The 72,089-nt window shown below is 35.8% G+C and overlaps 3 protein-coding genes and 1 non-coding gene across 5 annotated transcripts; 1 reads left to right on the top strand and 3 right to left on the bottom strand.

The window, feature by feature from the left end:
- The first annotated feature begins 14,786 nt into the window (after positions 1-14,786).
- Positions 14,787-61,183, top strand: LOC116159748. The gene is made up of 3 exons (XM_031472823.1): positions 14,787-14,993; positions 15,044-16,130; positions 60,480-61,183. Exons 1-3 carry the CDS (start codon positions 14,872-14,874, stop codon positions 60,681-60,683), a joined length of 1,413 nt encoding a protein of 470 aa, XP_031328683.1. The 5' UTR covers positions 14,787-14,871; the 3' UTR covers positions 60,684-61,183.
- LOC116159749 (homeobox protein TGIF2-like) lies at positions 34,591-35,929 on the bottom strand. Its single transcript, XM_031472825.1, has 3 exons — positions 35,837-35,929; positions 35,202-35,793; positions 34,591-34,904 (listed from the first exon to the last, which is right to left on the bottom strand). The coding sequence occupies exons 1-3, from the start codon at positions 35,856-35,858 to the stop codon at positions 34,625-34,627; spliced, it is 894 nt and encodes a 297-aa protein (XP_031328685.1). The 5' UTR covers positions 35,859-35,929; the 3' UTR covers positions 34,591-34,624.
- Positions 56,994-57,075, bottom strand: Trnas-gcu. Its single transcript has one exon. It is a non-coding gene; the product is annotated as a tRNA-Ser (tRNA).
- A 2,393-nt stretch (positions 61,184-63,576) lies between the features above and the next one.
- On the bottom strand, positions 63,577-71,249 carry LOC116160027 (UDP-glucuronosyltransferase 2B19-like). Of its 2 annotated transcripts, none has more exons than XM_031473140.1 (4): positions 70,431-71,249; positions 69,585-69,807; positions 64,569-64,788; positions 63,577-64,521 (listed from the first exon to the last, which is right to left on the bottom strand). In XM_031473140.1, the coding sequence occupies exons 1-4, from the start codon at positions 71,247-71,249 to the stop codon at positions 64,239-64,241; spliced, it is 1,545 nt and encodes a 514-aa protein (XP_031329000.1). In that variant the 3' UTR covers positions 63,577-64,238. The 2 variants fall into 2 exon arrangements, with proteins under 2 accessions (XP_031329000.1, XP_031329001.1); XM_031473141.1 differs by lacking the exons at positions 69,585-69,807; positions 70,431-71,249 and adding exons at positions 64,838-65,060; positions 66,013-66,847.
- Between the last annotated feature and the right edge of the window lie 840 nt (positions 71,250-72,089).

Genomic DNA, 72,089 nt, shown 5'->3' with positions numbered 1-72,089 from the left:
GAATACCCTCAAGGAAGAGGAGCTTCGATTGCTGTCCCCCGAACATAATCACCACAAATATTGATGGTTCTAAACGTTTCGAAATGACAAGGTACCTCTGGGGGGTATGGATGGAATACCCCCAGGTAAAAGAAGCTTCGATGGCTGTTCTTCGAGAATGATGATGACAAAACTGATTGTAAATGTTTTGGGAGCAGGATGTGTCACCAGATAACGTGTTCGGGGAAATTCCACCGAAGCTTCCTTAACTGGAGTATTCCATACCCCCAGAGCAGCCGGTGATGTACAACCCTCTCAAGATATTCACAGTCCTCAGTGCGTGTAATCATGTTTTAGGAAAACCATCGAAGCTCGTTTTCCTGAGTTTTCCTGATATGGAGTATTCTCCAGGAAATGGAGCTTTCATGGCTCTCCTCCCAATACGAGCACCACAAACATTGATTATTTTAAACATTTGGGAACGCCGAACGAGAACGTAACATCAGGGGGTATGGAATACCCCCAGGCAAAAGAAGCTTCGATGGCTCTTCCTCGAGAATGATGATGACAGAAATTGATTATTGTATGTTATGGGGGGGGGGGGGGGCGGTTCATCACCGGGTAACCGGAGGAGTTTGGTATGGAATACCCCAAGGAAAAGCAACTTCGATGGTTATCCCTCAAAGATATCTCGAAAGATATTTACATCAGCTTTTGTTTGCCTTTGGGGGGGGGGGGGGTCGTGATTTCATGGAACTTCCTTATTCACAAAGACCAGATTTAGTAGTATGTAACTTTTTTTTTCAAACATCAAAGCCTACCAAAGATATTTTTTTGGAAAAATTGACCATAAAACGCCTTTTGGCGGATATACCACTATAGCAGGGCTAATGGATTTCCCTTCCCGTTAGCATCTGAACTTTGCCCTTTTAAATTGCGCACTTGTACATAATATTATTAAGATATTCTTGTTACCTTATATGATTAGCGTGATTTAATAAACGACATGATTATTATTATTATTATATTAATATTTCAGCAATGTGATTTATGTCTAAGAATATGATTACCAAATTTGGTCTCAATCGGTTCAGCCGTTTAGCCCGAAATGAGAGTACAGACGGACGGAGATTTTGTTTGTTTCGCATTCCTGGTGCTTCAAAACGTGTATTTCTGTCAAAAAAGTGGGGGGGGGGTTACGCCACTAGTAAGTAGTAAGTGTGCTAATCGCACAGGTACCACCTCGGGTACCACCCACACGATGCAATAGTTCAGCTATAAAATGGAAAAACGTCAAAAATTGACAGTTTTTTGGTACTTTGACACATTTGCGCATGCGCGACTCTTTCCAAAAGCTCTGCTGGAAATGGGAGTACAGACAGACAGACCAACATTATTGAGATTTGGTTTGATTCGGATTCCTGGAGCTTCAAAACGTGTATTTCCGTCAAAAAAGTGAGGGATCATTTTTTACGCCAATGCAATACTTCCCTTACTATCTTCTTTTGACAACTTAATGGATGTAGGTAGATTTCCACGACTAAAGTATACCTCTATGACGTACTGCCGGCTGGGTGGTAGACCATACGGTTAATATTTTGGGCCAATCTAAATCTTAACCCCTTGGGGGAAACTGGAAGCGCTTTACAGTAATGCTCATGTACCTTATATAATTCTTCTTATCCTTTTCTTAAACATTGTACAGCAAATCCTCTTTCTTTGTTTTAGAATGCACCCTCCTCCTCTAGAGGTCATTGAGTAGAAATCCACAAATATTTTCTGGCACTTTATCTGAGCTACTTTTATTCAAAAAATGCTATCCCAAATCTGTATCTTGATCCTTTGTGAGATACAGTCACGCGCCGTTCTTATTTTGTGACGTAGTACAGGGTGTGATAAATTCGAGTGTCTAAAAAATTGGCCTGTAGAGGGGACCAAAACAAATACCTTTGACGGTCCAAAATGGATCGTTTAGAAGAGGTTCCTATGCGTATCTTGTTTAATTTTTTTCTCGAGGAAAATAACAGATCGAAAGATGGAATTTGCCCTGATTTTCAGTATTTTGTTGTCCATGTTGTCCATTTATTACATTGGAGTGTGAGAAAAGCAAGGGGGAAACTTACAGTACATTCTTCTAGTATTTTCAAATTCCAAGAACAAAAAAGATTGTACTGATAAAAATTAGACGTCTTTCGGAAGAAAGTAACCGGAAATAATGTTTCCAATTAGTATATACCTACTATAATTGGGTACCGATTATAATGTAGAAAGTGTTATTCTCCACTATTTTAGATCTTTACACGGCTACCCGTATTTTTACATGTTAACAGGGACATAAAATGGTTAGTCCATGTCGTATAACTATTGCAAATTATAGGTAGTATAATTGATGACATCAATTAACATAAAGCAGCAAGACTGTTCGGTAGGCGAGCTTCGCGAGTCAATTTTAACTAGCCGATTTGAGTGCAAAAAATATTAAGAATAAAATCGATGATACATTAGGGTGACTCTAAATCTATGTTAATTATATGGTTGCGTAAATTAGAAATTTCGCACAGACTTCATATAAAATTGCAATAATATTGCAAAATCTTGGTACTGTTTAACAACAATTACTGAACCCAAATACATTTTTATACGTTATTAATTAACGATTGATGCAACTGCACCAAGTAAAGCCTTCTCGACATTTAGCACCAATAAGATACAGAAAACCGCGTTAGAAAAATGTGAAACGAGTTAGGTAATATCTTTATTTTTTACGGAATAATAATGAAGGAATCTCTTTAATGTAATTTTAAACGCTGTCATTTGGCTTAATTAAATTATATCACTTCAGCGCGCTTCCCGTACAAAGCGGAGAAAGTTTCTGCACTTGTTTATGAATATACGTGCTGCAGGATTAAGTAATTCTTTTTCTTTACTTTTTTTAGCTGTTTCACTTTCAATCCCAAAACAGTTTGAGGATTGATCATGTGTATAGCTTCGTTTATGCCAGAATGGTGCCGAAGTAAGGTAAAATATAACAATCTAAGTATATAATTTGGTACATTTCTCTAAATAATAATGCTCATTCTATTTGATGATGATCGATTGAATTGCAGATTTCGGTGGTTGGTCCTTATAATCAATACAGATTTTGGGTTGGCAAAAGAAAAGAACGTTAGCATAAACCCGCTATTAAGGGTTTGTTCTTGTATTTTAGGTTTAGTGCGTGGGGATCCCTTTAGTAAACTTTTTCCCTTGATTAATTTTAACTGAACAAACAGTTTTCTTTATCGCAATTTCAGTTTACACAATATTACTGTGTAAAGCGCGACAAAATCTTTATGGAATTTGCTGAATAGCACCAACTCTAAGGTTGTTTACAGAAAAAGCTGACTCAACAGAATTTTACCAAGGAAAACTTAATTCGCAGTGTAAATAATGAAACATTATAGTACCTCTTTTTGTCGTGTAAAACGAAATCCGATGTATCTCCTAGTTTAGTAAGACAGTTGATTTTATCGAAAAAGTACTTATAACAATATTTATAGCACATATAAAGAGCTTTCATTACAAAAAAAGAATAATCAAATTGGATCAATAATTCCAGAGATATCGTTGATTTTTAAATAATATAAATATAAATTGTTAGTCACAAACAATCCAAATCTACTTACACAATTATTTGTGGAAATCGACGATCTTGAAAATGAAAACTGTTTCAGCTTCCGATTGCACAATACTTTAATTAGATTACTACGGTTTAAGTCTTGATCTATGGCTTCCACCAATGAATTAATCAAGTTCCGAGATGGAATTGGATCAGCAGCCCCCCCGATTTGTTTCAAACGTGTCGAAATTGCGCATTTCGGTGCAGGTTTTGCATCTGTTTGTCTAACATCCATCATTCCGTTCGGCCTTAATTGCCATTCGATCACGGAATGTTGCTTATTGACTTGATGTAATCAGCGTAAGCAAGTTGCCTTCCAATTAGAACAACAATGCGAGGATTTCGTCCTTGCAGTTTCATCGAAAATGATTGAGTGCCACCGATGGCCTATATATTCGGACACATCTGTTGGGGAATGAAATTGTCTCTTGCATATTTTTAAATTCCTTTCCGTACCTACGCCCATTAGATTCCTTATGAAACGTGCCCGTTTAGGATGTATAGCGAGGCCGAACAAGAGAGAGCTTTGTTGCAAGAGATAGTATCGCAAAATTCTTTTGGCACGATGTGGTGGATACAAAATTTGTATTTAAGAACGCGAGTTCATTATTGAACTTCAAATGTATCGTTTGGTTATTAAGTATCGCAAATTTGTGTAAACATAAGCGTGTAAAATGTACCGTTAAAAAGTTCTAAGTTCAATTTTGGAAGCGGTAAGATTAAGATTAATTTATTCTCCCAAACCAAAGAACCCGATACTCATTTGTGTGAATTTAAGAACGCTTTATATGGAATTGCTAATACGAAAAATCCTTTTTTTTACCACAAAACTCATTTTTTTTGCAAATTTATTTGAAAAAAGGTAGCTTTTATTTTTTGATTTGCTTGCTCGCAAAATCAAACACAAAATTTCCATAAAGTTTTGGATCTTTTGACTAAATAATCAAACAGGAAAAGAATTACAGGTTCCCTTTACAGATTTTACCATTTATGATTTTCTCTATACATTTTATAACGCGCAAGCAGCAAAATGCAAGGCACTACAAAAATACCATGTGCTTCATAAATAAAACACACGCCGCTGACCGGCCAGCTAGCTCTGTTGACCAAACAGCAAACAGCGGAGAGAGAAAGACTAATGTACAGGGTTGTGGGTAACAGAATTAACTCAATTGGTAATTGGCACTTATAACTCCTCGGTCCAGCCTAGGTCGTCAGTACTTACTTTTGGTCGCTTCAATTAAAATCTCTTGGGCGCCACCTAATTCCAAGTTAAGTTTCGCTTGCCACTACCGGAACTAGGAAAGGTAGCTTTAGCTTTAAAGTAGGCAACTGATAACCCACAAAAATAAGTGTTTATTGGGTGCAATTGCACCTGCATACGTAACACCAACACAAAAGTTATGTTCCCCAAATGGGAATCAAAAATCAATAAAGTATAATAAACACGTTATGTAAAAACTAAACAACCCCAAGTATAAGTGTTGAAATAATTATCCCAAATTCCAAGGTTTACATAAAATTCCCCCAATGAAATATTACATAAATTTAGTAGCTGAAACTAGTTCACACCAAAAATCCTGAAAGTAGGTATAGAACACCCACTACCGTTGCACAGTGATTGAGTTTAATGGGTTAAATTGACAGTGGATTGAATACCTTGATTGGTAGCTTGTAGGGTATCGAAGTTTAAATCATAGTATAGAGCTCTGTACTTCACAGGTGATTTACTTCACATGAGTAAATGCAGTTAATTAAAGCAAATTATTCCCTTTCAATTTCAAGCGTACTAATTAAGAGTAATATGGGTGGCTCTAGTGTTCGGCCAGTTAACATTTACCACATAAGTATGGGTTAAATGAAATGCAAATACACAAAGGCAATAGTTTAAACAATAATAAGATATCACCACTACGATAGGTAGGTCTCTGGTTCCTAAGATTCCTGGTGTACGTGTAAACGGCTAACGGTTTTCTATGTACCGCAACAGGTGTCAAAAGGGTTGGTGTCCGCAGTATCTGTTTGGCTGCGCCTTAGAGATAGTAACGTTTCAATGGCAGATTTTACAGTACACGGAACTCCTGCATGTTGTCGTTTAACGTAGATGTGTTTCGCTTAGAGAGTAAGTAGAAGCTACGGAATCGTTGGACTTTGACTCCTTACAAGGACTCTCTTAAAGCAGAGAGTACACAAAAAAAAGAACTTCGTTAAAGTAAGGTAGCCTTCTTATACCATAAATACGATGGATTCCCCGATTAAGGTGGCTTGAAATTCCTCCAGTACAAAAAAAATTCCTTACGGAAGTTTGTCCCCAAGCATTAAAACGAAACTGCTTGGTGCAAACATTAATTTGGGTTGACTTGGTTAAAAGATGCTTTCGCAAGGGTGTTCGATCCAAAATCAACCACTGGAAGATATAACAAGCACCCCCAACTCGGGATCACAAATCGACCGTCTTTCTAAAAGCAGGTGGCGAGAAAAAAAGACGCTAACTTTCTTGTTTCCGGTCACGATGCAACCGACGACGAATAATTCCAACCAACCACGAGAGCCGATGGATATGTCAATACCATAAATGGTAATATCTAATGCTTATCGATAAAGGAAACGAATTTAAAACCAATGACAGCAAGGTATCGAATTACCGTAAACTGACGTCATTGATCGGTAGATCGACTAAAACGGGCAGGCAACACAAAAATATAAAAGTAACTAGAGAATTGACATATTGGTTGCACTCAACGATGCGCGAACATGTAATACAGGGTAATGGAAATAGAAATATGACTACAAAGGTTAATACTATTTTAAACTGTTACAATTTCTAATTAACAAGGTTAATTTTCGTGGCCACGGTTTTTTTTAACTAACTTACACTTAAAATCTAACCAAATAACAAATACACGGCACAATTTTTTACTCAGAGTTCATCTGGACCCACTAAATTGGAAGTTATTGAAATTTGAACAAAGTAAAATATGAAGCTGACTTTTTGATCTATCAAATCAATTCTAGTGGGTTTTTAAATACATGCAATACAAAAGGGTTTCAATTGCCCATAGGTTGATATTTTTCAAAACGTACAAATCAAAAGTTTTTTCTTAATTTAATTAATTGTTTTTCTTAAACATTCATGCAATGATCTTTGTTGAAATAAAGGGTTGAAACATCCCTTCGTTTAAATTCTGAACTAAAACTGTACCAAAATAAAATGAATTATTGCGTGCCGTCGGCTGGTTTATTTTTTACTAAATTTTGAGCTTTTTTTGTGGTTTTACTTACTGTGAAGTTTTCCTTTTCCTTCTCTGAAACGTACTACAAAATTTTCCAACTCTTTTTCACCTCGCCAACAAAAAGAACAACACTAAATGGTGATATAAATGTATATTACAAGTAATTTAATTTCGAAATAGTTCCACATGTTTTCTTTCAAAGGAAAAACTCGCCGATTCAGAATCCTTCGAGTAATGGTTATTAATTCAAAGTGACATTTTTATCTTTATTACAGTGGCGCGATTTCGGTGTATTTTACTTGGCTCGAAAAACAATTATGCTAGTTTTTAACAAAGGCATAAAATCTACCCCTAAAGACGGCCCTATATCCTAAATGAACACATACCATCATTGCGCAATTTTAAACAAAGGCCCTGCCAATTCAAATTTGTGATAATAAGTATCTATTACATCAACAGTAATAAACAAAAGCAATTTCCTACACATTACTTATTAAATGGTATAAAATTATAGAAAGGAATTACCTTCTTAAAACCAACGCACATACTCCCTGAAAGTTACGTTCCGCTGCATCTGCTACAAGTTTTCGTTCTTATGCCATTTGAATTATGCATTTCCCGCTAACACATTTTCAGTGGCGCTCTAGTTGTTGAGACATCTCGTCTTCAGACATCCGGAACCCATTATGAAAAAAGTGCTCTACAGAAATTAAAAGACGCAGAAAGCACAATCTTCAATTCCACGAAATACTTACGGATTTATTCGTGATATTCCACTAGCCTCATAATTCATCATCCCTCTAAATTTCGACACCCTGTAATTTTTTATGATATGTAAATATGTAATGCCCAATCTGCTGTAACCCTTGAATCCAACTTTACCTGTCTCTATTCCATTCGAAAAATGAAATCCAAATTAGAGCTACCGCTAAGCTAAGATTTCTAAGGGATTTTTGAAGTTGAAAAATTAAAAATTTAGCGCTACTAGTTTGTTACGTTCACTTTTTTTTTAATTGCCTTTATTTTATGGTAATTTCAAAAGAGAAAAGAGACTACTTACTAAAAGGGAAACAAGACTAAAAAGATCCTTGTTCTGGTCTTGTCGCGCTAAAGAAATAAAATAGTTGATAGGGATCGAGGGTGATTTAATAAATGATCTACAAAATATGACAAATAGGACACTATAACATCTAGGTCTGTAATGTCAGCATTTAAATTTAAATTAATTTTTAGTAAAACGTGGATCAAGACGTAGTTAGAGAAAATTATTAAAATCAAAACAGGCTTCCGCAGAAAACAAAAATCAAGGAGTCGTCGAAAATTCTTTGAACTATGGTCGTAACGACCCTCTGTATTCAGAAGAGCGCTTTCTGCTTTTTCTGTAACAGATAACAACACAGTCAAACAATCAGAAACGTCCGAGGAAACGTCAAACTTAACGCGCAGATTATCTGCCAAAAAACGTTATTTGGCGTTATTTAGTATAGGAAAAATGACGTTTTTGACAGGTAACCTGCACGTTAAGTTTAACGTTAGTGATACATCACAGGGCTGAATATTTAACATCTGACACTGATGAAATACATCGTATACTAAACCCGTAATTAATAGTCACTAAGGATCAATAATTTAATTTAATTTACGTGAAAAAGTTTGAGGGAAATGGGGGCTTGGGGGAACATAAAAACCTAAAAAACACGTATTAAGAAAAATGCTGAATCATGAATCTACGAACCTTTTACTGATTAAGTGTAAATACAAATCCGTAAAACGCTTCAATGGAACACAAAAAAAAGCACATCAAAAAGAGTATAAGAAAACACTCCAAAGATATATGGTGACAGCCAAAACCAACAAAGGCCTTATTCAGGTAGACACTAAATCAAGACAAAGTAATGGCCCGCCGAAGAAAAATAATTTGCATGTAACCAATATGACGACAGAATCTTCACTGCGCGAGAAATACCACTCGAGGGCAAGACAAACTTAAAGAAGGGATGGGATTAGAAATACCATGGAAAACATATGCGCGACTACGAGCGGCGAAGAAAATAACTATTGCACAAGAAACCTATAACTCTCGGATGGCCTCTAGTGGAGAAAATAAAGAACTAAGGTAATAACAAATTTAGTACAGGAATAACATACATCTCATTAAACGGGTTTACAAAGGAAATACCTAGATGGCGTAAGAATTTAAATCAGAGCACAAATTCAAGATTACTTAAATGCTTAAATCTTTCCTCTGGCCTCGGAGGACTTCATCGGGACTTCCTGTCCAAAACCTTTTACGGAGTTCATTGCGGACCGTATCGGTGGTAGCTTGTCAGGTCATTGGGAATAGCCGTCTCGTACTAACATGACGGATTGGGTTCTCAACAAAAAGAAATGATGGATTCATAATATCAAAGCACTTTCTACATTCTCAATATATTTATTCTCCGGGTATGTGTAGGAGTAAAGAAGTGGTTAGGTGTAGAAATTTTATACAAGGTCTTACAATACACCCGCATATAATTTTTAATTTACCCAAATGTAATTTTTGTGCGAACAGCGACCATAATCGGCTTAAAGCGTAATAAGTATCATTACACGTTCGACGTATTAATAATTATAAACGAGTGCGATGGAGAGGTCGAGCTTTATTGAATTTACTCGATCACTTTAAGTAATCGACCCTTTCGCAATTCGCAAATAATTATTATCAAACAACTGATCATTAGATTAATGATTTGAAAGTGTAAATGGACGGTAAAAGAAGGTTGTGATTTTGTACAATCTATAATGTGGAAATTAAATAAAATGGAACTGTGTCAAGATGATGCAAATTGAGAAATCCAATCGTTCGGTTTGGCAATACGTCTAATGATAATGGTTCAAAATTTCTTGTTCCGAGTTAATACTCGCAGAAAAAATTGATTGTTCTATTTAATTGATTGTGAATCCCTTTACTGGCTAGGATTTCCGCGTAGAAGAAAGTCAGTTAACAACAAAAACTAAGAAATTTACGTGCCCACGAGCATGTAAGTTGTATAACACTCGAATATTTTAACCATTACTGCCAAATTGACCCAAAAGAAACGGCTGGAAATTCTTTTCACGCAAATATAACTTTGTTAATCTAAATAAGTAAAAGTGTTGCGTAGATTCCGTTGAAATGCATTTGGGAATGTTTATAAATATTTATTTATTTCCTTGGGGTAATTAATTTTCTGTTATCTAAGAGTTTGGGGCCGTTAATAATATTTTATTAGACAATAAAAGGGGAATAGAAGAAATTACTTTCATTCTACGTCCATTGCGTTTCATCGTTGTAATAAAAAGCATGCATGAACTGTATTTTATATTTGGCTTGATATTATCTACTGTGGAAAAGAAAAGTAGTTTCCAAATCCTGTCGATAACAGCTAGGACACTATATCATAAGTAAACCCACACTGATAAGACATTTTCTTGCAGTTCCTCCTCATTTTGTTGGAGTTTTTGTTCTCTTCCATGGATAAAAACTCTTCACGCATTCTTCTTCTGTTGCAAGTTTCTCTTTTATGGTTGTACTAGAATCACAAAAACGCAAGAAAGTGTACAATTTGTCGACAGGCACCACTATCTTACGTATCTAGAGGAAATCTCTCAAAAATTGGTGTATCAGTCACAGAAACACAAATTCGGTATAAAATTATGTTCTTTTGATAGAAGTTTTTGTTTTTAGAAATTACCCCTTAAACGTAAGAAGAGGTGAAAGTTGTCGATACACTCCCCTATTACTTTCCTACTTGTTTGTTCCCTTGATACATTAAAAATCAGATTAGGCGCAAGAATATGTAAAAATTTATTGCGCACTTGTCCGTTCCTCTGGGGCTGTATCTGCATCCTAAAAACGGAAGAAGTCAGATATTTCCTCATGTATGTTCCCTTAGCCTTAGTACAAATTATCGGGGGTAAATACACAAGAGCTTGATTTTTAATCGGATAATTTTATTTTTACACGAAAGTTTTGTTGTAACGGAAAAAACTAGAGATTTAAAGTGTGTGCTTTTGATCGAGAGTTTGTTGCAGGAGGCAACAAAATTTGAGTGAATTAAAAATAAAATTATCCTGATTTAAAACCAAGATTATGAAGCGCTGTTTGTGGCATAATTACTAGGTCTGAATTTATTTTAAAAATCGTCATTTATATAGATTCGAAAGTGTTTTATAAGTGTACGGAAAGTATATTTATATATATTCGAAAAAATGGTCATTTATATATATTCAAACGTATTTTAAATATATACGGAAATATTTTATATATATTCGAAATTAATGCAAAATATATACACGGTGTCCATTTTTCGGGTGCCACTATGGGGATCTCACTTATCTTAAGAGATAGAAAGTTGGTTAAATGGGGGCAAAGTTGCCAATTTTCGTGCTGAATAAGAATCTGAAAAGAAATTTAAAATATCTTCAATAATTTTGAAGATATCGCAAAAAAACGAAAATTTCTGATTTTCGTTTTTAATTTTTTTATGATAAACCTTGGATAAACTAATCGTAGTAGGCATTTCTAATTAACACATTATTCGGACACTTTTTAGTGGAGATTTCAAATATGGCATCCTGTTTTTAATAACTTTCAAGATTACGGAGAAACACGTGGCAACTTTAGTTTTTCTTATGGGCGCCATTTTGAATTTTCACATTTTGAGATTACGTCTTTTTTCTCTTTACAACAATATATCACACATGGTGGTTCAGTATCACATTTTTCCTAAAAATACAATTTTTAATTTTTTGAGAAGAGTGCTTTGGAAAAACAAAACGTTCTTTTGTTGTAAACAAAAGTTTGACAGTTGGATCCATCTGTCTGGTTGCAGCGTTGTCAGAGAAGTAGAAATTCGATTTTCATCTGAACAGAATTGAACCTTCGTTTTGCAAGAAAATTATAATTAAAATTAGAACAAAATACATCACAACATGTGTTCAAATTGCCCACATCCTAATTTTGAGCACAGTGCCACTCTCTTCCTAAGATTTGCTATGGCTCTTGACACATCCCTTCTTCTAATCTTGTGCCTGAGAGTGCAATTCTATGACGAAGTTCATAGAAGTTCAAGAACGTATAACATTTATTAACAGATAGCTCCTCACTTATAATATTCTTATAAGTTTCTCTGATAAAAAATTAAGATTAAAATTTAAGAAACAGAAGATGGTACCAAATTTGTTGACAGATTACTCCTTTTTTATTAGTTTTTTTTCATTTTCACTATGGGGATCTCGTAAACCGTAAGAGATACAGCGTCGCTTAAATTCCTTTCTTCTGCTCCTCAATTCGACAGACTCGGTAGCCTCGATCAACTTCAAAAAATTCCCAAAGAATTTATTGCACACATTTTGATCAACACTTGAAATAAATCTTGGGCACCAATAGAAAAAAATCTGACATGATAGGGGCCAGATGGAGTCTGGATTCGAATAAACATACAATTAACTGATTAACAATGACAAAAATTGATTCCGATACAACAAAATTAAAAACAAAATCCCTGCAGGAAAGAAATGCTTGCCTATACTTTTCATTAATATTTGTAATATTGTAATAGTTGAACCAGTTCCAATCAGAGCAGGGCAGAATACTTTCAAAGAGTATTTGAATTGACCCAATGTCTGTTGCCCAATGTCGGTTGTACAATGTCCGTTGTCCGTTCGATTAGACTTCTCAATCAAAAGTTATAGACTAGAAACCAATTTCGGAAGAAACATCAAAGGGCTGTAACTTTTGAACTAGTAGCCCAATCTCGGAACTGTTTGAAATTATGGATTCTACAGGCCACACTCTATAAGAAAGTTAGGACATAATACCCCTCACGCAGACGGTAGATAATTAATCCTTCGGCCCCTGCTTGAAAATCAGTGATCGATTACCCGTTTTGGTCCCACGGACCAATATCAATCTTATGGGCAAACTATGTCATACGTTGTACCCTCTAATTTAATAAGTTCAAGTCACAATGCATTCTAAGTACACCTATAAGATATTTCTTGGAATTTTTCCAAGATATACTTCTTTTACTTCAAGAGTAATTAATTTAATGTGTTGGGGGTACACTTGCTCCGTATCAAGGGTGTTCAACTAAGTTTTAAAAACCTAACACCGTTTAGGACTCAGTGACCGAAAACTTCACTAAATGCTATACTGCTACTTTGATTCTAGTGTTTAAGGAAACGGAATTTCTACTATAAAATAATCTCCTTATTCAGAATTTTCAAAAGCACCGCCAGTCACAATTACACTTTATAACTCCAACTTCCAAGGGACGCACCCCACTTACACCGAAAATAACGCGCAATTTTTGGAAAACACCGATGAAAACACTTGCATTAATTAAATTTCGCCTGAAAAAATTCCAATTCCAAACAATTCTAAAAGGGAAAACGGACACCGTGATAACAAATTCAAGTAGTATAAACCAACCTTGTATTATACGTTAATAATCCCCCAGATTTACACTTAATAAATTGCAATATGCCCATATACAGGGTGTTATCCCTGGCGTTTAGACCGAAATAACGTCTACATGACGTTGTTTACCATTATAGTATTTCATTTCGGAATCAACGTTGCATTCTTGCCTTGAACTTTTCAAATGAGGTATTTCTTATAGCTTCGTTACAGTGTCCGATACGATCGGGAAACGTACCAGTTAATGTTTAAATAAATTTGTATCGTAATTACGCCCAAAGTAACCGTTTGTGATGATTCTTTAATACATTTAGAAAAAGATTCGCACTCGAAAAAATTTGGGTGTCGTGATTAAAGAGAATTTTCCTTGGCTGAGGCAGTAACTCCGGATAAGGGGTTTTTTCGGATTTGAAAATGTTATACCAAATGCGAATTTTATCAAGCGGATGAATTAAGATTGGTAAGTGAAGATCGAGAAGACAAACAGCCAAGTTTAGACCAAGACGGTTAAAGGCGCCGAGGGTTTCCAAACTGCAGATCCCTTTATATTCTATTCCATTATGTATGTATCGTCGACATTATCTACAAAGTTTTATGACGTACATGCATGATCTATGTTAGATTAAAGAATGTTTTTGGTTCTGGAATTCGTTAACGTTTTAAATCAAGAAAAAATTTAATTTATTGACGTCAAGAATTCATGAAATTTGGATTTGAGAAAAAAGATTAAATTTTCATTTAAAATTGAGTTGTCCAGAGTTCTATTGAAAAAATGCCCAAAAAAATGGGCCCATCCCGTTCATGGTTTTCAGTCGCTTCATGTAGAGCTTCTCAAAGGATTTGGTAATGGTTGGAAGCAGGAACTTAACGTCATTGGGAAAAAATGGAGAAACACGAAAATCAATATAACAAATAAAAACCTTATGAGGTAAACAGTGCCAAAAGTCCAAAATTTCGTTTATTTAATTTTTTTAATGTTGGAACTATTGGCTTTTCCTAGGGTCTCTAGATTTTGCACCTTTTTGTAAACGCCTACGTACTCCAATTTGATATCGTGAAAAGCTTTTGGAAATTGGAACAAAGCATCATATAATTCCTGATAAACATGTCAAATATGCGATGCTTGTTGATGCGTCCATTGCTCGGTTACGGAAATTAAAATGAACCTGAGCTCGTAAAGTCTCCGGAATAAATTGATGGGCTTTTTACATTCCAGCAGTAAAATTTGCGGAAGTAACGAAAAACTTGTGGCGTTATTACCATAAAAATTAATAAAATGTGCATTAACTTCAGGTACTCGACGTTGATATATTGCTCCTATTTACACGCTCTAGTAAAACAAAACGATTGCTGCTTATGAAATCCAACTAACAAAGAACTGTTGCAATTGGAAATAAGATATGAAGTAACCCCGATTTGACATGCTACCCGTATTAGATATTAAATTTATTATTATCTTCTCCGCGACCTACTTTCTTAATATTTACAAACATTTTGCTTTCAGATAGAACACACAATGACAATGCCAAAATTATGCGAAGCTAGACTGGAGTAAAATGTTAAGATGGTTGGGTCCACGAAAGGGTTCCCCAGATCGACAGGCCGAAGAGGTAACCGAGGATCCCCTCGCGGCGATTGGCCCGAAACGGAAAGGCGACAAAATTTATTCCGTCAGCAGGTATTTGTATTCACCGTCGATTTTTCGTTGCACATTCGTTGATTTTTCAGGGTGAATCCGATATTCGATGACGGTTGCCCGTCGACTGCGGTTAAGGTGAAAACGGTTCCTACGCGAGATAGTTATCCGCCAAGCGCCGAAAAATCCGACTCGTCCGGCTATTGCGGAAGTCGCGTGGGACCTAGCGACGAGCGGTTGAGGTTGCGCGATGATTTGGTGGTGGAACAAAATTCGGCGTACGTTAAATCGATTCAGGTTGCACCGCTGTGCGTAAAATCGAAGTCGATACCATCGCTAGGTTCGGGTTCGTCAACCAGGGGTACGCTAACTACAATTCCTGAGGGCAAAGTGGACTTGGGCGTGCCAAAACCCATTTGGCCCAACGGACTGAAACACATTAGTCAATACGATTCGCTCGTTGACGAAGCTTTACTATTGTACACTAGCACAAGTTATGTTCCTAATGACCAAGTCAGTCTTGAGAAAGACGTTTCGCTACGTGAAGTTTTAGTCGACCTTTCGAACTGCATCAGTGCTACAATAGAGGGTAAGAGCGACGTCGCGCCGGAAGTTATGTTGAAGGCGGTCAAAGAAAAAATAACTGCCAGTCTAGGTTTGCTGAGAAACTCGACCGAGGAGGACATGCGTAAATTGTGCATCAATCTAAGCAAGCTTCAGCAGGTTAACTCAGTCGTGAGAGCCTTTACTAACTCGTCCTCTAGCGGGAATTCCAGCCAAGGTTCGCCGGAGCTGAACAGTGCCAGGGAGAGAAGAATTTCGGACGAGGCGGACGAAATCTATCAGGTTCCTTCGGGATCGTCCAGTAGTGGTTTTAGTGACTCCGTAAAACACTATCCCGTTGCTAAGTTTACGCTGCCACAAGACGACGCTGCCTTACAGTCGCAAGGTATTCGAAACGCAATTATATACGGTACGTTGTGTCGGACGAACGTTAAAGTTAGTAGTGCCAATGATAAGTTGTGTGCTCCAAATGGTAATGGCGCAGAGAGGAAGAGGAGTCTGTTGCAGTCGAATCCGGATAGCAAGCCGAGCGTGTGGCAGCAATACTATGGAGTCAATATTGCTCAAGGAAGTAGCAGTAAGCATAATCCCAAGCCTTCCGATGTACCACTTTACGTAAGTAGCATATCACCTAATTTATTGTCAGGCTTGAAGATCATAAAGAATTTCATCCATAAATAAATCGATGGTTAGTATTTATTTTATAGCATATGCTAAAATGACATTTTAATAAGTTTAATAATAATAATAATATTTAATTGTGAGAAGGTGAATTACACTTACACTCGTCAAAAGAAACGGGAAATTACATTAAACATTAAAAATAATAGTATATAACAAACAAACTAAAAACAGACAGGTAAAAACAGTAAAATCGCAATAAAAACGCTAACTAATTACATAATCTACCACTAGCCACAAACTCGTTAAAAGAATAAAATGCGTTACACAGAAGAAAATTTTTTATGCGTCTCTTAAATATGGGGTAGTCTAAAATCCTTATATCTAAGGGATGGCAGTTGTATAAATGTTTGCATTGGTACTGTACTCCTTCTTGTGATTTTGACAGTCTGCATAGATCAGTACGGATATTGTTTTTTTTTCTTGTGTGATGAGTATGTACGTCAACTTGTTGTGTGTAAAGAGATATATTTCGTTTAGCATAGCATAGGGCTTCAAGAATATAAATACAAGGAAGTGTTAAGATTCTGAGATCGATAAATGCTTGAAGACAATCGTCTCTATAACCTAAAGATGCCAGAACCCGAACAGCTCTACGTTGTAGTTTGAACAAGCATTGCCAATGAGAACTATGTCCCCAAGCGAGGATGGCATATGAGAGAGAACTATGCACAAAACAAAAATATGCTGCTTTAATGGTATTTAAAGATGTGCAGTTGCGCAACCGAGTAAGTAAAAATATCGACGTGTTCAATTTTTTGACAAATTATCGCAGTGATATTTGAAGTCTAATTTGCTGTCAATCACACAACCTAGAAATGTGAAATGAGCACCATTAGAGACGATATTATCTTTTCTTAAAGATAAAGGCAAGATAGTAGTCTTAGCAGGATTTAGTTTCAAAGTATTATCAGTGCACCATCGAGAAATAAGTTTGATGCCGTCTTGAATGTTGGCATAAGCCGAATCATAACACATACTACTCGATATTAGTGTAGCGTCATCTGCGTACAAAATACATTGCGTCTGCGGTGGCAAATGGGACGGTAGATCATTAACATAAATTAAAAATAGCAAGGGTCCAAGGATAGAGCCTTGCGGTACGCCGTATTTGATGTGTAATTTGTTAGATACTGCGTTGTTAAAGAGGACACATTGATACCTATTAGACAAAAATGAAGACACTAATGACAAACTCCGTTTACTAAAGTGATACACCTCACTAAGCTTGCGGACTAAAGTATCATGGCATACACAATCAAAAGCCTTAGTGAGATCAACAAAAGCAGCTATCATGTGTTGCTTATTTTCGAAATAGTGTAAAGCCTTCGCGGTGAAAGAAATAATTGCGTCAGAAGTACATCTACCTTTCCTGAAACCGTATTGATACTGATAGAGCAGCTTATTAGATTCAAAAAAGTCAATTACTTGTTTATACTGAAGTTTCTCTATGACCTTGCTGAAAACAGGCAAAATAGAGATTGGCCTGTAACTGCTAATACTCTTTCCATCCATTCCTTTTTTAAGAAGTGGAATAACCAAACCAACTTTTAAGGTTTCAGGAAAAATACCTGTTTTGATAATGTTTGCTAATTTAGTTAAAGGTTCGACGAAAACACTAACGTTACGTTTTATTAAGGCCGCGCTAAAACCAAAAATGTCTCTTGAACTGCTATTCCTCAAACTTTTGATGGAGTCACGTGTGTCGACTTGCAAAACAAATTTAAAGTCGAATACCAAATTATCGGAAATCTTTAAATTACAAGAGCTAACGGGGTCGTTGGCAGTGTTAGGCAAATTGCCCAAGATCTCAACGATACTGCTAAAATACCTGTTAACATCATCGCATGTTAAAGACGAATGTGATTCAATATTACAATTTTTATGCGAATTTATTATTGACCACATAGATCTGCTGGAATTCCCAGAGTTTCTAATAAGTCGAATCTCTTTTTTGTAATGTAAAGAGAGCGATTTCTTTAAATGATATAAATTTGGTGATTTATATATATAATGTAGTTCACTGATCAGTTGTAAATTCGATCGGAGCTTACGTAATTTGTCAGTAAACCAACTGACTTTGTTCGTGGTCCCCTTTTTTGTAATCTTTACAACAGGGAAACAAGTATAGCAGAAGTTACAAATCATATTCATAAAATCAGTCCATGTTGCGTTACAGTCGCCTGCGTCAGAGTTTATAATTGATTTCCAATTACACGTTTGTAATTTACAAAAAATAGTTACATACCTGTACTCGATAAGGGACGGTATAGCTTGGCACAGGTTATTTCACTGCTGATGCGTTCAACTTTAAGTTCGATGAGTTGACCAAAATGGTCAGACAAACCAGTATTTATCGAATAACTAAAGCATGTAAAATTAATGAAAATGTTATCCAGGCAATTCTCTCCACGAGTACTAGTGAAGATTGTCTGGACAAAGCCGTTTGCTTCCAGAAAATCGCAGAGCAGTTGTGATTTGTAATCTTTACCAAAATGAACATTAAAATCACCTGACAGAACAATATTAAAATTAACTAATTTGTCGAGCATATTTTGAAGTAGACTCATAAAGGTATCAAATTCTCCATTAGGAGACCTATAAATACATATTACAGCAGTGTAAGAGTTAATGAGAGTGCCACAGATTTCAAAGTGCATATCAACGGACAAGTCGTTAATAAATTTTAAAGGTTTATAAGAACTACACGATTTATTTAAAATAACCACTCCACCATGAGTCAACGAAGATCTGCAATGGAAGGACGACACTGAGTAGTCACCAAGTTTAAGAGATACTAGTAGTTCGCTGTCGATAAACCAATGCTCACTTAGACATATTAAATCGAAGTTTTTGTCAGTTATAAATGCTTCAAGTTCATTATAGTATTTTACATTATTAACCAGGTAAGTGAGTTTTTACTGGCGATAGGAGAAGTTGGCTGGCGAGCCGTCAGGCGAGCCTGTCATCTCCTACAGCCTAGTAAAAACTATTACCTGGCGTCTCGCCTGGCGTATAATGTACAATATTTTATTTGTTACTCATTTGTAAACAATAGTAAACGTAAATAATTAGTTCTTAAATTGATCTCGAAGAAATGTCTAAAATATCATGTTATCCATGTAACAGAGACTTCGCATTAATTCTGGCCAATGAAATTACTAGATTACTAACTTGTAAAATTTTTACACGTCAGCTGTCAGTTTTACAAGTCAGTAGCGTTTAAAGATGACGTTTACCCGTTTGCGTTTTGTCTTGTTAATCAACGTTTACAACTGAGTAACAAATAAATTTTATTTTTTAATGATTGAATATTAATATGAAAGACGGTTAGGTTGTAGTCCGATTGTCGGGTGACACGCTTATCGACTATCAACTGGAAATAGTTTGAATGAGTAGAGAGAGTAGAGAGTGATCACTTTAACCGTAAGGGTAGATAAAGTGAAGCAGTTGATTGTGCATTCTAGTGACATCTGTCATTCTTATTTCAAATGCACGATATAAAATGACACAGAACATATTTGTTTCTATGGAAACGATTGCAATTGTCAGAAGCTGTACAATGATTTATATGGCTTCTGCTATAAAATAAAGTCTTGTATTATACACGACGATAAAGGGAACCTAACCATCTCGTGAATTAACATCTTTCACTCGATGGTAAAACATCCCTTTATCGTCTTGTATAATAAATAACTATTAATTGATCTCGACCTGCATGGATTGTTGCGCCGATTTAATATTAATTATCTCGGACGTTCATGCATAAAGCGCAATGTAATAGAAATTCATGCCAGTAATTTTTTTAGTTTGTCACGCTTTGAGGATGCTCTTTGCATGAGTAAGTAAGTTGATTTTTATTTAACTTGACGAAAAGGCCCAATTGAAATTAACGTGGTCTTATACAAAGGCACGTTATGATCTATGAATTATGTAATGAAGAAATGACGAACCTCGTGACGAACAGAGAAGAAATTTGTTACGTTGCATGGAGAACACCAATAGAGATCAAGTTTGCATATTAGTACACTTCAACAACTACTATTTATTTGTTATTTATTATTTTATTATTTATTATCCCTCTCTTGTTCTGGGTCTTCAACAGGCTTGCGCCCAATTACAGAGTGACCCGGATAATGCTTTTTAGAATATATTATATATTATACTTCCGCGATATGTAGAGATCCCTACATTAATATTTATTGGCACAAACTTTGCAAAAATGCACAAATTTTAAAATTCAAATAAGCTACAGACACACACGGAAGACTGCGCTTTTTCTAACCAACACTCATTTTGCATAATTCTTGCATCTAATTAGTAATACCATATTTATATTTTATTATAAGTATACTTATGTCTTTTTTACTGCAGTAGGTTTGCTTCCGTAAACAATTCAAGGCAATCGTCTGTTTTAGAATGGCTAGTAGATTCCAAAATGCCAATCCATTCACTTAAACTCTGCCATCAGTCTTTATAAACTAACTGGTCTTGTCTTCTACCGTAATGCAACTTGGCATTTTGACCGCATTTTTTTTAAATATTAAAAGACTGTGCGTCCATCCGCCCGGACCTTGGAATTGTTTGCAATAGGTAGCTTATGGAGGGTTTAAAACCCACCTTTTACCCTTCATGCTATTTTATAAAAGTCTCATTGAAAGGAGTCTTTCCCCCGCGACTCCTAATCAAGATCAGTGGGTAGGGGATAAGTGAGGGTGGAGAGGAGAGGGTAGCTCAACGAAAGGAGTTAATTTCTACCAGGCACATCTCTTCTCCTCGACCTCTTTTCGTGATCGGTTGCACTTCTTCATCTCAACAGCACAGCAACATCGTCAAAATCTGAAAAGAAAACGAAAATTCCTCGGTTTTTAGTATATTTGACTATGTTGCGTTCGCCGCTCGAGGTCGAAAACTTGAATTATACATTGGGTTAACAACATAAGCAATCCCACAAAAAATCAGAACTACCGGATTTGACGCTTGGTCTGATGTATATAGTTACTGGACTACACATTCTATAAGAAAAATTTTTTTCCGGGTCGATCTAAGACAATTTTTTTTTCGGGGCTCAAAAAAAGGCAGTGTATAACCTTCCTTTTTTACCAAAAATCGACTGCACCAAAATTTCTGGGGAAAACACTTTTTCTTATTAATTTTGGTGCGTAGAATCCAAAACAATTCGTACTTTTTCGATCAGACTTCTCAATCAAAAGTTATACCAATTTCGAAAGAAAATTCAAAAGGCTGTAACTTTTGAACTAGTAGCCCAATCTTGGAACTGTTTGAAATTATGGATTCTACAGGCCACGTTCTATAAGAAAAATTTTTTTCCGGATCCATCTGAGACAATTTTTTTTTTCGGGGCAAAAAAAGGCAGTGTATAACCTTCCTTTTTTCCAAAAATCGACTCCACCAAAATTTCTCGGGAAAACACTTTTTCTTATTAATTTTGATGCGTAGAATCCAAAACAATTCGTACTTTTTCGATCAGACTTCTCAATCAAAAGTTATAGACTAGAAAACCAATTTCGAAAGAAAATTCAAAGGGCTGTAACTTTTGAACTAGTAGCCCAATCTTGGAACTGTTTGAAATTATGGATTCTACAGGCCACATTCCGGGTCGATCACTACAATTGATAAAAATACGCTACAAGTATATATTGCCTGGTGGTGAAAGATAATAATGAAGTAAATGTACGAGTACGTACAAATTAAACGCTATTTATAAAACTCATTTAGCCCAAGTCAAATGAATGTTGGTACCGGTATTGCCAAGAAAGAATGTTAGTGGTGCACGTAGAGAAAGTGCGCTCGCAATATTGCAATGCAGTTGTCTTCAGAAGCATAACGTTTTGTCATAGGCGGTGACATTGAAATCTAGATCACATTTCTTTACTTTTTGATTCTGTGTAAGCGAGCACATTTTAAACAAATGAAATGATTATGCAACGGATAATGAGAAGACAGCCAAGGACAAAAATTGTTTATTTACTATGGCGCGAGTACAATATGTGGGTGATATTGCTATTACATAAGGCGCATAGTGATGCGTTATGCAATTTCAAGAATAATTTTAGATTTGACAGATATTTAGACCACAACTTCCAAGCAAACGGTAATTAAAACAAGGTAACCTGCATCAATAAATCAAATTCGATTTGCATAACGTTTTCGTTAAGCTCATTAAAAGAGTAGGTGGCTAATTGCATAAACTAATGTCAAACATCGGACTCAGTTTGATGGTAATTTTATGGATTTTTTCGACATGGAATCATTTTTGCTATGAGGAAAACGGAGTCTGAGACCAAATAAAAATAGAGTTGCTCTATTGGAAGGAAGGAAATATCACGAAATGGAACAAACTGTCAGAGAATCAAGATAATTACCCAGAATAATAATGTAATAACAAGAACGCAAAAGGTAACAATTCGACATGATCGATTTTCTATTCTGTACTAATAAATTAAGTGCTTAACTAGATATGTATTAAATACAAGTAGTCTTTGGGAAAAGGTAATCGAATCTCATATACACTGAGGGGTATTCCATACCATACCCCCAGACCCCCCGGTGCTACGATCTCCCACCCGAGAGCTCTACCTTCAAAGCTCTTATGATACTTTTTAGAAAAGAACAGCCGCATCTTCGTTTCCTGAGGAAACGTTCGACGTTCTTTTCTCAAAAATTTATCGTATAAGTACTAGCACCAAGCGTTTTTGGGGAAAAAGGTATTATGGGGGGGTCAACAGAATACCCTCAGTAACATATAAAGGGCTAAATAATTATTCTGTCTCTATTACCCCTAGCACTTCTACGGTAGTCTTTGGAAAAAAATAATCGAATCTTCGTACACACTGGGAGGGTATTCCATACCATCCAGACCCCCCGGTACTACGATCTTACACCCGAAAGCTATGCCTTGAAAACTCTTATGATGCTGTTTCGAAAGGAACAGCCGCATCTTCCTTTCCTGATGAAAGGTTCGACGATATTTTGATAGTACCGAAGATGTGTGGGGTAACGAGCAGTAACATGTTAAAAGTAATTTAAAAAAATATTTTTTTAAATCCTTTATTATTTTTTATTATCCTTTATCCTTTAAATCCTTTATAGACACCTGAGTGGTAGTGTGGGAGTCTCCAAGGCATATCCACTAAAATCCTCCTCTCTTTTCGCCGTTCAATTTGTACCGGTACCGCCAAGGCATTTTTTCTTCAGTATAAAAAATATAAATTAATAATATATATAATATAAATATTTCAGTAAATAATTTTATGAAATTAATAATTTAATTTTAGTAATTAATTTCGTATTTAATAAAATTTATGCCAACAATTACGGTAAAATTATTTTAATTTAAAAGTTTTTTTTTCTATTTTAAGCGAGGAAAAAAACTCGCTGGAATGTTTTTACGTTTTAATTTATTTTTCGAAATATTAAAAATAAAATTAATTTTCAAAAAAATTTAAGGGGTTAGATAATTATTCTTTCTCTATTACCTCTAACACTTCTACCGTCGCCTTTGGGAAACGGTAATCGAATCTTCGCACATTCAGGGGGTATACCAATATTACCCACACCCCCCGGGAGTCTGGGGGGTATGGAATCCCCCCTAGCAGAACACCCTCGGTAATATATATAGAGGGCTGTATAATTAATCTTTCTCTATTGCCACAGAAACCATGTCTGTACTATTACCACAACACTTGTACGGTAATCTTCGTACAATACCCCGCAGATCCCCCGTTGCTATGATCTACAACCCTATAACTATGCCTACAACGCTCTTTAGGAAGAAACAGTCGCATCTTCCTTTCCCGAGGAAAGATTCGACGATATTTTCTCAAAAAGTATCGTATAAGTACTAGCACTAAGAGTTTTTTGGGAAAAAGGTGGTACCGGGGCTGTAGGGGGTAAGGAATATCCTCCAGCGGAACATCATCGGTAACATGTCAAAAGTTATTAAAAAAATAAATAAATAAATATAATAATTAAAATAACTTTCAGTGAATAAGTTTATGAAATTAATAATTTAATTTTAGTAATTGATTTTATATTTAATAAAATTTGTGCCAGCAATTGCGGTAAAATTATTTAAGTAAAATTATTTTAATTTAAAAGTATTTTTTTTCTGTTTTAAGCGAGGAAAAAAAACTTACTGGAATGTTCTTATTTTTTATTTATGTTTCGAGATATTACAAATAACATTAATTGTCAAAAAAATATAAAGGACTAGATAATTATTCTTTCTCTATTACCCCTAACACTTCTACGGTAGTCTTTGGAAATAGGTAATCGAATCTTCGTACACACAGAGGGGGGGGGGGGAATTCCATACGCCCCAGCCAGACCCCCCGGTGCCACTATCTCCAACATACGAGCTAAGCCTTTAAAGCTCTTATGATACTTTTAGAAAGGATCGGCCGCATCTTTTTTTCTTGAGGAAACATTCAACGTCTTTTCTCAAAAAGTATTGTATAAGTACTAGTATTAAGGGTTTTTGGGGCAAAATAAGTACCCCAGGTTCGGGGTGAGGGGGGGGGGGTATGGAATACCTTCAATCAGAACACCCTCGGTATCATATAAAGGGCTGGTTAATTATTCTTTCTCATTACTTCTAGCACTTCAATAGTCACTTCTAGTAAAGGTAAAACTAATGTCCAATTTAAACCGGAAGTGATACCAGAAGTCTTTGAAAACAAATGACAGTTTTTAAATTTTGGTCAATTTTGGAAAAAAGTTCAGCCTGCCCCGTTCGTTTGCTGTTTTTCGGGCTGCTGTGGTCAACGTCGTCATTCTTCAATTCTCTACTTCCAGAATACTTTTGTATATAAGAAAAATTCTGTTCCTTTTGAAAAATCTCTACATAGTGGTGTCGCTTAGGAATCTGTCATCATTCTACGGTTCTGCAATATTTACAAACATTTTCAAAACTCAATTTTCATAGAATAATTAGAAGCAATATATCGACATTGTTCACTTTAGGTGAAACTTTAAATGGAATAATTTTCGGATTCTAATGGCATTAAATGACCTAACCCATTGAATAAAAACAATAATGTTTTTATTCAATGCCTAAACATAGACTTTCCCTTTTCAAGTTTGAAGTAAGTCAAACATTTCGTTATACATGTAATAGTCTATAATCTACGATTAATTTGACGTTGACTTCTAGAATAGGGATGATTTTTCACTCTTGTAATTTCCAACATTTTTGTTGTATCGTTTTTTTGAAGATGTTGCACCCCTCTTTGTTATCTTATATGTTTATATGTAAAATTTTACAGAGTGAATTGAATACTCCTGATCGTTTTTCAAAGGCGATGGAAGTTATATAACTTTGTCATATTTTAACAACGTTATTATGATGGTGCAATTATATCGGTACCTTATTCAATGTCACAAAGCGCACGTGAGTACAACACAGCATTCGCAACTTTAAGCGTGTGAAAGTGGAAAGCTTGAATATAAATTACGTAATCGCATATTCCTTTTGTAATAATCTAATCATCCACTGCGCATTGTTTACGTTAACATTGTCGGAGAGCATGTTAAATAACGTTTGAACCCACCTTTAAATTGTAACAATGCCTCGTTTTCGGTGAGATAAGTCGGCTGGGTTGATTTTTTAAAGTTTCCAAATTGCAAATCATTCATATAGCATAAAGACTCTTATGTATTGTTTGGACACATTGATCTTACTAAATAAATACAGCCATAAGTTTCGGCCGATAGAGTAAAAAGCTAAAAACCGACCCCCGCTTTAACGCAGATTATTACATTAATGTTAATTTATTATAGTTCCGTTCTATTGTTTAAATATAAGTTCCTTTAACGTTTATTTACAAGCCGTAAACATAAAGTCTTATATTTGCAAGGTTAGGGTTACGCAAGATAACATAAATTTAGTTTATAACAGAAGTTTTTGTTAATGTCTTAATGACCTTAGAATCTAAAATTTTTCCTACTCGAAACAAAGCATATTGAGAATTTCAAATAAGGTAATTTAATATTAAAATCGTTTTCAATGTTGATGATATCAATGGGAAATACACTAAAATTATGTTCGCCAAATTAATTGTAGAGAAAAAGACAATGATTACGTTTATTTTCATTGCAATGGTCTGCCTAATATTTGAGATCGGGTTGTTAAAACTGAAAACATCACAATGAAAACTCCCATTTATTTTTAATAATATGCCGACGCATACACAAATAAATACGGTAGGATTTTAGTTGGACTTTTTAAATTAATGACTGTTTCCGCCGACTGTTTACACGAACTGGTGTTATCAAGAACACCGAACACTACTACCAATAGTAAATAATGAAAATTACCATCGAGATTTGAGCTTGAAAGGAACAGGGGAAAACAAGCGATAACAATTCCGTTGGCATTGCGATTAAAACCGATATCCGAAAACTCGGGATATTTAATAATAATTATATATAGGTATTTGATCTTTTGGCTATTTACGTGGATAAGTCACAGTGTATATCAACAAACAAACAATAAGATTAATGACAAACAATTAATGATAAAATTACCACAGTATTTTTTTTCACAGTCCGATTTTCTAAATACTAAAAAGGGCACAAGACAATTTAGTTAGAAAGTATTGACTACTTTCATAAAAATGTTTGCAAAGAAGATACTTTTTTAATTTTCGCTTGAGAATAGAGAATGTTAGGGCGGTTTTTATTTCCAGTGGAAGTTTGTTTAATATTTTTACTCCAAGGATGTAGACATTGCTTTTGTTTATATTATGAAGAAGGGTGTTCCTGTGGTGTTGAAGATTGGTGGATGAATCGATTGGCTTGGATTTAAAGGGGTGTGTTATTTTGGGGGCGGGATGATTTTTATACGGGGGCGGGTTTTCAAGATTGAACTTTTTGTTTTTTTTATTTTTCGATCTCTAGAAAACTTTCCCTCCTATCCGAGGAGAGATGGGGTGTAACGATTTATTCTCAACTTTAGCTTTTTTTGAGGGTTGCTGGCTCTTCACAATGTTCAACTTACATGTCCACAAATAGTTTTTGATTATGTACCTTTTTCCAGGTCAGGTATGACTCCCAAATATTTCCCTGACCTGCTGAGACCCAGTTGACGTCCTCGAAGGTCCGCTTTCTTTCTATTTGTAAGTGGAACAACCTCGATCTTTTCCGGGTTAACGGAGAGGTCATGGCTACTGCACCAACTATCCACCTGTTCAAGAGCCCAGCATGAGCTCTTATTTGGAAACTTTCCAGTTATGACCCGCTCCGCTCCGTCTAGCACAAGGCACCACCACAGTGGAGACAACCCTCCACCCTGCGAACATCCTCTTGTAACCGAGGCGCTTATCTCCATCATCTCGATTGAGGACATATGACCCTGCTTCCGTTGATGACGCGGATCCATCTCGGAGCGTTATTTTCTTACCGATTGATATTCCTGATTTACATTCCGTTTAAGTAACTAGTTGATTTGTGCTCTTATAGGGGCCATCCAAGTGTTATAGATTTCTGATTACTTTCTTCTTCTTCTTTGTTTTGCCTTCCGAGCTCGTGCAGTCGTTCTTATTCTTTTCGGCGCTTGCACTTTTTTGTAAATTCAAAGGACGTACACGCCATAGTTGTTAGTCGACAACTTTTGTCTGACTTTTTAGGATTTATTGTACAATCGAATTGTAATTATTGCATTTAACTTGAACGAGTATAGCTCCGTTGTTCTCTGCGGAAGCTTACTTTGATATTAATTATTAATACTCTCTGACTACGTGTTGATCTCCTTTTTAGTAAAATAAATAAATTTAAATATGTATTTACATTGCAGATCTATATAGGGTGTCCTTTATGTATGGAATATTATATATCTCGGTAAATATCGACTGTATATAAAATTTTTCAATATGAATGTTGTTTAACATTTTATTTCCCTTAATAAGGCAGCATTCAGTTGTTCTGATTTCAGAAAACAAATGAGCAACGAAAAACAATTACATTTTTTTAAATTGCAATGTATCCTTTCATTACGCTCATTTAATAGAGATATTTCCCTTTTCGATTGTATAACATGTTAGTACCCTTATTCAAGAAAATTTTTCAAAAAAAATTATCATAATTACATCAATAACATTAATCTAGATATCTTACATGAAAATAAAACAAATGAACGTGTACGTTTCTTGAAAACAACACGAAATTAGCAATAATTGCGGCAGTAATTTCTCCCAGAATACTCAGACATGAATTTCAAGTTTTCCGTGATAGGTTAGTTCACTGCCTTGCAGTTAATAATACAATTTTTTAAGCACTTATTGCGATAAAAACCATTTTATTGCTAATTTCATTTTGTCTTCAAAGTTTAATAATAAACGCAGACGTTCATTTGTTTTATGTTGATGCAGGATTAATGTTATTGATTTAATTATCATAAATTTTTTTGAATGAAAAATTTTCTTGCGTAACATATTACGTCATCGAAAAGAGAAAAAAATTTTTTATTAAATGAGTTTAATGGAAGGGTACATTTCTATTTAAAAAAATGCAATTGTTTTTCGTTGTTCATTTTTTTTTAATAAAAACAAACTTTGTGCTTGTAGAGCGTCTAAGAATTTTTCATCTGTGACGGAGATGGGAATTTCCTTAGACCATTTTCGAGCATTCTGCGGGCTAGTCCGAATTAGGTTTTCCTGCAGTTTTCCTAGTTCGTAAGCTAAATACCCGTGTAATATAGAACAACTTAAGACCTTCTGCAGAGGCACCTCTAAAAATCATCATGTGGGTCGCTCTGTAATTGGACATCACATTCTAAAACTATGACGTCAGATAAAAAATTGAAAACCGTCAGATTGTGGCAAATATTTAATCAACTTTTTTTGATATGACCAATAGTAACGGCTTCAGCATCTTACTTTTTATTCACCCTGTATACCGTTGAAATAAAATGGCTACGACGCCTGGGCGTGGTTTCTCCTTGAATATTTTTTCCATATTGAAATTGGCTTCCCAGCTGTGCTCTGCACGGACCGATCACAGAACCCGCATATTCTCACCGTCCGTCGAATCTAACAACCTAGTCAGCATTTGTGGAATAGTGCTAGCAATGATTTCCAGAACTAACCTCTTCCGTTGCGAAGTTTGCTAGTAAACAAGTTTCTTAATTAACCCTCATACGAAGCGAGGTTATACAGGGTGAATGCACTGGCCAGGGTATTTCCGAAACACTTTTTCTGGAAATCTCATTGAAAGATGTTCCCGAACGGCTCTAAAATGATGTACAGGTGCACCATCCTGCTGCATATGCAACAGTTGCGAACTATCGTAAGGGGCACGTTAGGAAATGTATCCCCTAAATCGTTTTACAGTAAATGTAAGTGGCGCTCTGATGTTATAAATGAATGAAATGAATAAAAATATTATAAATAATAGTAATAAAGTATATAGGTAATATAAATAAATCAAAAGTAAAAAACGAAAATAAATGAATTGCAAAAAAAGGGCTTCAAGAATATGATATCAGAATTACAGGGCCGTATTAAAAAATTAAGTTGGAGATTGTTCCGCAAATACGAATGGTCGGAAAAAAAAATATTGAAAGTCGCTGTGAAGGAATATAGGAATATAGTTGGTAAAATCGAAAAATACGTTTTTCAAAATATTTCAAAAACCAAAAAATCTTCTTAGACCTTTGATTCCGCAACTTTTCCCCGCATTTAAGCAAATTTGTAGACTGCCCTCCACATTTGGGTAGGTGCCTACATTTTTTGCAATTTATTCACAAATATCCGTGTTCGTAAAATTTCATTGGAAATGGAGGCATCCGCGTACACATTTCGCATTTTTCAACTTTTGGACCCTAATTAGAAAATCTGGTTAATGGTATACTTTCCATGGTTCTAATGCATTGCACAATTAGTTTAGTACTGAAAATTGCAAACTCGCCAAATATGTCCAGGTATATCATACGACATTCTTCTCTCTGTAGCATAGCGCTAAAAACAACATAAGTAATTAAAAAAGCACATTTTTACACGGACTTACATAATTGCTATTAGTCTTTTTTTTGTTACCATTAAAGAAGTACAGGAAAAGACGAGTTTGAATCGCAAATGAGAATTCCAATCACATTAAAGATCACCTAATTTAGGCAGGTACTGTAATCGTTTCACTAATAAAATGCTCTCACTTCCGCATAGACCAACCTTGAATCTCATATTTTATTATGATTATTGCGTAACTTGAAGCAATTAAAGTTTGTGAAAACCCTCTTACGTAATTAAAAGCGGGACGGGCTAGGAGTTTGCGAAGTTTGTACACTAACAAGATTAAAATATTGCGGATACAATGCGTAAATGTTAATCTATTCCTCGTGTTATACAAGGCATCCCAAAATATGTGCCAACCTTCCGCGTTTTTTATTCGTAGATCCCGGATATTTGAGTCTGCAACACGCACCTCTTTTTTACATTTAAATAATATTTAAACAGGTACTATGAAAGTGTCACAAGAAATTATTAATGGTGTGTCATCAAATTGTACATTAATTAAACTTTTTTTATTAGTACATGCTCTACTCGAGATAAAAGGCGTAAAAGTCTGTGAATTATCTCCCTCGAGAACCCCCTTATCTTCATCTAATACCTGCTGCTGTGATTTTGAGGCGAGATAAAAGTGTCATGAATTAGCTCTTTTTGTAAGTTATGAAAGGTTATCCGGAGTTTTTGCTCAATTTTAATTTTTTGCGGTTGACCGAGGATTTTGCTTTTAATTACAAATTCGAGGAATTTAGTAGCTATAAAGCTAAAAAACGAAGTTTTAAAAAGTTGTTTATAAATCTGTAGGTACGTGAGAAAATTAACGTTCTAAAATTGTTAGGTAACTGAGTGCATTTGTACCTTAAGGTAAATTTCCATGGAGAAAGTCTACATCCAAAAATTGATCTCAACGTTCAAATGAACTAAGAGCGCTTCTTTTACCGATTTAATCGGATGCTGTTTCCTGCACATTTATTTAACTAATATTAATTGCACTTACTTAATTGGCCGGATTGAAATTTCTAAATTCACCTATTGTCTGCATGGGCCCTCAGCTTTATTGCTCATTTTAAATTAACATAGGAAACTAAAACAATCTAATAATTACCTAACGGGACTGAAATTCTAAAATATTAATTTGCCTTCGTCTTCTAAACGGCAAGAGCTTTCGGACGCAACAAAGATAATTGAAATATATTGACGGGAACGGTTGCAATCGGCGGTTTAATTACAGCTTTGTTTACGGTAGCGGTAGCTCAAACACAACTCTAGAAAGCCTACTCCTAATCACTTCCGGCACGATACTTTTCGTAACGAAGCGCCTCTAGATATAGGGTGTTGATCTACAGAGTGGTTACTAAAACTGATAACTTCAAGGCTTATATCTGCACCCCTCCCTCTTTTTCGCGTTTCCAACTTTCATGTCTTTTTCAAAGCTTTATCTACCTCTAATTTATTTACACCTCCATGTTCCTGTTAAAAATTTTTTTGTGCAACCTTCACACCACACCATCTTCCCTCTTTAACAGCGCATTCGTGTTTTTCTCCTTCTCCTTCCTACTAAGACGTAGAGAGATCAAAAGGCCATAACAGATCTTGTTGTATTCAAATATGTTTGAACTCCATGTTTCAACTCTAAATTTGGTTTTAAAATCAGACTTAGCTCTGGATTTAGATACTTAAGTTTCGGTCTGAATTAAGATGCTCATTAGGCTTTCTAAATTCAATCTTTAAAAGCCGAATCCATAGTTTGAAGTTTTTACAATGTATTTCTAAAAATCCTCATGAGCACCTTAGCTCCTTACCCGAGCTTCTCCCTCTTTAGCGTTTTAATTTCCAGAAATTTCTTAGTTCCTCTAGCGCTGGAAAATGCATAGACGTATATCAAAAGCTCAAATTAGTGTGAGGAATTCGTGGAAGTGCCATAAAAATGTGAAAATTGTTATACTGCTCTGAAAAGGTTTCTAAACGCTTTCCAGAGCATTGCTACCTCTGAGCTTTCTACATCCATTGCAGTGATCTCTTCTAACAGGTGGTCGCTTAGCCATTTCCAAGAGTTTTATTTTCAATTTTAAATTTTGTTCAACATAGGAAGATTTACACATATACCGCTTCAAAGCGAATGTGAACGGATGCATGTCTGGCGATAACAAGCGATAAGAAAGTGAGAGTTTTCGAGATAAAAAGCTAGTGAGACCGAGTTGTGAGGGGGGTTTCAGCGGACGAGTAGACACGTGTCATTCCGTTAAGAGCGACAACCTATAAATATCGGTGTGTGATTCGCATAAGTTCGTTGGGAGAAATATCCTCGCGTATGTGTGAAGATTTGCGGTCGACATTTAAGAACCAAAACGTACATTTATTGAGTGAAATCTATGTAGAGGATTAGCAGTTTAACTTCTGTTAAAAAGACCTCCTACTTCGAGCAAGTAGTAGAGAATTATGACAAGGTGCGGATTACCTGCAATTTTATATGTGTGCGAAAACTGTTTAGCATCCTGATTCGTTGCAAGGCCTTTTATTGCCGATTTGTAAAATATACGCGAAGGAACATTTTCGAATTGGAGAACCGCTTGTCAGCGGAGATTAAACTCATTGTGGAAAACGAAGAAGTTCTTTCGGATCGCTAACAATAGCTGGTTAAAAGCAAGTTCCTCGAAGTTGAGTAACGTCATTGGACACAATGTGCGATAGTAGTTATTTTCCTAACAAGTGCGTGAAGTTGGTGTTTTCTTAACGAAAGTAGGATGTTACCAACACGAGCGTAGGTACCTGCTTGAGGTTCGCAATTACCTTCGCACGCATGTTAGGAACAACGTTTTTCCTACAATCGTTTAAGAATTAATCAAATTACGTGCGCAAATTGATCAATTCCGGCACTAGTGCGAGAATGTCAATAGAGTGTAGGAAGATAAAATTTTGTATACAACGGCATACAGCAAGAAATTAATCGGTACATGTTGCGCACAACAAAAACTAGTTAATAAATTGGGCAAAATTAATATCAACACAGCGGAATATTGACTTATTGTTCCTGTGCATAATCACGCGAAATTGAAGCCGGCTTGCTTGGATTCATATGGACTTTTCTTCCGCTAAACATCTTCTGCAGAGGCACCTCTAAAAAGTATTATGCTGGTCACTCTGTAATTGAGCACAAGCCTGTTGAGGGCCCAGAACAAGAGAGGGATAATAAAAGATAACGGTACCAGGGTGAAAAGAATATTATCCCCGTCAATAAAGTAGCGGTTGGTTATTTTTAGGAATTTGAGTAAGCAATGTTGTTAGAAGTAATTTGGATATTCCTAGAGGAATCGACCTGTGAACATTATTCGCACGACAGATTGTTTTATTGATAAGAATCAAATTCAAACAAAGGATTTTGATTATTTTGTTTAATTGATGGGAAAATTGCAATTAATTTCAGTGATATAATTCCTCACATTTTGTGTAGCATTCCGAAGGGTGTGTATTTTGAGCAGGAGAATGCACCAGTTATTTAAAAATGGAACTTAATCGCCTTTGTAATAAAGTTCACATGCGTATTTATTCAAGTTTAATCAAACCAGGGCAATAGATTTTGAATTTCAGATTTTACGAGGAGATAAGAGGCCAAACTTTGTGCCATAATTCCTCACTTTCCTGTAGAATGAAACAGTTTATAAGTTTAAGGTTCTGCACTTGTGTAATACACAGTTTGAGGAAGGGAAGACATTGACACAAAGATGCACATTCTTCTAAATGGAGTTTACGGAGCGGGAAACGTAGGCACTTTAAACTTTGGAAAAAATTCAGAGTTTCAGGATGCAGAGTTTCCTTCCTGATTCATACGTTCTTTCATAGTGGATTTTCTTTCGACTTTTTTCCGTCAGCATTTTCTTCGCACTTTACATTTTACACTTTTCACCTCTACCTTTTGTTACTCATTCAGGAGCTGTACGTGTTTCCTTTACACCTTCTTCGGGCCTCCTTTCTTAAGAATCCCTTCTCCGTGTCTCTTTTACACATTTTTTACCTTCTCACCTTCACAATCTACCCTCGTCAGGATCACAATTCGATCACCTCTTCTTCAATTACCTTTCCTTCATCCTCAATTTGTTTTTCATACCTGTTTTAGGCATCTATACTCTTTTGATGTCCTTAACACCTCTACGACCCTTGAATCCAATGTAACACAAAACTTTGTACGTCTCTTTTGTTGAAACGTCCTTTTTACATCTCTCTTCGTCCTCGCTATTGTCTCCTCACGTTCCTTTCGGTAACCCCTCCTCGGATTTTCAAGCCTCGCCCATCTCACCTTTATTTCCTGCTTGGTTCGTCTCCACGCACCAAACGCTCTCAAGACAACTTTCAATCAAAGGAAGAAAGACCTCGGACACTTTATTAAAATTCATTTCACAGTACCAATTATTAACAATGTTCAAATGGTAAAAAATAAGTTTCCTTCTCCTGTTCCTTTTCACGAAGCTGAACGGCCACTGCTGTTTCAACCAAAAAATGCAAACATTTGTACTTTTCCTTGTCCTGTTCTGGCGGAGGAGTGACTGCACGCGTTTGAGACAGTAACGGATCAACTCCAACTACTGGGGAGTTGTCCGCTTGCCGTAAGTATTCTTGAGGGGGAGCAGTTGACATATTTAGGAACTGATGAGTATTCCAATGGACATTTATCGGTGCTACTTGTTCGGTACTAAAAATCAAACGATTTTAATTAAATGCGCTCTTTGGTAAACAAATCCTTCGTGTCTAATAGTGATTCATAATTACGATTAGCGAATAAAAATTGCCCCACCCCCCAGAACAATGGAAATCAATCAAAGAAATGCGCGAGAAAGCATTCCGTTAAGTTTATTGAACTCGATTGGTTTCATTGTACTTACTACTGGTATAATGACTTGCAAATCTTCTGCACGACGCGACATGTCGTTAATTAAGAGACCAATCAAGTTGGCAAAATGAAAACGTCAAAATTTGTAGGTTAACTTACATGCAGACTGGCGAATATTCTTCATTGGGCACTAATCCGCGACGAATGATGGTTTGCCATTCAGGAAGTACTTCTTCTTCATTGCCACTGGAGCTTCCGTTCATTTGTAAACTGTCATCTTCAGATCGACACACGAACGTCACGTTGGTATCAAACTGCGGATTTAACTTGATCCGTTTGTCGTCGCTCCAGCTTGCGCGAGACGTGCCGCTACTGCTTCCGGACGAGTTGAGCTTTTTACCCCTACGAGAGATGGTGTAGTGCAGTGGATCGTGACCTTCTCTTCGAATCATTTCCGGTAAGATCCTTCTTCGCGCGTTAATAAACCAATTGCACACTTGTAGTACCGATAAACTCGCCTCCTGTGAAAGGGTCAGCTTCTCCGCATCGCTGGGATACGCGTTGTACCGATGCTCGTACAGCCAACGTTTCAGTATCTTCACGGAGTGTTTGGGAAGATTTCCGCGTCGTTTTCTTACGGTACCGATTCCCGTGGACTGCACATTCGATACCTTCACCCTACGCACGGGATCGTTATAATCGGATCCCGAATCGCTTTCTTCCTCACTACTCGTCGATTGATAGTGGTCATCTAAAACACAACGATGGAATTAATGCCCCATTAATTACTAAACCTTTGCTTCCAAAAAAATTCATTTTATTTAAACCAACTATTAACCACAGCCGAATTTATTTCGATTAGTTTTTTTTTGTTTGGAATATCTACGGTAACGCGATAAGTGAAGTACTGAGTTGATGAAACCTCGTTGCTACCTGAAGTTTTGTTTGACCTGTAGGATGTTGAATCCATGCTATCCCTAGTTGCCCAGATACTTTGCACCATTCTTTCCCAGCATCTTCCTATTTTAGTATGATGCGCAGGTACACTCCAAGTGCCTATACCATAATTACAGGGTCGAATCCTGGGTTAGGTTGGATCCTCAAGAAATCTTGCTCTTAAAAAATCGCCCAGATCACACCTGACAGTGAGAACGACCGAGAATATTGAGATGGAGAGGACTGTGACCACCAGTTTCACGCGTCCTCTCAAATTTTGACATGAAAATTGTTCTTCCTGGTGAAACAAACTGGACTAATCAGGATTCAATATAAATTAGTTAACTCTAGACTCCACATGCTTTCGACTCAATCACAAGCAACAGTTTGTTCCACCACATCTCTTTGGTTGGAAATTGTTATATGAATTTTGATTTTAGTGTGGAGTATTTCTTTTACAATGGATCATATCCGTGCAGGGGCACTTATACGGAGTGAACACCTCAACCCTAACAAAGAGCAACAGACAACCATTTAGGAGGGTGGAACCGAAGGCACTAAGGATAGTAATGGAAAACAACAACCTCATAAGAAAGGAGATAAGGGAATTACTAGAAGGAAAGACGATCATCAGGAGGCTGAAGATGACGCAGCTGAGATATTGGGAACATATAAACAGGAGGAACAGAGACCATATCCTGCAGGTGGCCAAGAATCTACATGCCTCGGAATAGAAAGTAGGCCGGCCCTGCTTCACATGGAACACCACTAGACCAAACGGTCGCGACCTCGGAGATTCCCATGGGAGAGATGAGAAGAGTGGAGCAGAGACAAACACAAAAAGGGAGCAGATGCCCAAGCAGTCAAAAGGAGATAAGGGAAGAAGGAAAGACGATCATCAGGAGCTGAAAGAGACCAAATATTGGGAACATATAAACAGGAGGAACAGAGACCATATCCTGCAGGTGGCCAAGAATCTACATGCCTCGGAATAGAAAGTAGGCCGGCCCTGCTTCACATGGAACACCACTAGACCAAACGGTCGCGACCTCTCCCAAAAGAGGTGGAAAAGAGAGGAAGTGAGAAGAAAGAATGAAACGAGATCAGGCATCGGACACAAGCTACAAAAGCAGAGGTACAGCAGAGCTGACAATCGCATGTCGCGGCCCAGAGCAATGGGAGGTGGAGATGCATGTTAGGGACAATTGACTAAATTTTGGGAGAGGCGGCCAAATGTTTTTGGCGACCCAACGCCAACGCAACAATGACATCCATAATGAAGAAGGGGTGTCATTAAGTTTTAGAAGATTTTTAAAATATGGGACAGAGAGTTCTAAGAAGATTTTATAAAGACTCTGAGAAAATCTAAGGCTTTTAATACTTTTTTTATGAAGTTTTCCATTTTTTTTTTACTAAAAAGATTCTAGGAAGGCTCTGAGAGTACTATAAAATTCCGAGATTTCGAGAAGACTCAAAAGATTATACAAATTACTATTGTAAGTATTGTAATGGATCTAAAGGTTTTAAGAGTTTCAAGATTGTAAGAATTTTTGTAGAAACTGAAATAAGGTTCCGAGAAAATGCTTAATTTTTCCTGTAAAAAACTGCAAAAATGCCAAAGAAAGTAGTAATGAAATTACGAAGATGCTGATTTATTTTTCTTCAACGACAATCAATATCACTTCAACAAATTTAAATTAAATTTCCCTCACAATACAAAAAACATTCCCATATATTAAAACTATTGCTTGAAAACTGAAGGATTTAATTCGATCTTAAAATTTAACTTGAATGGCGCAAAAATAAATAGACATAACGACAAGGTATGCACAAGGATAAATAGAGCTCTGTCCAAACAAACAATAACGAAAGTCTACACACTCAAGGTAGTAATGTTTGACTTGACGGGAAAACTTACATATGTAATCCCTCAATGGAAACATGTCCTGAATGCAAATTAATGCTCTGAAGGAGACTAAAATGTCTAATAGTAATTGACAAAACCAATTAATGAATTACGAACAAATATGGACCTGTAAATTGTTACACAAATTAACATTGAAATGTTCCTTAAAGAGGAATTATCCCAAATAATTACTAAAATTTTCACAGACTCGACCCAGGGCCCTAATTCCTTATCGTCTGTTTGGTGATTCCTGGGGGAAGTTGATCTTGCCCTTGTGTGCACATTCCACAAGATACCTCTGCCTAGTGCCAAGTGGATTGATAAGGAACCGGTATCAATCTTAATTTAAAGCGCGGTTGTAAAGTGATTACTCAAAAAGCCATGCTATGACAGACACGATTAACTCAATTAATCGGTTCAAAGTTCGCGTACAGCGGTTCTAAAACAACAAATTATTGAGGAAATGGCGGCCAACTTGTGTATCAATAAATCCTATTTATATCCTCCAAATTTAGAGAAAAAGTGCGTAACTCGATTCTTCGATACTTCGAGAATACACCACAACTGGTTCGGTTGCCAGAAACCAACAACAATATTAATAGAGCAGCCGTCAATATACTCGTACGGTAACAGAAATAAAATAAAAAGCATATATGTAGGCTTCAAGAGGTTACATATTCAGTCATTAGATGTCAAGGGTCAACTAAAAGAATCGATTAGCAATATTATTTATTTAAATACGAGCAACTCAATGAAAGATCTCAATACATTACGGTGGCAAAAGCAAATTCAAAATTTTGGTACTTACAAAACTTGACAGTAAAAAATGCGAAAGGTGGCCATTACAAACTGCAAAAGATCATAAACTTACTTATGGCAAAAATAAAAGGCAAAAGATGCCCACAAAATCCAGTGTTTACCTTATAAAGAAACCCGATTTTTGGGGAAGTGGAATAGGGAATTTCCAGTTCCTCGCTGTATTCAGTACTAAAGCGGTGCAAATTAATTCGGTTTTTAATTAATTACTTGGCCTGTAGTTATCGGAAAAATATAAGATGGACATCGGACTCTCCGTTTTTTCATTGCGCGCTCATTTTGATACTATGTTTTGATATAAAGTCTAGTTTTTTTATATAACCCTGGACGCCATCTGTTGGTTTTTTCTACAACTCATTAAAACGTCACCACTGCTTACCCATTTTTCAATACTCATTAATCCAATCAACATCTAGTCTTAATTGGAATTTTCCGGCGCAACAACTGTTGTCGTTACCTACACCCCGGCATGTCTGCAAGACTGATAACGTATAAACAACTCGATGTGGAACACGTTTCTATCTTGTTTAATAAATAATTAACGGCGCTGAAATGATTCCCTTCTTCCCTGGCAAGAGAGCGTTCGGCGGCTGTAAGAATAATTTTTATCGGAACGGTCGGAAAAACTGATTAAAAACTTCATTAAAACTTACGGGTGATAGTGGCGGTAAAATAAACATTTATTGCTTTTGTCTTCTGCCCAAGTTTGCAGTACGGCAACCATTCTGGGCAGTTTATGCCCTTCATCAATCTTATAGAAAACATTGAAAAGTTATACTTAGAAGAGAATATAGGAGAGGAACACTTTGGCACGATAAACGCAAAAAGAGTGGTGAGAACAATCGGCGAATGATATTTGGAAAAAGGGAACACTTTCTTTGTAGCTTTTGTTGATATTCTAAATGAATTCGATTGGATAAACTGGGAGAAACTGTTGGAAATACTAAAGATGAAAGATGTCAACTAAAGAAGAAAAAGACTACATCAAACTAATATATGAAACAAAAAGCAAAAATCAGGGTGACCTATAAAAAGACTGATTGGTTTGATATCGGAAGAGGAGTTAGACAAGGATGCTGTGTGGACGTGGAGAAGAATGATGATTGATGAACACAATGGAATGACAAGATAAAAGTAACCTAGAAGTATTAAATAGAATTGGAGCGGAAAGATGTACGTTAAAGATCATAAAGCGAAGAAAAATGAACTGGATTGGACATGAACTAAGAAAGAACTGTTTGTTGAAGGAAGTAATCGAGGGAACTGTTCAGGGAATAAGAAAAACGGAAAGATGAAGAAGGAAATTGGTTGACGATCTGCAGGAGGGAGGAGTAAAGAGAAGAGCCAAGGATAGAGAGTTGTGGAGAAGAGCCATCAGAGACCTGCATTACCAGAAAACCAATGATGATCTTGAATTAACAATAATCTCAATTTATTTGTTTTAAATACGCTTTACACTGATAGTAATTTCCATTTTGTATTTAAAATAAGCATAAAAAATAGTGTAGTAATTTGTTAATTATAGTGAAATTAGTAAACGTAAAATTACTCGAGCGTACTCGCCGGCATAAAGTTCGATTCATGGAGGACCAGATAGGATCAATTCGCTAATTGTTTAATTCACTGTTTACAGCCTTGCTAAATCTCTACTATTGTTACGATGATTGCAAAAGTCGCCTATACGAATTACAATCATTAATTTATAACTTTCTCTTAACTATCGGACGGTGAGCATAATTCGAAACTATTCCCACCATAAATTTATTCAAGGTATAATTTAATTTTGTTGCTACTCTTTATTATAATACTAATCATTAAATTAACATTTTGAGAGTGCGCGTAGTAAGACAATAGTAGTTTAAGATCGACTTCCGTAGAATTTATCTCTTAATTACTATACAACTTGTCTTGTAGAGCATGTCAAGTTCTCTTAATTCCCAAACAAGTTAAAAAAGTGTCTGATATTCCGTCACTAGTAGACTTTAGCGCATTTTTGATGTGACAGATCAGTAGCTTTCAGACTAAGTGACATCAACAGCTTTTACATCATTGTTTTGATTACCTTCGCGGTGATTTTTATGTAATTCGGATCGTAACCTTCTGATGGCAAACCGAGCTTTCAACTTCATACACGCACTATGATGTTCTCGAGGATATTCTATTTCCTTATTTTAACACATTTAAAGGAATAGCTTTTAGCTTTCAGACTAAGCGATGCATGAATAGCATGATAGTACGAATATAATGCCGAAAACCCGAAAGTTCTACGATAAATTTATAAAAGACGCCCAAACAGCTGCCAGTTAGTGAAACAATAAGCTCCCTTTTGAGAATCAAAAATACAATAAGAAGGAACACCGGTTTGCAGTATTCCTGTCGCTGTATCGTGGAAGTTTTTAGAAAAAGTTAAGGTATTCTGATTCTTTACATCTTCCTCTCTCTTCCTTATCCTTCACTGAAATGTTGTCCGCGCATCCTTTAGACGTCCTCCGAGAAAAGTGTTTAAGTACAATAATGCCTCTAAATGCTAAGGGTTTAATGAAGTTCTAATTCGACACAGCCACTCCCACCATATGTTCTAATGATTGTAATTTTTTTACTTTTATACTAAGTATGCCGACTAAACACGGAATCCCAACCAATTTAAATTTATAAAGTGAAATATCACTCACTAATCGCTATTATCTAACGCGGTTACACCGCGTAACTAAAAATTTAATAACTTTTTTCAGTTCAATCTACCGAAAGATAATCACGAAAAATATCGGACGTAATAAACATTTTCCAGTAGTTGATAGAAATATTATATCACCTTATATTTATTAGGGCGAAGATAATAGATAGGTGGTAACCGCATTACGAAACGCTAAGCATCTGTCCTATTAACGCAAACACAATAGTAATCAAATAATTAAAGTGATTATAAGGTGTGGATGAAGATGTTTGTTGATTTCACATACTTTACGCATCTTTCGAAACGTTTTATTAATTTATCCTGTATGCTCGAATATTGGAAGTGGGTTTATCTCATTATAGTTTAGGTTTAATTAGGAGTTAACATTTCTTGATGTGATGCTGCGTACTGAACGAGAAATTAATTATGATGTAATGTTGTAGGAGTGTCGATTATCAAAAAAAGAATCATTAACTTTAATTACTCGAATATTTCCACAAAATCCTGAATTAAATTCTAACAGGAACTGCATTACAAGCAATCAGTGCTTTTTAAGGGTCATCAGAACTTTAAATTTCTACCCCAACGACAAAAGTTAAAATGTAACAAAATGAAACACCAATAAAGAAACTTTCCTTTTTTTACCAAAAATCGACTACACCAAAATATCTCGGGAAAACTTTTTCGTATTAATTTTGGTGCGTAGAATCCAAAAACAATTCGTACTTTTTCGATTAGACTTCTCAATCAAAAGTTATAGACTAGAAACCAATTTCGAAAGAAAATTCAAAGGGCTGTAACTTTTGAACTAGTAGCCCAATCTTGGAACTGTTTGAAATTATGGATTCTACAGGCCACATTCTATAAGAAAATGTTTTTTCCCCGTCGATCTGAGACAATTTTTTTTTCGGGGCAAAAAACGCAGTTAAGTATAACCTTCCTTTTTTACCAAAAAATTGACTACACCAAAATTTCTCGGGAAAACACTTTTTCCTATTAATTTTGGTGCATAGAATCCAGACGATTCGTACTTTTTCGATAGACTTCTCAATCAAAAGTTATGGACTAGAAACCAATTTCGAAAGAAAATTTAAAGGGCTGTAACTTTTGAACTAGTAGCCCAATCTTGGAACTGTTTGAAATTATGGATTCTACAGGCCACATTCTATAAGAAAATTTTTTTCCGGGTCGATCTGAGACAATTTTTTTTTTAAAAAGGCAGTGTATAACCTTCCTTTTTTACCAAAAATCGACTGCACCAAAATTTCTCGGGAAAACACTTTTTCGTATTAATTTTGGTGCGTATAATCCAAAACAATTCGTACTTTTTCGATTAGACTTCTCAATCAAAAGTTATAGACAAATGAAAATCCGTAAGAAGTATCATCTAAAGCCCTATTTAAAAAAAATTCTGGGGCTATACGAGCTCTAATCAGTCCTCAAAGTTTGTATAAAAAATTCGATTATGGAAAGTTTCAGAATTATTGAGAGACCAGAACTCCAATCTGCTGAAAGCAATTGTCTTCAGTTTTATTATTATTACTAGTTTCCAGCCAACAGATTACTAACTAGACAAGTTTTGCGAATAATAGCCAATTAAATTTTGACCTTTTCGTCAAATGTTTTGCTTAAGAAGTATTTCTTCTTAACAAAACAATTTGACGAAAAACGACAAAAATTAATCAGACGATTTTTAAGCACGCGGGATAATCGGCATGATTATTTCCTGAATAAATATTCACAACGGTTCAATATTTGCGAAAGAATTTTCACCAAAACTGGACATCGTCCAAGAGATAAACTAAATTAGCACAGTTTCGTATCTAAGCCACAGCAAGTTTGTGGTTGTCCAAGTATCTTTGATATTTGAAACTATAATAAGATCAGAGTCGATAAAATTTTGACACATTTTTAACCGCGGTAAAATTTTGACGTTTGCAAATTAATCGTTGAAATATGGACAGTAATTGTAATACTGCATGAAGGAAATAATCTGAAAAATTGCCCATTTAAATTTGCACAAAACAAATTCATATAATATTCAAAATTTAAACTGATTTATCCTTACACTTAAAATATCTCCCATTTACAGAGAAATTTCGAGAAAATTCAAAAAATTTAAGTACTAAATTACAACTAACATTGAAGTGACGTGGTCATCCTTTTGATCCTGTAATCACATCCAAAAAATTCGTTATTTCATCTGTTTCTTGGCAAAATTTTTTAGTACTGAATACTGATTAGAGTTGCTGACAGCCCTTAAGAATTTTCAAAAGCTTTGGCGGTTTGTAGCAAGAAAACCAGGGAGGATGTTTGCTTTTGGCATTAGAATCACAAACCAAGGTTCTTGGAGGGCAGAACAGAGTAAAAATTGTGCACAAATACAAAGCGTTTAAATCACCAGTAGCATAACAGTTAACAAATTGATGCATAATAAATGTTGAGTACAATGACGATGAGCTTTTGTTTTACTGCTTCAGGAAATATAGTATATAAGAAAATCAATATTTGATCAACTTTCTACGATAGTGTTGTACAGTAAACTTTGCGAAATGTCAAATAAAAGAGAAATTTGATGATGTTAGTAGGTACCTTGATCTTGCAAGTCCTTCAAAAGTTGAAGGATTTTCTTAATTAGTTAGGTAGATACACATTTTTACAATTTTTCTGTTTATTGCCTCACCCGCCGGCTTAAATGTGAGATTGCGTAACGAATAAAATAACTTCAACATTTGGGATGCAAATACGTCAAAATATCAGCAAATTACCAGGTGAGTCGGGCCACTTTCCATTCCGTACCTGTGGTGCACATTAATGTAGGGTAGTGGGCCATTCAGCGAGCATTGAAAGTGAAAATAACGTTGTTTAAAAACATTCCTCGGCATCACATGCGTAATGTAAGGTGTTGTCGATAAATGTGCTAAGAATCTGGCGGGTTGTGAAAGGTTAACGTTGATGAAATTTTTCATTTCGCTCAAATTGTCATTAAACGAAAATAATTCTGAAATCATCATACTAAGCCGGTTTTAACCGAACCGTTTAAAAATTCATTAAGCGTTATTTTTTGTAGGTATTGAAATACCTTTAACTTGAAGTAAACTTTGCCTCTAACCGTTTAGCATTCCAATTGCAGGTCTTGCAACAACGATATCTGTGTAATGGATCAAATAGTAACACATTAATTACCTACGCTACGTGCTCGTAGGTGGGTACCTATTATTTATCAACTATTTCGACACGCGGAATGGCAATAAGTTTTAAATGAGTCAGGTTCATCGCCATACAGATCGATATGATCAATGATTAGATTAATATTAGGTTGAATGTCAGATCACTGGCGCCAAGAAATTGTGAAATATTTTTATGGTATCTGTTTACATCGCCCGCGGATTCTAATCGCCGAAAAACGTGATAATCATACTAATAAATAGTTTATAAACGGTGTCAGTACGAATACTGCCATTGTGAAATTTTTCATATTACTCGGTATCATTCGATGACAATCACTTTCAGTTTAAGGGCACTAAGGGGATTCTTTTTTTTTTTACTCAAGAAATGCCACAGTCGGTACTAAACGTATTCACTGGAGGTTAATTAGATTCAATTTACCTACTAATAGCCACTGGTCAGGCTTCTGTTAAAAATTTAGAAAGGGATGTCGCACAGGTGTCAATTTGAAAAATTTAGCAGTCGATCTCAGACTCAGATAAATCGTTATATGCACCCATGGTCTTCGGTTGTTTTTTTATACATTGCAATTTCACCAATAAATTAACAAACCGAGAGAAAATTAACTAGGGTTGTTCTGAAACAACAAATGTGTTCCTGAAGGCACTCATTTAAAGGAGAAGCAACATAGAGAAGGAAAAACCAGTTGTTTGACCACAAAAGATCGAATGAAGTACACTATCTTAACTAAAATGTGATAGTTTTACCCGTCCATTTGTCCGATTGTTCCCGTTTAATACGAGAACGAAAAGAGACAGCGATGTTAAACCTACCGGTGTCAAGTTAACCCCCCATTTTTGAAATTTTCAGAATATTTTTATTGCAATCGTTTGTTACATTTTCACGTTTGTTGGTTAATCGTTGTGTAATTATTCAAAATTCAAAAATTTGGGCGTATATATTATATAGTTACATAGTATATAGTTAGCCCCCCCCCCCTCCCTAAGATGCAATATTTCATTTTTTTAGTTGTAATCGTTTTTTGGTGCTTGTTGCCCATCAGCTCGGTTACAATATGCATTCAAATGGGAAGGCATATAGTTTATGACTCCTCCTAGTCTGAAAACACACATCCAACAAACGATTGCAAATAAACAAATTCAAAAATGGTAATGTTGGGGGCTAATTTCTTCTTCTGTAGATGCTATCAACCAACAAACGGTAAAGAATACCCAACAAACGATTGCAATAAAAATATTTTGAAAGTTCAAAAAGTGGGGGGATAACTATACGCCCAAATTTTGAAATTTGAATAATTAAATAACGGTCAACCAACAAACGTGAAATTATTAAAACAGACTTCCGCAGAAAACAACGAAACTATAATGGCTTGTAACGACCTTTTCGCGATCAGAAAGGCGCTTTTCAAAATGACCACAACGTTATGAGACACTTGGAACTTAATTCCTTTCAAGTTGACACTACAACTCCACGGACCCCCTGTAGGTTCGGTGCATCCCATCCCGGCGATGTACATCCCTGCACCGTTTTCGCGGCGACAACCGATCCCGGCGACCAAATTATAGCACCTCCGAAAACCATATCGAAATTATTTTCTTAGATTATCGACCTCACAAGTAATCTAACTCAAAATAGACTAGAGCCTGCACTACATCAGGAAGCTTTTAGTGTAAATTGTACTGTAAGTCTCTAGCTTTTGTAATTGCTGAGATCTCAGTCGGACAGCCAGCCAGCCATAACGAATATAATAGCGTATTTTTTTCCGAAAATGCGCTTTATAAATTGTACACCTTTTTTACATCGCGTGTTATGTAGCGAGTAGTTTTTAGGTGAGCGAGACATACACAGTGATATATTTAATGAGTACGAAAGTATACGAATTTCCTGTGGCGAGTGTTGTACGTGGTCAAAAATTAATCAAAGCGTGACAAATTTCTACTTCTCGTCGTTTTTTTAACAGGTAGAACAGTAAAATTAATTATGTAAGTCTCTCATTATGAAAAATACTGTCGACGATCAATCTTGAATGACAAAATTACCATGTAGCGACCATCTGCATGAATAATTCCAATTTTTTGCCAGTATTTTCCATTTTAGATTCGTTATTTAATGATCGTAAGTTCACGTATGAAGTTGTTAGCATTGCGCCTCCAAACTAATTCGTTTTTAATCATAACTCGTTGCGAGCGTTGCGTTTTCCACATTACGGGAAATGCACCTATGGAAATTGGGAAGCGGTTAATTATACACTCTGAAGCGAGTTATAAATTAATGCTTTAACCTTTCCAATTCGTGGCTCGGTTCCATCATTTATTGAAGATTTATTGAAGAAATAAGTTTAGAGATCATTCGACTTTGACCGAATTAGACTTTTCGCACAGTGCTTTGTTTAACAATCTCCTTTCAAACGAGCCAATTTAACAATAAATTATTAAATAGTTTAATTTAATTACTTAACGGTTTAACGCACTGTAACAACGTCAATGACACGTGAAAATTTCACTTATTGCTATATTAGTGGATTATAATCGCTTTAAACTGTGTTACATTGGGGTACAAAAGACCCTCCATTTTGACGGCGTGGACAAGCGGTAACACTAGGAGAATTCTTTTAATCTGTTCGTTTTCTCTCAAGGCTATGGGGACAAAGCATTGTTGGAATTGTAGAGAACTTGGGCATTTGCCGAATCGATGTCGAAAGACTAGTGGGAGACCTGCCGAGACGAATCGTAGGGGATTGTTTTGAGTTATTACTAACTAACGGCCAATCGTTAATTAACGAAGCTGAAATGGTCCAATATTAATTCTTCCTCCTCTTCCAATCGGGGAAGTCTTTCGGATGCTGCAAACATAATTTAAATATCTCGACGGGAACGGCTACAAACTGCAAATTAGTTACAATATCTTGATTTCCTTATTGGTGGCTAAAATGGCGCTACCAATTAGAGTCATTACGTTTACAGACTCTTTTCCTAAAGAAGCGCCGAAGTATGTACCGGGTGCGTTCATTAAATTCTGATATTATTCTTGTATGAAAGAAAGAAATTGTGAAAGGAACACAAATTTAACTCTTTTTAGTACTTTTAAATCACGTGTTATATTGCACAACCATTGTCGCCGTTTTGAATCTTACGAGGTGAATTTTGTGGTACTGTGGGTGCTTGCATTAATTAGTTACCATATTATATACCAACCACTACCTACCATCATTTAGTTTCTTGCGAGTTTTTCTGAAGAAATTAGGCGGCACCTTGGCAAAATTTTCCGTAATTAGGTGCTACTTACAAAATATGCAATAAACCGTTATACGTAAAAAGACTGTCTTGCGTCATATAGATCTAGCAATCTTGTTATTGCAGTTATGGTATATGATGGTATAAGTAACCTGAGCGGCCTTCGAAGGACGTTACTTTGTAATTCGACCGGTTTTTCTTTTATATTAAAAAACACAGCTGCATATCTTAGATTTTTTGGTAGGTCATCGGTTATCGTTGCTTAATATCTTAATTAATTCTTTGTGATTGTTTGCATTGTTGCGCGTCAATTAAATTTACTTTGCGTAATTCTAAACTTATTTAAACAAAAGATTATTACATAAGCTACCTATTGCTTTAATTAACACTATCTACCTACATGTCGAGTATCACGCTGCAAGGGCGCCCGACACCTCGGGGCTTTCAGTGAAAGTGAGAAAGTTACCCCAATGTCAATATTGGATGTCATAGTTCTGTATCTTCTTCCCAGATGCGGTTTTGTTTAAAATAATGATGTAATAACGATTATTAATTTACAGTGAAAGTTATGAGGTATACCTGCCTACAGAATTTGCAAGTTGCAACTTACAATGTTGTTATGCTAATGTACTTTCGTTCAAAAGGCAACATTGGAGCCCATCGTACCCGTTTTGTGTTACTGTAAACGTAGTCAGCCAACTAACCCATTAAAAAGTGAAAACTTGCAATTGGCCAATATTGGCATAGGTATCTCATTCTTAACGTACTGATGTCATTAGTATTTCCCTATCGGATGTTGGTTTTTATACCTGATTAATTGATATTTCTCATCAATACCGATACTGGACTTTTCAACGCAAAGAGGATGTCCCTAAGGCCTTTTAACGTGTACTTTGATGATGTTTTTGGGACGACTCTGTCGATATAGTGCATTAATTGAAAAATTGAGATTATATAATAACGAAAAATAACAGGGGTGCCAATGGTGCCATTAGCTAAAGGGTAAAAATAATACCATGATCAATGGCAAATTTCGTATTTTTGCTCGTTGCTTTCAATTAAAAGTATGCATTGTTTTCATTGAATTAGGGTGTATTTTAGGCAATATTTTAACGAATATACTGCCTCTCCAATTGAGTTCTTTTACCAGTGCGTAACCTTTATACAGAAAGAAGATAATCGGAACAAGTAGTACAAGTTAAAAAGGCATTTCGAAAGAAATTACTATAGAACACTAAGCCAGAGCTGGGCAGAATACTTTCAAAAAGTATTTGAATACTAAATACTTTTACGTCCAGCACAAGCGAATACTAGATACAGATACATTGAAAAGTATTCAAATACTTTAAAAAATAAGTATTCAAATACTTTAGAATGTATTCGAATACTTTCAAAAGCATTCGAATACTATCAAAAGTATTCTAATACCATCAAAGGTATTCGAATACTATAAAAAGTATTCGAATACAGTAAAAAGTATTCAAATACTTGTCACTCAAATACATTAAAAATTTAAAATAGTATACTAGATAAAAGTCTTAATACTACTTAAAAAATCAAGTTATACTTTGTATGAGGTTAGCTTTTTTTATATTTCTATTGTTATATACAAATTTAAGGGGAGTAAAAGCGTATTATTATTATTATATTATTATACAGGGTGTTACACGACCGTTCGAAAAAAAAAAATCGGGTTGTAGAGGGCATCAAAACAAGCACTTTTTCCAAATAAACCGAGGGTCCAACGTGTTTCGTTTGGGAGCCACCCCCCAAAGAGTGTTGAAATCTGCATTTCTTCTTTAATTTTTTTCTCAGCAACCATAAGAGTTACAAAGTCGGGTGGCATGTCTTTGAATAGGTTTTTGGGTATGCTCTTTCCGATTTTGCAATTTTTTTTTCAAAATTCCTACCCCTAAAGGGCGCACCCCTAAACTAGGGTGCAAAAAAAAATTCTGATTTCGACGAAATTTGGTATCTGGGGGTTTTTTAACATGAAAATCACGAATCTGAAATTAGTTTTTGAAAATTCGAAAAAAAAAGTTCCACTGCAATTCTTGGCGGGACAACGAAAATAGAGATAATTCCACGAAATTTGTTGTGTACATACTAAACGAGTTAAGGAACAAAACTGTCGAACAGTTTTTTTTTAAAATAACTATTCAAACAAAAGTTATACTCATTTGAATGTTGGTCCTTCGGGTCGCGAAGTGTCCCAAGCCTACTAGTAAGCCATAATTTCGCATGTGTTGGTTGACAATGTCGCAAAAACAAAAGATTAACGGTTTGAGTCGATTTTTTGTTATTTGGAATTAATTCGGTCATTAAATGATTAAAAAATTCGATGTATCGATTAAAACACCTACCAAGGTATTTTAAAGCGCTGATCGATTGTTTATTATCTAAAAATTAAAAATTATGAAAAAGTATCATACGGAAAGTGATTTGACTTTTTCCCCTACCTTATTTAGATAATAAACAATCGATCAGCGCTTTAAAATACCTTGGTAGGTGTTTTAATCGATACATCGAATTTTTTAATCATTTAATGACCGAATTAATTCCAAATAACAAAATATCGACTCAAACCGTTAATCTTTTGTTTTTGCGACATTGTCAACCAACACATGCGAAATTATGGCTTACTAGTAGGCTTTGGACACTTCGCGACCCGAAGGACCAACATTCAAATGAGTATAACTTTTGTTTGAAAAGTTATTTTAAAAAACTGTTCGACAGTTTTGTTCCTTAACTCGTTTAGTATGTACACAACAAATTTCGTGGAATTATCTCTATTTTGGTTGTCCCGCCAAGAATTGCAGTGGAACTTTTTTTTTCGAATTTTCAAAAACTAATTTCAGATTCGTGATTTTCATGTTAAAAAACCCCCAGATACCAAATTTCGTCGAAATCAGAATTTTTTTTTGCACCCTAGTTTAGGGGTGCGCCCTTTAAGGGTAGGAATTTTGAAAAAAAAATTGCAAAATCGGAAAGAGCATACCCAAAAACCTATTCAAAGACATGCCACCCGACTTTGTAACTCTTATGGTTGCTGAGGAAAAAATTAAAGAAGAAATGCAGATTTCAACACTCTTTGGGGGGTGGCTCCCAAACGAAACACGTTGGACCCTCGGTTTATTTGGAAAAAGTGCTTGTTTTGATGCCCTCTACAACCCGATTTTTTTTTTTCGAACGGTCGTGTAACACCCTGTATAGGAGGTACCTACCAGGACCATTCTTATTCCAGTTATATCCTTAATAATACGCGTACCAGTTTTTAAAGCGTCGTGCACATGATACGTACGCCTTTCTGAAATTAATCCTTGCGATTTTGGAACAGATCCATTTTTGACCATCCGTTTGTCCGTGTGCATGATAGTTTGTTTAGAAACGTACCTACGATCGCTTTGAAAATTGGTACACATGGTCTTAAGGATATAAGAAAGGTCCCTATTGTTTTTAAGTTACGTAGACTATCGAGTTCGGTATTCAGATGTATCGGATTTTTATATTTGATTTTGTGACAATGGAAACTTTCCCTAAACATTTCTAAATTGTTCTCAAATATTTGAATAACTTAAAAGTACTGCCTTTTTTTGAGGCCGAAAAAAAAATTGTCTGAGATCGACCGGGAAAAAACATTTTCTTATAGAATGTGGCCCGTAGAATTCATAATTTCAAACAGTTCCAAGATTGGGCTAGTAGTTCAAAAGTTACAGCCCTTTGAATTTTCTTTCGAAATTGGTTTCTAGTCCATAACTGAGAAGTCTAATCGAAAAAGTACGAATGGTTTTGGATTCTATGCACCAAAATTAATAAGAAAAAGTGTTTTCCCGAGAAATGTTGGTGTAGTCGATTTTTGGTAAAAAAGGAAGGTTACACACTGCCTTTTTTTGAGGCCCGAAAAAAAAATTGTCTTAGATCGACCGGGAAAAAACATTTTCCTATGGCCTGTAGAATCCATAATTTCAAACAGTTCCAAGATTGGGCTACTAGTTCAAAAGTTACAGCCAATTGAATTTTTTTTCGAAATTTGTTTTTTATCCATAACTTTTTATTGAGAGGTCTAATCGAAAAAGTACGAATTGTTTTGGATTCTACGCACCAAAATTAATAAGAAAAAGTGTTTTCCCGAGAAATTTTGGGGTAGTCGATTTTTGGTAAAAAAGGAAGGATTATACACTGCCTTTTTTTTGCCCCGAGAAAAAAATTGTCTCAGATCGACCGGGAAAAAAACAATTTTCTTATAGAATGTGGGCCTGTAGAATCCATAATTTCAAACAGTTCCAAGATTGGCTAGTAGTTCAAAAGTTACATTTAAATTTTCTTTCGAAATTGGTTTCTAGTCCATAACTTTTGATTGAGAAGTCTAATCGAAAAAGTACGAATTGTTGTGGATTCTACGCACTAAAATTAATAAGAGAAAGTGTTTTCCCGAGAAATTTTGGTGTAGTCGATTTTTGGTAAAAAAGGAAGGTTATACACTGCCTTTTTTTGAGGCCCGAAAAAAAAATTGTCTGAGATCTTATAGAATTTGGCCCGTAGAATCCATAATTTCAAACAGTTTGAAGATTGGGCTACTAGATCAAAAGTTACAGCCCTTTGAATTTTTTTTCGAAATTGGTTTTTAGCGCATTTTTGCAAAAAATTTTTTTTGTAAAAAGTAGCTTTTATTCTCACTTTGGCTGGCTGGCTGGCTGGCTGGCTGGCTGGCTGGCTGGCANGTCAAATCTTCAAACGCGAATTGCGGGTGAAAGGGACGTCGGAAGGGGGTACCGTCAAAGGAAATGTGGTAGCCCCCGACACGATCTTCCTGATGGTGGAGTCAAATCTTCAAACGCGAATTGCGGGTGAACGGGAAGTCGGAAGTGGGTACCGTAAAAGGGAATGTGGTAGCCCGCGACACGATCTCACTGATGGTGGAGTCAAATCTTCAAACGCGAATTGCTGGTGAACGGGACGTCGGAAGGAGGTACCGTCAAAGGGAATGTGGTAGCCCCCGACACGATCTTCCTGATGGTGGAGTCAAATCTTCAAACGCGAATTGCGGGTGAACGGGACGTCGGAAGTGGGTACCGTAAAAGGGAATGTGGTAGCCCGCGACACGATCTCACTGATGGTGGAGTCAAATCTTCAATCGCGAATTGCGGGTGAACGGGACGTCGGAAGGGGGTACCGTCAAAGGAAATGTGGTAGCCCCCGACACGATCTTCCTGATGGTGGAGTCAAATCTTTAAAAGCGAATTGCGGGTGCACGAGGAAAGTGGGAAGCGGTTAGTGAATGTAGGAGCCTTCGACAAGATCTGTTATTGATGGTTGAATCGAAAGTGGCTAATAGAATACTGATCTGCCACACAAAAATGCGCTGAAGTCCCTTCGATCTCAAACGAGGACTTTGATAATTTTTTGTCAATAACTTTTTATTGAGAGGTCTAATCGAAAAAGTACAAATCGTTTTGGATTATACGCACCAAAATTAATAAGAAAAATTGTTTTCCCGAGAAATTTTGGAGTAGTCAATTTTTGGTAAAAAAGTAAGGTTAAGTATTCAAATACTATGCGAAGTATTCGAATACTTTTCAAAGTATTCGAATACTAAATATTTGTGAAAGTATTTGAGTTACAAATACAAATACTGCTTCCATAAAAGTACATATTTAATTACAAAGTATTTGAATACTTTAAAGGATTTGAATACTAAAAAGTATTTACAAAATCGAATACTGCCCAGCTCTGACACTAACACAGCGTTATATAAAAAGGGATTTGCCGCATTAAAAAAGCATAAATATTTCAAAGGAAAAGCGAGGCGGGGAGGGTCAATTAAAGGGATTTACGTAAACGTTAACGTTGCATAAGAGCTAAAAAAACTAAACGTGAAAATAAAACTTTTCGAGAAAATGCATATGTCTGTTTGTTCAAAATGTAAATCGCATACGATTTTCAGTAGGTGAATTTTTTGACACTTGGCTCGCACTCGGAAACCAGGCTTTTAATCCGGCTCATATTCAATAACACTGGTCCTTGAACTCGTAGAAATCCATCGTTGTCTCTTTTCGTTTTCGAGTTAGACGAGGAACAACAGACGGACAAAACCACCACACAAGGGGATTTTTTTTCTTTCGAAAAATTCCCCTAAGAAAAATGGACAGCAACACAAGGCGCCGTTTCAACAGGCTCGATCAATGCCTTTTAAAAGTTAACTGTCAAAGTGCTATTTACAACTCCCCCCTCTCCCGTCTATTGCTTTCTTTTGGTTTCGATACTGATTAAAACCTTGTGAGAGAGAAGAAAGAAAAACTACGAACTAAATATATTGAAAACTGTAGGAGTAGTTAAGGCCTGGGACGGATGGACAGACGGACCGACAGAGAAAGTGGTTGCATTAGCGACCTTCGGGCTCTTTTAGAGTAACCTTAACGCTGTCAAGGAAACCTACGTGTCAACTCTCTTTTCGACTGTTAAAACATAACATTCATTTTTTTCCTGTTCCCGTTCCCGTTCGAATTTCGGAAAGTGTTTTTCTACATCAGAAACCTTCGCAGGCATACGTAATTGATACGTTTGACTTTTATCTACGTTCTACCCTTCATGGTATTCTAATGAAAAGGCTCATTGAAATTAATTGGTTTGTACAAACTAGAACTTTTCTGCGCGACTCCTTTCCGAGATCCGTAGATGGCCGGAGGAGGAGGGGGGGAGTAGACATGAATTTTATCTTTCATGGTATTCCAATTAAAGGTCTCAACAAAAGGAACTGTTTTCTACCAACTACCGCCCTACTTTCTGGCCCCTTATCAAAAGGGAGTTGGGGGTGGAACTGATTTGATCCTTCATGGTACTCTAATGAAAGGTCACGACCAAAGGAATTAGTTTCTACCAACCATAGTTTCCTCCTCGACTCGTACTTATCGTGATCGGATATAAATAATTCCTTATATCTCAAAAACATATTGTCGGAGAAAGGTACTATAAAGTATTGTTTAATATGAAAAACATATGAAATGCGATATGCCGACTTTATAGGTATTCGGGTATAGAAACTTTCCGTTTCTTATCTAAACAAATCGAAGCGCGTTTAAGTCAGTTTCAACATCGATGCCGAAGTGATAAATAATATGTTATAAATCAATCCATAAAATCATTATTAATTAATTGTAAATAAATAAATCACGTAATTAAATTTACGTTACATGATTATAAACAATATTCGTCAGACAAGATATCGTGATATGGAGTTGTGAATAGATTCTCTTGATTGAATACATAAAAAAAACGCGCTAGAAGGCAATAGATTTTTAATAAAAAATCTTAAAGCGACCATTCCAGAGAAAAGAGCCAAAAATTTGCTTCGGATGATGACCTTAAACTTCCTCTTAGTGGCTCTTTTGAAGAGCTATCAAACATTTACTGCAGAAACGGTGAAATAGTATGTGTAGAGGTTCCCTCATTTTGGATGTCAACATTCTCCAGAGATGATGGGAAAAGTGGCACTTTTCGGTTGCGAACAAAAAGTTACTATGTGCAATAATTATAAACCGAAAATCTAATGACGGTAATTCCGTTACATGATTACAGTGATTAGAATAATTTCAGATTGACATGACTTTGAAGCTAATTACAATCATTTTAGATGTAACTTTCTTTGCCAATTAAGTATGAATAACGCAAAATAATGAAGAACAAAAATGCAGTTTATGTTCGTTTGGACCTTACGAATAAAAATTGGCCAACGTAATAAATACAAACGTAGTGAAGCGGAACCAGAACATGGGCAGATACGGAAACGTTTCTTCGGAATCCCGGATCTGAAAGAGAAAGTATCAGGAACTTACGGAATGTGCGATAATTTTATTAAGATGAAAATCGATCTTTTAGCGCGATATTTTATTCCGTTTTGTCAACGTAAGAAGTTTTCCTGTATAGATTCTATTAAATTACAAGATACTTTGAGGGAGAATCATGGAGTAAAACAAAATTATCTTTCGCCTGATGAGGATGAAGGGGTGGCACAAAATAATTTGTTTAATTATTAATTATGTTTTGGTGTATTTTCCTTTTCAGATATATGATTTGGTACAATTATTTAAATTTACTAATTTAATTTTTCTTGTTCCATTACGTTCTCGTACAATAGTTATTTAAAATGACACATTACTGTCGAGGAAATATTGAAGTACGAGGCCCCTTCGGGGCCGAGTACTTTAATTACCGAGTCAGGTAATGTCATTTTAATTCAATTCAGTTTCTACTGCTCGTTTCTTGTACATTATTCTTCGTATCCCTTTGTATTTCTAATTTCTTCTTATTCTCTTTAATTTCTTGGCTCAATTCTTCTTTTTCTGGTCTGGTGCTGAATTGATTGTCGATTTTTCTTCTTTTGCATTGCTCAACCGCCAATTAATTCTTCGAGCTTCCTTCTTTATCTCCATCTGGGTTTCTTCCATGTTTCCTTCCATTTTGTCTTCTCATCCTTGTTCTCTTCTAGCTGTCTCTTGAGCTTGGATGAACATCTCCATCATGCTGGTAATTCGATGGATTTCTTCTTGGCCGTTAGGTGTGCGTTAGTTTTTCCATGATGCAAGGGCTAGCCTTACTGAATAAAAAAACATTGACACTTACCAGTGACATTTCTTATTTACCAGTGTTTCAACCACTTTGCACAAACCGATTTAGACGAATTACCTTCAATTACCTTGTTGTGAAAAGTGATAGCCTTCGCTGTTGAATTTTAGCAAAAAAATAGTCATTCATTGATCAAAATATGAACGTATTGTCGTACCCTTCGCGCGTTTTGTGTTGTGGAAATAATGTAGGCCAACCATCTTTCTAGTTTATCAACAGGAAAGTATTTTGTCACACTACATATCCAATTTCTTATCAGTTTGTGACAATCTACGCAATGAAAATATTCACTTAAACTATTAACTGCACATACATATTCATAAGGTCATAAAAGCACCTTCCTGCTTACTTCGATACAAATCAATATCCGGAACATTCAGTAGGGGTGCGCTTTACTCACATTACCCTTTGGAATCGACGCAGGGGCAAATAAATTAAGACGACGAACGCACTTCGTTCGAAACAAAAGGCTCGCGTTATTATTTATCACTATGACTTTTAATTTGTATTGTATTCTCAAATTTCGCACGACTCAAATTGCAAATTGTCGTCCTACTGGACAAGCCAAAAATTTTCGACGAGGATGGGATTCGAACCCACGCGGGCAGAGCCCATTGGATTAGCAGTCCAACGCCTTAACCACTCGGCCACCTCGTCTACATTAACCCAGATGTCCTTATACATAGTGAGACGTGAGGAATTTTTTCATTCCGTCGGTGGCAATTTAGAAAAAAAAACCTGCAAGTTTCATATTCGGATTCTTGGAAGTTTTATTAAAGGCATCTGATGGAAACGCAAATAAGGAGTGGAATTAGATTACATTTCTTTCTCAATTTCAGTCTGTGCCTTAGAAAATATTGTCGCTTTGGCGGTTTTTTTTATCTCTGATAAAACCTTCAGTTTATATCGCGTGCTTTTAGTGTTTAAGACCACATTTTGACACACAACAAGGTGAAGGCGATTTGTTTTGCATACAAAATTAATTTCTTCTGAAATTTGCATGTGTTAGATGTCTGTTGTACGCCAGGGAAATCTAATAACCAGCGTCTAGATATTTTTATTCATTTTGGAATGTGAACGATGATGTGCTATTGCCGCAATGCTTTCCAACTTACAAAAATATTCACCGTTCACGCTCCAATTTTAATGCCAAAACAGTCTCAACGCTGTTAACAAAACGGTACATTGAATTTTTTAGATTGAATTCAGTTTTCCTCCTAAAAGAATTTAATTATCTAAAAAAGATAGATTGAAACTCTTATATCCTGCCGTCATATAACTTTTTTCCAAAATTACCCACATTTTCTATTAACGAGCCAAGTTGTCGAATGGTTACCCGTTCAAAGAGTGTTAACCGGAGGCAAAATTGCTTGACTGTAGACAATAAATGAATTATTAGTAATAAAAAGGGCAAATTTCGTTTTTGTTCGCGTATAACAGTTTCAGGGGATGATTTATTTAGGTTTAACTGCACCTGCATAAGCAATACCAGTTGGGGTGTAGCGGTCATTTTTTTTCTGAGTTGCAGTACACTTTGCCACTACCATAATCTTATATTTCAATGTTACTTAATTAGTTTTTTATAAAGGGTGTCTCATTTATCTTGAAACAGTCGATTATTGCAAAAACTAGCGACGATACCAAAAATGATTGATTTAAATTATTCTTCATATGGTGGGGTCATTTAATGATGCTACGCTCATTTTCATATAACTGTACCTTAAGTGTACTCAAGAAGTGTAATTATTTCAAATAGGCACTCATACTATACAAGATATTTTGAATGAAATATTCTTAATTTACTTTATAATTAAATCACAACAATATTTTCTATTGAAAACCAAAATAATTACATTTCAAATGACAAATCTACTTTTCTTTTTTACTCCTATCCAAATTTCATGCGTTCAGAATAAACACATGTAATACAATTAGGATACCTATGGAGATGATGTTGATAATACAGAACAAAAGCTCATTGATAATCACTACACAAAAATAACGCATATTCCATTGACTCCAATCATTCAGATAAATTCTTTAGATCATCAGGACTAAAATTTGTTTCGAAAACAAATTTAGTACCTTGACATTTGTTACAACTAAAAAATTCTACTTAACTTATGTCTGCGGGAAATTCGAAAAAATCAAGTCCAAAATAAAAGTTTCTGCCACAAGGTTTACAACTGAACGGCTTCATATGATGTAACTATAATTTTAAGACTACATTATCGAAGGTACCCCCAGACTGGGCACAAACTCAGAGATTTCTTTGGATGAAAATACAAAAATATACGAAAAAATTTTAATTTAATCAATTACGTAAACTCGCCTTTAAATGTTTATCTGTAACTTCCAGATTTAGTGCGTGGGAAACCCCTTTTACAAACTTTTCACCTTGATTAATTTTCACATTAGTGACCCAAAAACGTACTTAGTTTTTAATAAAACGTGTTACCAGTTTTCTGTATTGCAATTTGACTTTATACGCGTAAAATGTTTGAGGAATCCGCTGAATTCGCACCTTATTTACCAGTACGAGCAATGTCCTTATTAACTAAATTTCTACACTATCGCGAATTGTGGGAATATATAAATATACCTTGGCGGAATTTTATGTCACATTGATTCTGATTAAAAATGGCACTTTTAATGGGCACCAAATACCCATATAACTTTCACTAAGGGTAGCGAAAACGGAAACGCACTGACCTCATAATAATGCAAGATGGTAACTTGGACTCGGAGAATCCCGAAAGCTGGATTTAATTACTAGGACTCTAAAGGCTGCTTTAGGAAAAACGCCCTACTGACCACAACTTTAAGCTCTATGGTTCAAACGCTAATCTGCCCTGGTTGACTATCAACACCAGAATCTTACTAGCACCACGGCTCAAACCAGAATGAATAATTTTGTGCAAAGCTCAAGTAAGCTGACTTAAAACGCCTATTTCATAATGGAAATCAATGGCGGCGATCCTTCGTTAATTCTCATTGGTTTGCGAATTCTAAAGTGTTTAACAAAAAGCGCTGATGCAACAGAAACTTACTTATCTCTTTCTCAAAGAAACATAATTCGCATCATAAGATTTGAAACCTTATATGACCTCTTTTTATCACGTAAAACGAGACTATACAATTTAAAGCAAAAACATCTCTGATAAATATGAAGAAGACCACAAATTAAGCTCGACGGATTCCAATCGACAAAATAAAAACTTGAACGTGACATTACGAATATTTTTTTGATGGAATATAATAATAAATAATAATAATAATAAAGTTTATTCGTGTAGTATTATCTGACGATATTTACACATGTCAATTGTCAAGTATAGAACACAATAAAACTTAACACTTAAATTTAAGAACAAAGTAGGTACTCGTCTATAAAATATAGGGGATTGCAAAGCAACGTTTCCTTTACATGTTTCTTAAACAAATGTGTCGGTAAATTTTTTAATTCAGTAGGTTATTACATTATTATATATTATTATATATATAATAAATATAATTGAAGCCTTGACTGTTTGTAAAATTAAAAAGTTTTCCTTCAGCATATTTCAATGGAATAAAATCGAAGAAAAAAAAATTACGTAAAAATGCCCTCTCGTTACAAACACCAAAGGCAAAAGGATCGAATACGATACGGTAGCCAAAGTAAATTTACGAAACGTAACTTGCGAAGATGCAAAAGGCAAAGAGACTTAATCGGATGTTGTTTACTGCATTCTATCTTCAGTTCCTAGAACCAACAGTAAATAGTTTCGGCACGACACTTCTCCAGATACCGAGTGTTCAGTAAAGCTGGTAGACTTCAAAATGTACGGTGTGTTCAATAAAACAGGTAAACTTCAAGGCGGAAAACGTGTGCTTCGTTATAAAATAAACAAAAAAATAAAGAGTATGGTATAAAAATAAATTGGGTTCGCCTTCAAAGGTAAATTTTGATATTGAGGGTGCCAAACTTGTTGTACCACTAAAAGATTTGCTTATTGAATTTGTTCCGTATCGTTTCGTTGTAGAACAATTGTTTAATTTCGGTTCACTTTTTGTTGCAGCCTGGAGGAAGGCCCGAGGCAGATTTCACTTTGGACGTCCCCAGATCGGAGTTATTGGCGAAGAGGATGAAGCAAGACAAAAAGTGGAGACTTAGGTGTAGATTAATTACGTCTTTTCTTGGACTTGTTTTCTTCCTTCTGTCTGTAATGGCTGTTAGTCTTATGTTAACGCGCGGAAAACGCATGTTTGGATCTATGATGTAAGAAAACGCCGTGATACAAATCTCAGTGAATTTTATTTAATATTTTGAAGTAGTTTTGTGCTTAAAACATTATTGTCCATTATTATTAATCGTTCAACTCTCACTTGCCTGTAAATATTCTTCAATAACAGTCAATTCCGCCATCTCATTTTTGCTCATTAGACATAAAATAGTACCACCAAATAGTTACCGTTATTTTTTAGTAATCGTCCAATGTGGACTTTACTTTTTGTGATAAACAACGAGTGTCATCTTAATCATTTATTGACAATGCAATTAATGAAAGTATTTAATTATTATATAAGGTTAAATTACCGTGAGTGTATAATATGTGATTAGTCATAGTAAATTATTCTAATGTAATGTAATTAGCATTTTTTCGGATACTAAGTTTTAAGTTGTATTTTTAGTTTGTTAATATGTATAAAAATCATACTGTCTGAATGTAAATTAACGGCGAGTGTTTGCATAATGCTGAAAAAAAATAAAATATTCAAAGTACGTTTTCCCTACACAACCCTCTTAAGATTTAGGCCGCGAGAACCACCACCGAATCTTTCTTCAAGCTTCCATGGAGAAGGCGTATTTAAAAAAAAGGACCCCAGGTGGGTAAGTCCCAGAATCCCACACTATGTGCACGCAGCAGTGTGCCTTACGGATTCTGGGGAGAGCAAAAAAACACAGAAAGACCACCTTCTGCGAGTAGGAGCATCGAATGTGAGGAGTTTAGGGAGGGTAGTCAGATTAGAAAACTTACAAAGGGGGATATTTAGGTTAGATTTAGATATTACAATGGTAAATGAAATTAAGTGGAAAGAACAGGGTGACTTTTTGTCACGAAAGTACAGAGTGGTACCATTCAGGTTCAGTTCTTTGGAATAAAAACCAGTGCCTGTTTCTTCCATTGTTTTAGATCCATCCGTGAAGATGAATACGTCTGGTTGAGATACCCCATCCTCATCCAAAAAGATGTGGTGTAGTAGTCACCATTTTCTGTGGCGAAGCTAAACATCCCGGGCGGGTTATTGCTAGACACCATGGCTTTAACCCATAAATTCTGATTCGTGCTACCCGATTCCAGTTAATCTGGTTCAAAGGATGCAGTATCATTCAAATGCTTCATGGAGTAGAGAAATCCGAAAGGGTTCTCGACGATCGCTCATTAAACATAATATAGGAAACTATATTGACATGAGTAGTACAACTTTTCACGTACGTTCACTCCTGAGGTGTGCGGTAGACGACATTTGGACAACTTCTGATTCCAAGTTGATTGCCATTTTCCGATAGAGTTTCAAGAAATTATCGAACTCGGCTATGACTTGTTAAAGGCAGAGCTGGGCAGAATACTTTTAAAAAGTATTTGAATACTATAAATAGTATAAATATATAAATATTACACAAATCAAAGGTATTTGAATACTAAATACTTTTACGTCCAGCACAAGTGAATACTAGATAGGTACAGATACATTGAAAAGTATTCAAATACTTTAAAAAATAAGTATTCAAATACTTTAGAATGTATTCGAATACTTTCAAAGGTATTCGAATACTATCAAAAGTATTCGAATACAGTAAAAAGTATTCAAATACTTGTCACTCAAATACACTAAAAATTTAAAATAGTAGGTATACTAGATAAAAGTCTTAATACTACTTAAAAAATCAAGTTATACTTTGTATGGGGTTAGCTTCTTTTATATTTCTATTGTTATATACAAATTTAAGGGGAGTAAAAGCGTATTATTATATAGGAGGTACCTACCAGGACCTTTCTAATACCAGTTATATCCTTAATAATACGTGTACCAGTTTTCAAAACGTCGTGCACATGATACGTACGCCTTTCTGAAATTAATCCTAGCGCTTTTGGAACAGATCCATTTGTGACCATCAGTTTGTCCGTGTGCATGATAGTTTGTTTAGAAACGTGCGATCGCTTTGAAAATTGGTACACATGGTGTTAAGGATATAAGAAAGGTCCCTATTGTTTTTAAGTTACGTAGACTATCGAGTCAAAAAGTTTCACTCCAGGATCGTTCGGTATTCAGTTGTATCGGATTTTTATATTTGATTTTGTGACAATGGAAACTTTCCCTAAACATTTCTAAATTGTTCTCAAATATTTGAATAACTTAAAAGTACTGCTTTTTTTTGAGACCGGAAAAAAATTGTCCGAGATCGACCGGGAAAAAACATTGAATTTTCTTGCGAAATTGGTTTCTAGTCCATAACTTTTGATTGAGAAGTCTGATCGAAGAAGTACGACTTGTTTTGGATTCTACGCACCAAAATTAATAAGAAAAAGTGTTTTCCCGAGACATTTTGGTGCAGTAGATTTTTGGTAAAAAAGGAAGGTTATACATTGCATTTTTTTGAGGCCCGAATTTTCTTATAGAATGTGGCCTGTAGAATGCATAATTTCAAACAGTTCCAAGATTGGGCTACTAGATCAACAGTTACAGCCCTTTGAATTTTCTTTCGAAATTGGTTTCTAGTCTATAACTTTTGATTGAGAAGTCTGATCGAAAAAGTACGAATTGTTTTGTAGTATTCCAATACTTTACGAAGTATCCAAATACTTTGCGAAGTATTCGAATACTAAATATTTGTGAAAGTATTTGTGTTACAAATACAAATACTGCTTCCATAAAAGTATTTAATCACTAAGTATTTGAATACTTTAAAGGATTTGAATACTAAAAAGTATTTACAAAATCGAATACTGCTCAGCTCTGGTTAAAGGTGATAAAGGAAACCGTATCGACACGGATAATTCGCTTACAAGACAATTCGCTCCTAGGAAAGTTCGCTCCCGGCTCCCCGACAATTATCCTGGGAGCGAATTGTCCGGACAGAGGATAGATGCTTGAATAGCTTTTAATTTTATTTTTATTAAAATATAATAGTCTCTCGTGTAAATTAACAAATAAAGTTATTTTACGGAATCCTGGCACCTTACTCTATCTTATGAAACAGACATTTACTTATCCTTTTTCCACTGTCATGTTCCTACCAGGACTTGTTGGGTGTATTTACAGATTTAAATATAAAATTTGAACACAAAGCCACAGATGGGTATTTTATGTGTTAAAGCTTTCATGAATTTAAACATTATTTTTTATTTCTTTTATACAATTTTTCAAAAACACTTGATTAAAAAAGGGGTGTGATTTATTCGCAATTCTTTCGTGTAATCCAGGGAACCAACGCAGCTGAAACGGTCTCGTTTAATTCCGCCCCAACTCGGAACTCTTTACCGACCTATTGAAATCTACCATTTTTATCTCTTCGCATAAGGCGGTACCTATGTGAAAATAAGCATCCGTTATTCAACTTGAAATATTAACTAAAGAATTATGTTAACAGGCTCCCGTTACGTAAGTACAGTGTCCTAAAAATAAAAGGAAGTTTAGTCGGGAATATGTGATATTAGTTCTAAGGACTGTGATTACGTATATATTGGGAAAACTAAGGATTTTTAAAAACTAGTCTTAATATAGAACAAAATTAGCTTATTTAAAATTACTAATTAGTATCTAACAGAGATTATTTATTGATGTTTATGTTTTGTCCTGACAAAATTGTCAGCATTACCAAAAAATAATTTAAAAAGCTTCCTTGCAATGAACAAAACGACAGCAACGCCGGCTAGAACCAATCCGATAACATCAAGAAGATAATACTGATAAAAAGGTAAATCGACTGCAGGACTTCTCAAATGAGCAGCGCCCTTGTGGCGTATGACATACTCTATCCACCAAATAGCTTTCTCTAAACCCGTAGCGGGAACATCGAATAATAATTCTCTAATTTCTTCCACTCGTTTACGATACCTATAAAAGACGTTTAATAAGGATGCAAATAATGTAAAAGTTTGTACTTTGGATTTTCGGCAACCTCGATGATCATCTTCTTTAAATCTTCTGATGTCAAGGTTTCCGTATCGATCGAAAGCGCAATGCCTAAGTTTACCATCTTCATACAATTTAAGGGTTGATCACCAAAGAACGGCATACCAACCAAAGGTACGCCACCTGAAATGGCTTCCTCCATCGATTGAAGCCCTCCTTGCATTACAAACACCTTCACGTTTGGATGAGCTAATTACAAAAACTCTCATTAGATTAATCTAACTACAATGGATTATACTTAGTAAGTCTTGCTGAGGAAGCCATTTGTTGATGATGACGTTTTTGGGTTGATTGGGCAGATGATCTTCTTCCCATTTCCACAGCACCGTATAAGGAAGCTCGGATAATGCGGTTATTATTTTCTCGCGTAGCTCCAATGATAAATTGGCACTTCTCACGTTGGAACCTAAGCTGAAGTAGGCAACTCCTTCGGTTGCTTTGTCGAGTGATTGTTGTAAATCCTAGGAAAAAGAGCTTTTAATATTATTGATATTCGGCACCCCCAGTCACAACCCATCCCAAAATTTAAAGGACACCCTGTATTCTTTTACATATTCTGAAAGAACGTAGTTTTTTGGTCTAGGTATGTAAAAAAGGAGCTGCATAAGGAACTTTGCGAGATATTTACAGGTTCAGATACTAGAACTACACCTTTTCCACTTTTATTCGAGAAGTTGTAAATTGTATTTGAGAATTGTTACTTGTATTTTAGAAAACGTCAAAGTAGATGAGAATAGTCAGTTGGATTTGAGAAAACATCAAATGTATTTGAGAATAGTCAATTGTATTTGAGAAAGTATCATTTAATTTTATTGTATTTCAGAATGTAATATTATTCCTAATGAATTATAATTAAGAATCCAATTTTTATAATTCCGCTACTGTATGTAGTCCCGCCACAGCAGCAGCAGCATCAGCTATGTTATACATGTGATTTTGTTATTGATTCTCAAATACTTAATTTTACCATTTCTTGAATACAATTTACTACTCTCAAATTCATTTGATGCCTTCTCAAATGCAAATCACTATTCTGAACTACATTTGTTGTTTTCTCAAATACATTTTACTATTCTCAAATACAATTGATACTTTCTCAAATTAACTTGATAGTTTCTCGAATAAAAGTGGAAAAGGTGTAGACAAACGTCGAAATAATTAAAGCAAAAAAAAACAATTAATACAATCTGATAAGCATCCGAAAATGCCCAGAATTAGCAAAGAATCTTGAAAAAAGCTCGTAGATTCTCTGAATACGAAAATTAATGTGTCTATTGTTTTTGAAAATACTCTCTTAGCTTTTTGAAAATTGCTGTTTCCATTTTGATGAACGACTCTATCATCAGAGTTAAAAAGCGAAGTAGTATCTAAATCCGTATGGAAATTAAACAAAAAAGTGATCAGTTTACTTACTTTAGGTAAAGGTTTCTGAGAACGTAGATGCATCTGTCCCAATTCTATTACGGCTGGAACATTCGGTCTAATGGGGTGGAGAATAGGGTTGACATTTAGAAAAAGCAAGCTTATACTCTTCTCTATATCTCCCAAATATGGCAAATCTTCTCCAATTAATTTCTTGCCCACCTTATCTTGTTCCGGCACAATATGATAGTGATAGTAATACCGAAACCACATCGAGAAATATACACTAACCAATCGTTCATAGAATCCCATACTTCCAGTAAATGGAAGTATTATGTCTGGATTAAGGACGGGATGTGAGGGATTTCCAATAGTGTCGTGGACCGGTAAAAGTGCTCCTAGTGATGTAATTCCCACCCAAGGGCACTTGAACCTTGCACCAAGAGCCGTAAGCGTGGGATGCAGATATTCCACCATCACCAAATCAAAACTTCTGCTCTGATTCCTTATTAAAGCTTGAACTTTGGGATGTTCCAACTCGGCCTTCACTAACTCACTCATGATTTGGTAAGAGGAATGAATGATACTTTTAATTGGAAGGTGTTTTGGAATTGTTCCTTGTACATTAATACGTCTGACAATTTCGTACGCAATCCCAACATCGATCTCTGTTAAATTTGTTAGAGTGGGATCGTTCAAAGGGTTCGGTGTTACGACAGTAACTTCGTGCCCTCTTAAGGAAAGTTCTCTCCATATCGGTTGGAATACCGTTTGATGACTTATGAAAGGTATAAAGAAGAACCCTAGTATTTTTGCACCGCTTGCAGAGGCGATGCACAATTTGAACACCACAAGTACACACGTAAACATTGCTGTTTGCGAGTTGAACGCGTTTATAACTAATTTTGTAATAAGTAGAATGTTATCTACATTCCATCATTTTACATAAATAAACCTTTGATTAATATAAAAAACTTTTTTTATTTCATACTGTCCGCTATAAAGTACATTACAACATTTATTTGAGTCTAGAAAGTGACCTATTACATCACAAGGCCGGAAAGTGTTGCGTATAGCAACTGATAATTTTCTGACAAGAAGAAACGCAAATTTATTCCGGTAAAGCGCCAAACCTAAGTTACTTTTCTCCGGAACCAGAAGTACCAGGTAGCTGAAGTCTTTACACTACACGCTCTCATCTTTCCTCTGTCCAGCAAAAAAAGTCGATATCTCAGAGAATAAGAAAGTTCAAAAGGGGATTACCATTCTTTTTTTTAATTTTGAACTATACCAGGAAGAAGCTGTGGTCATTTTCGGATTCAACCTACCAGATTTACTAAGTATATGATGTAATTTTGTGGGATTCCAATCCAGTTTATTGTCCTACAAAAGGTAATGCAGTAGTAATTTTTTAATATTCCTATGTTATTAAGATTATTTTCCACCTTGCGAAAGGACCGCTCGCGCCGCCATGTTGCATGAAATCTACAAAAATCGGTTTTTTTTCAAAATAACTCCGCGGCCGTTAATCTTACATTTTTTGTAATAAACTTTTTTGTACTTCTAATATGTTACTATAGTTGCAGCGGCGAAATTATGAACATGTTTCCTAATTTTTGTGTTTTAAAAAACAGGTCTGTTCATCAAAAACAGGTCATAACAAACATGTCTGTCTATTCAGCAGAAACAAACCTGTTTTTATTTAACCGATCTGCTTCTGTAAAACTTATCTGTTTCTGATGATCAAACCTATTTCTGATGATCAGACCTGTTTCTGATGAACAGACCTGTTTTTAACAGACTTTTATTAAAAACAGACCTGTAGTTTATATTTAGACCACAACCACGATCACCTTCAGTGAGTTTAGACCACGCTTGAACCTCACGTCTGGCGCGTCACGTGACTGTCTCGCATAGGTGGCCCCGTATCTACTGACGATGTTTCACAGCCACTAACCGCATGGAGAAACAGAATGTTCTCAGGCATTTCTTATGTTTCAAGCTTTTGGCGGATGTCTACCATGGGGATTACCAAGAGCATAAAAGATACGACGATGGTAAAATTAGAGTTATTATCATAAAGAATTACTATCGTGCTTTAAATAAAACCAGAAAATTCCGATTACTTCCGAAGATGTGCAAGAAGAACCGAAGTTTGTTATTATTTTTTTCTGATGTTATTTGAACAGATACAAAAAAACACTTTCTCAATGCCTCTACAAGACACCGTTTAGAGATTTTTAATACAAAGAATAACACTCCGAAGTCTCTTACATAAAGTACTTGAAATTGCTAATTAGCCGAACCTCCTCCAGTTCAGAAGGCAACCGAAGGTATTGGATACGGTAACTTTGGACTAAAGTTGTATTTCGAGATAAATGCCGCTTTAACACTCCGGCATCTACCTCTGCATGGGCGAAAAAGTTAAATTACACTCAAGAAAGGCCACACAAAGAATTGAAGTCCCTAATCGATCCAAATGAGTTTACTTCCTCTACCCAAATGGATTTGCTGTTCTACGCGTTTTCTCTATTGCAATTTTCAAAAACACTATTCTTCCACAAAGGGATGTTATCAATAAGTACTACCATTACCTATACATTCGCCTGGATGACACTACCACCTATTAAGCGGGATGTTTCCTACACGTTCCTATCTAAATTTAAACCTACACGAGATCACCATTCTCATAAAGCGGTACATATGTGAAAATACGAATCCGTAATTCAAATTAAAATATAAAATAAATGCTAAGTATAAAAGAATTTATAATATACAGAGCTTATTAGGACTCTAAAAACTCTAAAAATGAAAGTAGGTTTAATTGGGAGTATATGAAATTAGTTCTAAGTAACATGATCGTGTATATATTGAGCACACTAAAAGATCTTTAAAAACTAGTTCTAAAGAACAAATATCTTATTTAAAATTCGAGCGTCATTCAGCAGGTAATATACCTTTGAATAGACAAATTCATAAATCTTTAACGTAAGGTAAATTGTATCTAATATAGAAACACAATTATTTATTGAAGTTTATGTTTGGCCCTAACAACATGGTCAGCATCACCAAAAAATAATTTTAGCAGCTTCCTTACTATAAACAAAACCACAGCAGCGCTGGCTAGAACCAATCCGATAACATCAAGAAGATAATACTGATAAAAAGGTAAATCGACTGCAGGACTTCTCAAATGAGCAGCGCCCTTGTGGCGTATCACATACTCTATCCACCAAATGGCTTTCTCTAAACCCGTAGCGGGAACATCCAATAATAATTCTCTAATTTCTTCCACCCGTTGACGATACCTATTAAAAAGGTTTAATAAGGAAGCAGTTCATGTAAAATGCATACTTTGGATTTTCCGCAACCTCGATGATCGTCTTTTTTAAATCTTCTGACGTCAAGGTTTCCGTATCGATCGAAAGCGCAATGCCTAAGTTCACCATCTTCATACAATTTAAGGGTTGATCTCCAAAGAACGGCATACCAACCAAAGGCACGCCACCTGAAATGGCTTCCTCCATCGATTGCAGTCCTCCTTGCGTTACAAACACCTTCACGTTTCGATGAGCTAATTACAAAAAGTCCCATTAGATTAATCTAACTACATTGGGTTATACTTAGTAAGTCTTGCTGAGGAAGCCATTTGTTGATGATCACGTTTTTGGGTTGATTGGGCAAATGATCTTCTTCCCATTTCCATAACACCGTATAAGGAAGCTCGGATAATGCGGTTATTATTTTCTCGCGTAGCTCCAATGATAAATTGGCACTTCTCACGTTGGAACCTAAGCTGAAGTAGACAACTCCTTCGGTTGCTTTGTCGAGAGATTGTTGTAAATCCTAAGAAAAAGAGCTTTTAATATTAATGATATTCGTCGCCCCCAGCTAACCCCGATCCAAAAATTTAAATGGCATTCTGAATTTTTTACATTATTCTGAAAGAGCGTACTTTTTTGGTATCTCTATGCAAAAAAGACTGCATAATTCATTTGAATTAATTAAGAATTTCTAATTAATCTCGGAAAATTATGATTGGAGTCTGTGAGAAGAAGCGGATGAAATTAATATGAGGGATTGTTGAGAATACGAAGAATAGAATAGAACCTTTAAAAATCTGTTAGATAAACGATCGCGTATTGTAACAACCAATTCAGTGTTAAAATGATGGAATATAAGAATCTTTCTCATCCAATGACGAAAAAAGTTTACTCAAACATGGTATCATTTGAATGGCTAACCGGCTGATTTTGACCATATTTCAGTAAGACGACTCCGATGCAGGTAACAAGATACGAAGAATGGCATAAGGTTTTTTAGTGGGGGAATTATTTGACACTAGCTCTCATTCGGAAACACGACTTTTAATCCGGCTCATATTCAATAGCACTTGAATTCGTAGAAACCGATTGGCGAAATTTCAAAATTTAAACCAAATTAATAAAAAGAAATGGTCATTTACTTACTTTTGGCAGAGGACTCTTGGTGCGTATGTGCATTTTCCCCAACTCTATTACGGATGGAACGTTCGGCCTAATGGGGTGAAGTATAGGGTTAACATTGAGAAAAAGTAAACTTATAGTCTTCTCTATATCTCCCAGATATGGTAAATCTTCGCCGATATACTTCTTCACCACCTGATCCTGATCTGGTACAATGTGGTAGTAATAGAAGTACCGAAACCACACCGAGTAATACACACTAACCAATCGTTCGTATAATCCCAAACCTCCGGTAAATGGCAGTAGTATATCTGGGTTGAGGACGGGATGCGAGGGATTTCCGATGTTGTCGTGAGCGGGTAAAAGGGCTCCAAGCGATGTAATTCCCACCCACGGGCACTTGAACCTTGCACTAAGGGCTGTAAACGTCGGATGCAGGTATTCCACTATGGCCAAATCGAAACTTTTACTCTGATCCCTTATTAAAGCCTGAACCTCGGGATGTTCCAGCTCGGCTTTCACAATCTCGCCGAAAAGTTTGAAAGCATACTGAACGATTGTCTTAATGGGGATGTCTTTTTGAAGGGTGCCTTGTAAATTACCACTTCTGATAATTTCGTACGCAAAACTCAAGTCGATCTCTGTTAAGTTGGTCAGACTGCGGTCGTTCAAAGGGTTCGGTGTTAAGACGGTGACTTCGTGCCCTCTCAACGACAGTTCCTTCCATATTGGTTGGAATACCACTTGATGGCTTATGGACGGTACAAAAAAGACACCTAGTATTTTGGCTCCGCTAGCTGATACGATAAATAAATTAAACAACACAAGTACACACCTAAACATCGTTGCTGTTTGCCATTTGAAAGTGCCTACTATGTCATTTTATAAAATTTCGGTAGTGTGTTATGTAAACTTTGCAAGTCATTAAAATAGTTGGCGTGCCTGTAATTAGTTCGCAAGGTTCTCTAATTACATTGACTAGTGACTTGACTTAAATTGTAAACGTAATTACCAGGTACCCTAATAATTCAGGATTCATCGTCCATGTAATTATATTGAGTGATGGGTACAGGATCTCCATTCATTTCAAGATGTGTAATTATTTTTTAACGTGAGCTACTAACGGTTGCAGGAGCGTTGGGCACGCTGTTCGTACCTCAGCCCAATTGAAGCAACTTAAATTTGCCCTGGTGACAAAATGGCCCACTCTTTCTAACCGTCGTAGTGAACCGGATTCGACGGGTAAAAAACTGGAAGCAGAAAAAACGCTTCCATAATCGAAAAAGTAATAAAATGCTAAATTGCGAAGGTACGCCACTGGCACGCTTCGAATAAATGCTGACAATGTGAATTGTGAAAAATTCGGGGTGATTAAAAGGTAATTAAGTGTAAAACGTACACACCATAAAAGTCTAGTTCTGAGTTATTATTATTATTATAGTACTGGGGGTGATGACTGTCGGTTCCTCCACTGCGCCAAATTTTGGTCTATTGTGCTCCCCGGTATTTTCTACCATTTAAGAATACCTGTATCATCTTTAACCAAGTCTAGGATTGTGATTTCCAAGTAGGTACCTACCTACATACAAAGATTTTCTTTTTTTAATGGTTGAGCAGCTACCGTCAGCATTGCGTATACCTCGGCTTGGAGCGCGGTTGCTTTTTGTCTTAGGATTACTTTTA

Source organism: Photinus pyralis, unplaced genomic scaffold (assembly GCF_008802855.1).
Source record: "Photinus pyralis isolate 1611_PpyrPB1 unplaced genomic scaffold, Ppyr1.3 Ppyr1.4_LG1, whole genome shotgun sequence".
NCBI lineage: Eukaryota > Metazoa > Arthropoda > Insecta > Coleoptera > Lampyridae > Photinus > Photinus pyralis.
This window is presented reverse-complemented; position numbering and strand designations above follow the sequence as displayed.

Coding starts and splice junctions, on each gene's coding strand:
- LOC116159749 (XM_031472825.1), bottom strand. CDS start 35,858: ATGAATTTTTTTGGAAGCAAAG. Junction 35,794..35,836: donor GAATTTTTTTGGAAGCAAAG/GTTTAGTAATTA, acceptor GTTGTGTTTTAG/ATGACCACTATCAATCGACG. Junction 34,905..35,201: donor GAATATTCGCCAGTCTGCAT/GTAAGTTAACCT, acceptor TTTGATTTTTAG/TACCGAACAAGTAGCACCGA.
- LOC116160027 (XM_031473140.1), bottom strand. CDS start 71,249: ATGTTTAGGTGTGTACTTGTGTTGTTTAATTTATTTATCGTATCAGCT. Junction 64,789..69,584: donor TCCTCAGCAAGACTTACTAA/GTATAACCCAAT, acceptor TTTTGTAATTAG/CTCATCCAAACGTGAAGGTG. Junction 64,522..64,568: donor GAGGTTGCCGAAAATCCAAA/GTACAAACTTTT, acceptor CGTCTTTTATAG/GTATCGTAAACGAGTGGAAG.
- LOC116159748 (XM_031472823.1), top strand. CDS start 14,872: ATGTTAAGATGGTTGGGTCCACGAAAGGGTTCCCCAGATCGACAGGCC. Junction 14,994..15,043: donor AAAATTTATTCCGTCAGCAG/GTATTTGTATTC, acceptor TTGATTTTTCAG/GGTGAATCCGATATTCGATG. Junction 16,131..60,479: donor CTTCCGATGTACCACTTTAC/GTAAGTAGCATA, acceptor TTTTTGTTGCAG/CCTGGAGGAAGGCCCGAGGC.